General features: G+C 36.3%; 2 protein-coding genes, 2 long non-coding RNA genes and 1 pseudogene across 5 annotated transcripts; 3 read left to right on the top strand and 2 right to left on the bottom strand.

The window, feature by feature from the left end:
* Positions 1-19,054: 19,054 nt before the first annotated feature.
* On the bottom strand, positions 19,055-20,164 carry LOC146736154 (uncharacterized). Its single transcript, XR_014931006.1, has 2 exons — positions 19,700-20,164; positions 19,055-19,372 (listed from the first exon to the last, which is right to left on the bottom strand). It is a non-coding gene; the product is annotated as an uncharacterized LOC146736154 (long non-coding RNA).
* Positions 20,165-24,027: 3,863 nt separating this feature from the next.
* Positions 24,028-34,296, top strand: LOC102803889 (uncharacterized; annotated as a pseudogene). The gene is made up of 6 exons (XR_014930989.1): positions 24,028-26,227; positions 26,583-26,746; positions 26,953-27,474; positions 27,866-28,107; positions 28,374-28,548; positions 32,105-34,296. The product of XR_014930989.1 is annotated as an uncharacterized LOC102803889 (transcript).
* Positions 34,297-34,569: 273 nt separating this feature from the next.
* On the bottom strand, positions 34,570-36,712 carry LOC100369651 (uncharacterized). The gene is made up of 2 exons (XM_085505603.1): positions 36,249-36,712; positions 34,570-35,563 (listed from the first exon to the last, which is right to left on the bottom strand). Exons 1-2 carry the CDS (start codon positions 36,710-36,712, stop codon positions 34,570-34,572), a joined length of 1,458 nt encoding a protein of 485 aa, XP_085361729.1.
* Positions 36,713-41,602: 4,890 nt separating this feature from the next.
* On the top strand, positions 41,603-42,540 carry LOC146736153 (uncharacterized). Its single transcript, XR_014931008.1, has 2 exons — positions 41,603-41,771; positions 41,947-42,540. It is a non-coding gene; the product is annotated as an uncharacterized LOC146736153 (long non-coding RNA).
* A 1,417-nt stretch (positions 42,541-43,957) lies between these two features.
* On the top strand, positions 43,958-60,728 carry LOC102802071 (cell adhesion molecule 2-like). Its single transcript, XM_085505719.1, has 2 exons — positions 43,958-47,040; positions 56,648-60,728. The coding sequence occupies exon 2, from the start codon at positions 56,684-56,686 to the stop codon at positions 57,956-57,958; it is 1,275 nt and encodes a 424-aa protein (XP_085361845.1). The 5' UTR covers positions 43,958-47,040; positions 56,648-56,683; the 3' UTR covers positions 57,959-60,728.
* The last annotated feature ends 11,361 nt before the right edge of the window (positions 60,729-72,089 follow it).

Below are 72,089 nucleotides of genomic sequence, written 5' to 3'. Positions count from 1 at the left end.
TAAAGTTTTTATTGCTGATATTTATTACACATGAGTTGTACTATATACCATAAAAAAATCTAGACGCCTAGACCCTCAGAAAGTGGTCAAACAGCCACTTCCGGTTTTATTTCAATCCAATATGGCTGCCAAACTAATTGACCAATCGAAATTCTGAAAGCATGTTGCACCAGTTCACATTAGGGACTATAAGTATAGAGCATTTTCAGACTATTAAGTTCAGCAGTTTTCTCAAACGGCTTGACGAAAAAAGTTACGGAAGAAAGAAAGAAGAAAGAAATTAAAGCCGCAAGCGGCGTCACCGGGGCCCAAGCTGATAAGATTCTGTTTCATAATTAATGTGGTCACATGTTAGACAATCAGGTAGCTTGAATTATCAGTAACATGAGGTCAAAATGAAGTTGGTACCATGTATTTACCTGGTTTGGTTATCGAATTATGGTTTTCAGGATATATAATGAGCCATGTTCTTAATAATGAGATTACATAATCATATATAGCCATTTCTAATGTCAGTTACATCTTTCATTCAATGTCTTCATAATGACACTTGTTACATGTCCTGCTCTGCGACAGTGTTTTAGATATGACTGCTTTGCATATTAATGACTTCACATGACCATATTTGGTCATCTGTTATTTTAATCAAATCTCTTGTTCACTGTTGTCATAATAACACAGGATTCATCTTCCTAACTGCAACAGTGTTTAAGATATAATGGTTATGCATATTAATGAGTTCACATGACCATATATGGTCATCTGTTATTTTAATCAAATCTCTTGTTCACTGTTGTCATAATAACACAGGATTCATCTTCCTAACTGCGACAGTGTTTTAGATGTGACTGCTATGCATATTAATGAGTTCACATGACCATATATGGTTATCTGTTATTTTAATCAAATCTCTTGTTCACTGTTGTCATAATGACACAGGATTTATCTTCCTAACTGCGACAGTGTTTAAGATATAATGGTTATGCATATTAATGAGTTCACATGACCATATATGGTTATCTGTTATTTTAATCAAATCTCTTGTTCACTGTTGTCATAATGACACAGGATTCATCTTCCTAACTGCAACAGTGTTTGAGATATAACGATTACGCATATTAATGAGCTCACGTGACTATATATGGTCATCTGTTATTTTAATCAAATCTTTTGTTCAATGTTGTCATAATAACACAGGATTCCACTTCCTAACTGCAACAGTGTTTGAGATATGACAGTTATGCATATTAATGAGTTCACATGACCATATATGGTCATTTGTTATTTTAATCGAATCTCTTGTTCAAGGTTGTCATAATAACACAGGATTCATCATCCTAACTACAACAGTGCTTGAGTTATAACAGTTATGCATATTAATGAGGTTAGAAGCCCCCACCCCATGGGTGCCCAGCCACGTGACCTAACAGTGTGCTATTGGGGCAAAATGATGCATCTGATGACACAAATGCACATACAAAATTTGAAAGAAATCAGACTAATACAAAACATGTAGTTGCATAATTTCTATTTTCACAAAATCCAAGATGGCGGCCAAACCACGTGACTGATCAAAATAATATTATTTTTCTCGTATGCAGCTAAGGCCAGGCATGGTAAATATAAAAACATCTAGTAGATTGGTTGAATCGTCTCTGAGAAACAAATACCCAAACTTTTGGTCAATTTTGCTTAAAATCCAAAATGGCGGCCAAACCATGTGACTGATCTGAAATTTTTTTTAGCTTTCTGAAAGGGCTTGATACACAGATGCCATGAAGCAAAATTGAAAATATTCCCTCAAGTGTTGCCAGAGTAAAAAACTACTTCCTGTTTAGAAGAAATCCAAAATGGTGGCCAAACCACGTGACCAATCGTAAACATTTTTTCAAACATAAATGGGATTCATATATAGAAGCTAAATACTACATATGAGAGCATTCTGCTTGGTGGTTCTGAAGAAGAAGATTTTTAAGTGTTTTTTGCCGTTTTTAGGAAAAACAAAATGGCGGGAAAAGTCACATGACCGCTAAAGTTTTTATTGCTGATATCTATTACACATGAGTTGTGCTATATGCCATAAAAAAATCTAGACGCCTAGACCCTCAGAAAGTGGTCAAACAGCCACTTCCGGTTTTATTTCAATCCAATATGGCTGCCAAACTAATTGACCAATCGAAATTCTGAAAGCATGTTGCACCAGTTCACATTAGGGACTATCAGTATAGAGCATTATCAGACCATTCCGTTCAACGGTTTTCTCAAACGGCTTGACGAAAAAAGTTACGGAAGAAAGAAAGAAAGAAAGAAAGAAAGAAAGATTAAAGCCGCAAGCGGCGTCACCGGGGCCCAAGCTGATAAGATTCTGTTTCATAATTAATGAGGTCACATGTTAGACAATCAGGTAGCTCTTATTATCAGTAACATGAGGTCGAAATAAAGTTGGTACCATGTATTTACCTGGTTTGGTTATCGAAATATGGTTTACAGGATATATAATGAGCCATGTTCTTATGCACAATAATGAGATTACATAATCATATACAGCCATTTCTAATGTCAGTTACATCTTTCATTCAATGTCTTCATAATAACACTAGTTACATGTCCTGTTCTGTGACAGTGTTTTAGATATGACTGCTATGCATATTAATGAGTTCACATGACCATATATGGTCATCTGTTATTTTAATCAAATCTCTTGTTCACTGTTGTCATAATAACACAGGATTCATCTTCCTAACTGCAACAGTGTTTAGGATATAATGGTTATGCATATTAGTGAGTTCACATGACCATATATGGTCATCTGTTATTTTAATCAAATCTCTTGTTCACTGTTGTCATAATAACACAGGATTCATCTTCCTAAATGCAACAGTGTTTAGGATATAATGGTTATGCATTTTAATGAGTTCACATGACCATATATGGTCATCTGTTATTTTAATCAAATATCTTGTTCACTGTTGTCATAATAACACAGGATTCATCATCCTAACTACAACAGTGCTTAAGTTATAACAGTTATGCATATTAATGAGGTTAGAAGCCCCCACCCCTCAGGCGCCCAACGACAAAACCCAGCCACGTGCCATTCGGTTAAAAGAATGCATCTCAAGAGTAGAATGCACATATACAATTTTAGCCAAATCCGACCAATACAACACATGTAATTGCACAAGATTTGTTTCATAAAATCCAAGATGGCGGCCAAACCATGTGACTGATCAAAATAATATTATTTTTCTCATATGGAGCTAAGGCCAGGCATGGTAAATATAAAAACATCTATTAGATTGGTTGAATCACCTCTGAGAAACAAATGCCCAAACTTTTGGTCAATTTTGCTTAAAATCCAAGATGGCGGCCAAACCATGTGACTGATCTGAAATCTTTTTTAGGTTTCTGAAAGGGTTTGATATACAGATGCCATGAAGCAAAATTGAAAATAATCCCTCAAGTGTTGCCAGAGTAAAAAACTACTTCCTGTTTAGAAGAAATCCAAAATGGTGGCCAAACCACGTGACCAATCGTAATAATTTTTTCAAACGTAAATGAGATTCACATATAGAAGCTAAATACAACATATGAGAGAATTCTGCTAGGTGGTTCTGAAGAAGAAGATTTTCAAGTGTTTTTTGCCGTTTTTAGGAAAAACAAAATGGCGGGAAAAGTCACGTGACCGCTAAAGTTTTTATTGCTGATATCTATTACACATGAGTTGTACTATATACCATAAAAAAATCTAGATGCCTAGACCCTCAGAAAGTGGTCAAACAGCCACTTCCGGTTTTATTTCAATCCAATATGGCTGCCAAACTAATTGACCAATCGAAATTCTGAAAGCATGTTGCACCAGTTCACATTATGGACTATCAGTATGAAGCATTATCAGACCATTCCGTTCAGCGGTTTTCTCAAACGGCTTGACGAAAGAAGTTGTGGAAGAAAGAAGAAGAAAGAAGAAAAAACCGAACAATAAGAATAGGGGCCTCGCCCTTCGGGCTTGGGCCCCTAATTAAAGCCGCAAGCGGCGTCACCGGGGCCCAAGCTGACAAGATTCTGTTTCATAATTAATGTGGTCACATGTTAGACAATCAGGTAGCTTGAATTATCAGTAACATGAGGTCAAAATGACCTTGGTACCATGTATTTACCTGGTTTGGTTATCGAAATAGGGTTTTCAGGATATATAATGAGCCATGTTCTTATGCACAATAATGAGATTACATAATCATATATAGCCATTTCTAATGTCAGTTACATCTTTCATTCAATGTCTTCATAATGACACTAGTTACATGTCCTGCTCTGCGACAGTGTTTCAGATATGACTGCTATGCATATTAATGAGTTTACATGACCATATATGGTCATCTGTTATTTTAATCAAATCTCTTGTTCACTGTTGTCATAATAACACAGGATTCATCTTCCTAACTGCGACAGTGTTTAAGATATAATGGTTATGCATATTAATGAGTTCACATGACCATATATGGTTATCTGTTATTTTAATCAAATCTCTTGTTCAACGTTGTCATAATGACACAGGATTCATCTTCCTAACTGTAACAGTGTTTGAGATATAACGATTACGCATATTAATGAGCTCACATGACTATATATGGTCATCTGTTATTTTAATCAAATCTTTTTTTCAATGTTGTCATAATAACACAGGATTCCACTTCCTAACTGCAACAGTGTTTGAGATATGACAGTTATGCATATTAATGAGTTCACATGACCATATATGGTCATTTGTTATTTTAATCGAATCTCTTGTTAACGTTGTCATAATAACACAGGATTCATCATCCTAACTGCAAAAGTGTTTAAGAAATAATGGTTATGCATATTAATGAGTTCACATGACCATATATGGTCATCTGTTATTTTAATCAAATCTCTTGTTCAACGTTGTCATAATAACACAGGATTCATCACCCTAACTGCGACAGTGTTTGAGTTATAACAGTTATGCATATTAATGAGGTTAGAAGCCCCCACCCCATGGGTGCCCAGCCACGTGGTCTAGCAGTGTGCTATTGGGGCAAAATGATGCATCTGATGACACAAATGCACATACAAAATTTGAAAGAAATCAGACTAATACAAAACATGTAGTTGCATAATGTCTATTTTCACAAAATCCAAGATGGCGGCCAAACCATGTGACTGATCAAAATAATATTATTTTTCTCATATGGAGCTAAGGGCAGGCATGGTAAATATAAAAACATCTAGTAGATTGGTTGAATCGTCTCTGAATAACAAATACCCAAACTTTTTGTCAATTTTGCTTAAAATCCAAAATGGCGGCCAAACCATGTGACTGATCTGAATTTTTTTTTAGATTTCTGAAAGGGTTTGATACACTGATACCATGAAGCAAAATTGAAAATAATCCCTCAAGTGTTGCCAGAGTAAAAAACTACTTCCTGTTTAGAAGAAATCCAAAATGGTGGCCAAACCACGTGACCAATCGTAAAAAAATGTTCAAACATAAATGGGATTCATATATAGAAGCTAAATACTACATATGAGAGCATTCTACTTGGTGGTTCTGAAGAAGAAGATTTTTAAGTGTTTTTTGCCGTTTTTACGAAAAACAAAATGGCGGGAAAAGTCACATGACCGCTAAAGTTTTTATTGCTGATATTTATTACACATGAGTTGTACTATATACCATAAAAAAATCTAGACGCCTAGACCCTCAGAAAGTGGTCAAACAGCCACTTCCGATTTTATTTCAATCCAATATGGCTGCCAAACTAATTGACCAATCAAAATTCTGAAAGCATGTTGCACCAGTTCACATTAGGGACTATCAGTATAGAACATTATCAGACCATTCCGTTCAGCGGATTTCTCAAACGGCTTGACGAAAAAAGTTACGGAAGAAAGAAAGAAAGAAGAAAGAAGAAAAAACCGGACGATAAGAATAGGGGCCTCGCCCTTCAGGCTTGGGCCCCTAAAAAACCGGACAATAAGAATAGGGGCCTCGCCCTTCGGGCTTGGGCCCCTAAAAACCGGACAATAAGAATAGGGGCCTCGCCCTTCAGGCTTGGGCCCCTAAAAAACCGGACAATAAGAATAGGGGCCTCGCCCTTCGGGCTTGGGCCCCTAATTAAAGCCGCAAGCGGCGTCACCGGGGCCCAAGCTGATAAGATTCTGTTTCATGATTAATGAGGTCACATGTCAGACAATCAGCTGCAGGTAGATTGTATTATCAGTAACATGAGGTCGAAATGAAGTTGGTACCATGTATTTACCTCGTTTGGTTATTGAAATATGGTTTTCAGGATATATAATGAGCCATGTTCTTATGCACAATAATGAGATTACATAATCATATATAGCCATTTCTAATGTCAGTTACATCTTTCATTCAATGTCTTCATAGTGACACGAGTTACATGTCCTGCTCTGCAACTGTGTTTTAGATATGACTGCTTTGCATATTAATGAGTTCACATGACCATATATGGTCATCTGTTATTTTAATCAAATTTCTTGTTCACTGTTGTCATAATAACACAGGATTCATCTTCCTAACTGCAACAGTGTTTAAGATATAATGGTTATGCATATTAATGAGTTCACATGACCATATATGGTCATCTGTTATTTTAATCAAATCTCTTGTTCACTGTTGTCATAATAACACAGGATTCATCTTCCTAACTGCGACAGTGTTTTAGATATGACTGCTATGCATATTAATGAGTTCACATGACCATATATGGTTATCTGTTATTTTAATCAAATCTCTTGTTCACTGTTGTCATAATGACACAGGATTTATCTTCCTAACTGCGACAGTGTTTTAGATATAATGGTTATGCATATTAATGAGTTCACATGACCATATATGGTTATCTGTTATTTTAATCAAATCTCTTGTTCACTGTTGTCATAATGACACAGGATTCATCTTCCTAACTGCAACAGTGTTTGAGATATAACGATTACGCATATTAATGAGCTCACGTGACTATATATGGTCATCTGTTATTTTAATCAAATCTTTTGTTCAATGTTGTCATAATAACACAGGATTCCACTTCCTAACTGCAACAGTGTTTGAGATATGACAGTTATGCATATTAATGAGCTCACATGACCATATATGGTCATTTGTTATTTTAATCGAATCTCTTGTTCAAGGTTGTCATAATAACACAGGATTCATCATCCTAACTACAACAGTGCTTGAGTTATAACAGTTATGCATATTAATGAGGTTAGAAGCCCCCACCCCATGGGTGCCCAGCCACGAGGCCTAACAGTGTGCTATTGGGTCAAAATTATGCATCTGATGACACAAATGCACATACAAAATTTGAAAGAAATCAGACTAATACAAAACATGTAGTTGCATAATTTCTATTTTCACAAAATCCAAGATGGCGGCCAAACCACGTGACTGATCAAAGTAATATTATTTTTCTCGTATGCAGCTAAGGCCAGGCATGGTAAATATAGAAACGTCTAGTAGATTGGTTGAATCGTCTCTGAGAAACAAATACCCAAACTTTTGGTCAATTTTGCTTAAAATCCAAAATGGCGGCCAAACCATGTGACTGATCTGAAATTTTTTTTAGGTTTCTGAAAGGGCTTGATACACAGATGCCATGAAGCAAAATTGAAAATACTCCCTCAAGTGTTGCCAGAGTAAAAAACTACTTCCTGTTTAGAAGAAATCCAAAATGGTGGCCAAACCACGTGACCAATCGTAAACATTTTTTCAAACATAAATGGGATTCATATAAAGAAGCTAAATACTACATATGAGTGCATTCTGCTTGGTAGTTCTGAAGAAGAAGATTTTTAAGTGTTTTTTGCCGTTTTTAGGAAAAACAAAATGGCGGGAAAAGTCACATGACCGCTAAAGTTTTTATTGCTGATATTTATTACACATGAGTTGTACTATATACCATAAAAAAATCTAGACGCCTAGACCCTCAGAAAGTGGTCAAACAGCCACTTCCGGTTTTATTTCAATCCAATATGGCTGCCAAACTAATTGACCAATCGAAATTCTGAAAGCATGTTGCACCAGTTCACATTAGGGACTATAAGTATAGAGCATTTTCAGACTATTAAGTTCAGCAGTTTTCTCAAACGGCTTGACGAAAAAAGTTACGGAAGAAAGAAAGAAGAAAGAAAAAACCGGACAATAAGAATAGGGGCCTCGCCCTTCAGGCTTGGGCCCCTAAAAATCCGAACAATAAGAATAGGGGCCACGCCCTACAGGCTTGGGCCCCTAATTAAAGCCGCAAGCGGCATCACCGGGGCCCAAGCTGACAAGATTCTGTTTCATAATTAATGTGGTCACATGTTAGACAATCAGCTGCAGGTAGCTTGTATTATCAGTAACATGAGGTCGAAATGAACTTGGTACCATGTATTTACCTATTTTGGTTATCAAAATATGGTTTTCACGATATACAATGAGCCATGTTCTTATGCACAATAATGAGATTACATAATCATATATAGCCATTTCTAATGTCAGTTACATCTTTCATTCAATGTCTTCATAATGACACTAGTTACATGTCCTGCTCTGCGACAGTGTTTTAGATATGACTGCTTTGCATATTAATGAGTTCACATGACCATATATGGTCATCGGTTATTTTAATCAAATCTCTTGTTCACTGTTGTCATAATAACACAGAATTCATCTTCCTAACTGAAACAGTGTTTAAGATATAATGGTTATGCACATTAATGAGTTCACATGACCATATATGGTAATCTGTTATTTTAATGAAATCAATTGTTTAATGTTGTCATAATAACACAGGTTTCATCTTCCTAACTCCAACAGTGCTTGAGATATATCAGTTATGCATATTAATGAGGTTAGAAGCCCCCACCCCTCAGGCGCCCAGCGACAAAACCCAGCCACATGCCATTCGGTTAAAAGAATGCATCTCAAGAGTAGAATGCACATATACAATTTTAGCCAAATCCGACCAATACAACACATGTAATTGCACAAGATTTGTTTTCATAAAATCCAAGATGGCGGCCAAACCATGTGACTGATCAAAATAATATTATTTTTCTCATATGGAGCTAAGGCCAGGCATGGTAAATATAAAAACATCTATTAGATTGGTTGAATCACCTCTGAGAAACAAATGCCCAAACTTTTGGTCAATTTTGCTTAAAATCCAAGATGGCGGCCAAACCATGTGACTGATCTGAAATCTTTTTTAGGTTTCTGAAAGGGTTTGATATACAGATGCCATGAAGCAAAATTGAAAATAATCCCTCAAGTGTTGCCAGAGTAAAAAACTACTTCCTGTTTAGAAGAAATCCAAAATGGTGGCCAAACCACGTGACGAATCGTAATAATTTTTTCAAACGTAAATGGGATTCATATATAGAAGCTAAATACAACATATGAGAGCATTCTGCTAGGTGGTTCTGAAGAAGAAGATTTTCAAGTGTTTTTTGCCGTTTTTAGGAAAAACAAAATGGCGGGTAAAGTCACGTGACCGCTAAAGTTTTTATTGCTGATATCTATTACACATGAGTTGTACTATATACCATAAAAAAATCTAGACACCTAGACCCTCAGAAAGTGGTCAAACAGCCACTTCCGGTTTTATTTCAATCAAATATGGCTGCCAAACTAATTGACCAATCCAAATTCTGAAAGCATGTTGCACCAGTTCACATTAGGGACTATCAGTATAGAGCATTATCAGACCATTCCGTTCAGCGGTTTTCTCAAACGGCTTGACGAAAAAAGTTACGGCGGAAAGAAGAAAGAAAGAAATTAAAGCCGCAAGCGGCGTCACCGGGGCCCAAGCTGACAAGATTCTGTTTCATAATTAATGTGGTCACATGTTAGACAATCAGGTAGCTTGAATTATCAGTAACATGAGGTCAAAATGAAGTTGGTACCATGTATTTACCTGGTTTGGTTATCGAAATATGGTTTTCAGGATATATAATGAGCCATGTTCTTATGCACAATAATGAGATTACATAATCATATATAGCCATTTCTAATGTCAGTTACATCTTTCATTCAATGTCTTCATAATGACACTAGTTACATGTCCTGCTCTGCGACAGTGTTTTAGATATGACTGCTTTGCATATTGATGAGTTCACATGACCATATATGGTCATCTGTTATTTTAATCAAATCTCTTGTTCACTGTTGTCATAATAACACAGGATTCATCTTCCTAACTGCAACAGTGTTTAAGATATAATGGTTATGCATATTAATGAGTTCACATGACCATATATGGTCATCTGTTATTTTAATCAAATCTCTTGTTCACTGTTGTCATGATAACACAGGATTTATCTTCCTAACTGCAACAGTGTTTAAGATATAATGGTTATGCATATTAATGAATTCACATGACCATATATGGTCATCTGTTATTTTAATCAAATCTCTTGTTCACTGTTGTCATAATAACACAGGATTCATCTTCCTAACTGCAACAGTGTTTAAGATATAATGCTTATGCATATTAATGAGCTCACATGACCATATATGGTCATCTGTTATTTTAATCAAATCTCAGGTTCACTGTTGTCATGATAACACAGTAATCATTTTCCTAACTACAACAGTGTTTGAGATATAATGGTTATGCATATTAATGAGTTCACATGACCATATATGGTAATCTGTTATTTTAATCAAATCAATTGTTAAATGTTGTCATAATAACACAAGTTTCATCTTCCTAACTCCAACAGTGCTTGAGATATATCAGCTATGCATATTAATGAGGTTAGAAGCCCCCACCCCTTAGGCGCCTAGCGACAAAACCCAGCCATGTGCCATTCGGTTGAAAGAATGCATCTCAAGAGTAGAATGTACATGTACAATTTTAGCCAAATCGGACCAATACAACACATGTTGATGCACAAGATTTGTTTTCATAAAATCCAAGATGGCGGCCAAACCATGTGACTGATCAAAATAATATTATTTTTCTCATATGGAGCTAAAGCCAGGCATGATAAATATAAAAACATCTAGTAGATTGGTTGAATCACCTCTGAGAAACAAATGCCAAAACTTTTGGTCAATTTTGCTTAAAATCCAAGATGGCGGCCAAACCATGTGACTGATCCGAAATCTTTTTTATGTTTTTGAAAGAGTTTGATATACGGATGCCATGTAGCAAAATTGAAAATATACCCTCAAGTGTTGCCAGAGTAAAAAACTACTTCCTGTTTAGAAGAAATCCAAAATGGTGGCCAAACCACGTGACCAATCGTAAACATTTTTTCAAACATAAATGGGCTTCATATATAGAAGCTAAATACTACATATGAGAGCATTCTGCTTGGTGGTTCTGAAGAAGAAGATTTTTAAGTGTTTTTTGCCGTTTTTCGGAAAAACAAAATGGCGGGAAAAGTCACATGACCGCTAAAGGTTTTATTGCTGATATCTATTACACATGAGTTGTACTATATACCATAAAAAAATCTAGTCGCCTAGACCCTCAGAAAGTGGTCAAACAGCCACTTCCGGTTTTATTTCAATCCAATATGGCTGCCAAACTAATTGACCAATCGAAATTCTGAAAGCATGTTGCACCAGCTCACATTAGGGACTATCAGTATAGAGCATTATCAGATCATTCTGTTCATCGGTTTTCTCAAACGGCTTGACGAAAAAAGTTACGGAAGAAAGAAAGAAGAAAGAAAAAACCGGACAATAAGAATAGGGGCCACGCCCTACAGGCTTGGGCCCCTAAAAACCGGACAATAAGAATAGGGGCCTCGCCCTTCGGGCTTGGGCCCCTAAAAACCGAACAATAAGAATAGGGGCCACGCCCTACAGGCTTGGGCCCCTAATTAAAGCCGCAAGCGGCGTCACCGGGGCCCAAGCTGACAAAATTCTGTTTCATAATTAATGTGGTCACATGTTAGACAATCAGGTAACTTGAATTATCAGTAACATGAGGTCAAAATGAAGTTGGCACCATGTATTTACCTGGTTTGGTTATCGAAATATGGTTTTCAGGATATATAATGAGCCATGTTCTTATGCACAATAATGAGATTACATAATCATATATAGCCATTTCTAATGTCAGTTACATCTTTCATTCAATGTCTTCATAATGACACTAGTTACGTGTCCTGCTCTGCGACAGTGTTTCAGATATGACTGCTATGCATATTAATGAGTTTACATGACCGTATATGGTCATCTGTTATTTTAATCAAATCTCTTGTTCACTGTTGTCATAATAACACAGGATTCATCTTCCTAACTGCAACAGTGTTTAAGATATAATGATTATGCATATTAATGAGTTCACATGACCATATATGGTCATCTGTTATTTTAATCAAATCTCTTGTTCACTGTTGTCATAATAACACAGGATTCATCTTCCTAACTGCAACAGTGTTTAAGATATAATGGTTATGCATATTAATGAGTTCACATGACCATATATGGTCATCTGTTATTTTAATCAAATCTCTTGTTCAACGTTGTCATAATAACACAGGATTCATTACCCTAACTGCGACAGTGTTTGAGTTATAACAGTTATGCATATTAATGAGGTTAGAAGCCCCCACCCCATGGGTGTCCAGCCACGTGGCCTAGCAGTGTGCTATTGGGGCAAAATGATGCATCTGATGACACAAATGCACATACAAAATTTGAAAGAAATCAGACTAATACAAAACATGTAGTTGCATAATGTCTATTTTCACAAAATTCAAGATGGCGGCCAAACCATGTGACTGATCAAAATAATATTATTTTTCTCATATGGAGCTAAGGGCAGGCATGGTAAATATAAAAACATCTAGTAGATTGGTTGAATCGTCTCTGAGAAACAAATACCCAAACTTTTTGTCAATTTTGCTTAAAATCCAAAATGGCGGCCAAACCATGTGACTGATCTGAAATCTTTTTTAGATTTCTGAAAGGGTTAGATAGGGACATGCCATGACGCAATATTTGAGATTAACGCTCAAGTGTGGCATGAGTAAAAAACTACTTCCTGGTTAGATGAAATCCAAAATGGTGGCCAAACCACATGACCAATCGTAATACTTTTTTCAAACATAAATGGGCTTCATATATAGAAGCTAAATACAACATATGAGAGCATTCTGCTTGATGGTTCTGAAGAAGAAGATTTTTAAGTGTTTTTTGCCGTTTTTAGGAACAACAAAATGGCGGGAAAAGTCACATGACCGCTAAAGTTTTTATTGCTGATATCTATTACACATGAGTTGTACTATATACCATAAAAACATCTAGACGCCTAGACCCTCAGAAAGTGCTCAAACAGCCACTTCCGGTTTTATTTCAATCCAATATGGCTGCCAAACTAATTGACCAATCGAAATTCTGAAAGCATGTTGCACCAGTTTACATTAGGGACTATCAGTATAGAGCATTATCAGATCATTCTGTTCAGCGGTTTTCTCAAACGGCTTGACGAAAAAGTTACGGAAGAAAGAAAGAAAGAAGAAAAAACCGGACGATAATAATAGGGGCCTCGCCCTTCAGGCTTGGGCCCCTAAAAACCGAACAATAAGAATAGGGGCCACGCCCTACAGGCTTGGGCCCCTAATTAAAGCTGCAAGCAGCATCACAGGGGCCCAAGTATACATGCCATAAATAATGTCAAATGATACACATGATACACAATTAGTTTGAATGATTAGTACCATGAGGTCGAAATGCAGTTGGTTCCATATATTTATTTGAGATATAAAGGTTATTAATATATGGTCATCATCTGTTATTTTAATCAAATATCTTGTTCAACATAGTCATGATAACACAGGATTCATCTTCCTAACTGCAACAGTGTTTGAGATACAACGATTATGCATATTAATGAGCTCACATGACCATATATGGTCATCTGTTATTTTAATCAAATCTAAGGTTCACTGTTGTCATGATAACACAGGAATCATCTTCCTACCTGCAACAGTGCTTGAGATATAACAGTTATGCATATTAATGAGTTCACATGACCATATATGGTAATCTGTTATTTTAATGAAATTGCTTGTTCACTGTTGTCATGATAACACAGGAATCATCTTCCTAACTGCAACAGTGCTTGAGATATAGCAGCTATGCATATTAATGAGGTTAGAAGCCCCCACCCCATGGGCGTGTAGCCACATGACCTAGCCATATGCCATTCAGGGGAAAGAATGTATCTAAAGAGTAGAATACACATACAACATTTTATTCCAATCGGACTAATACAAAACATGTAGTTGCATAATTTCAATTTTCACAAAATGCAAGATGGCGGCCAAACCACGTGACTTATCGAAAATATATTATTTTTTTCATATGCAGTTGAGGCCAGGCATGGTAAATATAAAAACATCTAGTAGATTCGTTGAATCACCTCTGAGAAACAAATGCCCAAACTTTTGATCAATTTTGTTTAAAATCCAAGATGGCGGCGAAACCATGTGACTGATCTGAAATTTTTTTTAGGTTTCTGAAAGGGTTAGATAGGGACATGCCATGATGCAATATTTGAGATTAACGCTCAAGTGTGGCATGAGTAAAAAACTACTTCCTGTTGAGAACAAATCCAAAATGGCAGTCAAACCACGTGACCAATCATAATGAATTTCTCAAATCTAAATTTGCTCCATATGTAGAAGCTAAGTACTGAATATGAGAACATTTTACTTGGCAGTTCTGAAGAAGAAGATTTTAAAGTGTTTTTTGCCGTTTTTAGGAAAAACAAAATGGCGGGAAAAGTCACATGACCGCTAAAGTTTTTATTTCTGATATTTATTACACATGAGTTGTACTATATACCATAAAAAAATCTAGACGCCTAGACCCTCAGAAAGTTGTCAAACAACCACTTCCGGTTTTATTTCAATCCAATATGGTTGCCAAATTAATTGGCCAATCAAAATTCTGAAAGCATGTTGCACCAGTTCATATTAGAGACTATCAATATAGAGCAATTTCAGACTATTTGGTTCAGTGGTTTTCTCAAACGGCTTGACGAAAAAAGTTACGGAAGAAAGAAGAAAGAAGATGAAGAAAAAACCGAACAATAAGAATAGGGGCCACGCCCTACAGGCTTGGGCCCCTAAAAACCGGACAATAAGAATAGGGGCCACGCCTTACAGACTTGGGCCCCTAATTAAAGCCGCAAGCGGCGTCACCAGGGCCCAAGCTATCAGACGAATTATGTAATTAAAGTGGTCAATGAATTGCCATTAAAGTACTTTGAATGATTTGTACAATGAGGTTGACGTGCCGATGGTTCCTTCTTTTTACCAGGTTTGGTTATCGAGATATTGTTTTTAGAATATGCATGGAGCCATGTGCTTATGCATATAATAATTAGTTCACCTGACCATATATGTTCATCTGTTATTTTATTCAAATCTCTTGTTTAATGTCATCATAATTCAGCGAATTGCCATTAAAGTACTTTGAATGATTTGTACAATGAGATTGACATGCTGATGCTTCCTTCTATTTACCTGGTTCGGTTATTGAGATACGGTTTTTAGAATATACAAGGAGCCATGTGCTCATGCTCTTCATGAAAACAGATTATTTTTCTGCTCAGCAATCTAAAGAACTTCAGTCGAGACATGCAAATTTGCCATGGTCAGTCACATGATGTCTTAGTTGATGACATTGTATGTTTATATACTCATCATTGTCCTTGTGATTTGTCACTTGAGAACCAATGTCATCATATAGCTCATCCAGTTAAAACATGCCATAAAATTTGTTACGTCAAATGATATTACATTTGCAAAAACTAAATAAAATGACCTTGTAAGAAAGGATTTCTAGAAGCTATAAGCAAATGTAGCATTGATGACCAAAGTGATATTCAGGTTAACTCTACTGTAAATTGCTTAATTTTTGCTGCTAGAAATGTTCATGATTTGAAGACTTTACGGTGTTCGTTAAAGTTGCTGCTACTTTGTGTGGTTTGATTCCAGTTAAATTCTTTGCGATTTGTAATACTCCTATAAATTTAAATAAAATTGTCTCACCATAATATATGTAAATAATACTACAATTGCAACAACAAAAATGAGGAAAGTGTTTCGATCAGCTGTAAAATTGGATGACTGAAGGGAGATTCTTAATTTTAACTGCTAATTTTTGGTATTTTATGGCAGTTATAAAATTTACAAAATTTAGCGAAAGTTACTGTGTCATAGGACCCCAGAGAATTTGTTACTGCTACATAATTGTCACCTATGTGTGAAGTCTGGTATAACAGGACGATTATTCAAGTAAAAAATGAATACAAAACAAGATTTAATTTATGTCCATAGGGAACTGGTATTTATTGTAATGCTTCACAAGCAAAACAAATTCTTGTACAGAGTGAATAATGTATAATAACCATAACGACTTACTATATTTCATTGGTTCACACATCTGTCACAGTGCTAGAAATGTCTGACACTGTGACTTCAGTATCTGGAATTCAATTACTGAAATAAATTTTTGCTTGGAATTAATTTTCGCTGAAGCAACGATTCAGTAAAACTAAAATCTAGCAAATATAGCTTTTTACATGTACATTTTACATTCAACTCGTTAGAAGTCAGTGACAAAAAATACCATACAAAACACCTGAACAGTGAAAAATAATTCCAGCTAAAATAAATTATTTTACAGTAGTCATAGGATATTAATGTGAGCTGCTTAGTGATGTGCACATGTATGTACAGTACACTTTACTCGCCCAAGTACTCACTGTCAGAGGCATTACAGTAGTTGGCTTTTGTCGCACATATTTGTTGGCTATTCTCGCTGTTATTTCATATTTGTCAACAGGACCGCGAATCGACGTGTACAACTTCCGGGTTTGTTGGCATGATTAATTCAGAAGTAATGACAATGGATAGTCCGAGTACTGAAGCAATCATTTACTAGTATCTTACTGAATGATCAATGCAAGTCCGTTTTCATGAGTAAACGAGCACCGGTTTTCAGAGAACTAATCTTTCAGAAATTTTCACATTGTTCTGTCTTATCACCTCCATGGTCTTGTTCACTTCTCGGAGTGACTTCAATCAATGTTTCGCAACAAGTTACTAGTAATTAAAACTCGCATACAATAAGGATGTACTGTATTATCATTAATACATTTAAAAGACTAACACCAAACAATGATAAAAGAATACAAAATCTGGCAGATAAATGCAAAAAATCGCCAAAGACAAAAGGGACTATTTAGTTACCGATTGGCCTCGATTCCAAGACATTATTAGCGTGACTGGTCACTGAATAAGTATAAACTATTCTTGAATTCATTTTTAATTGGATCTAAGGTTTTAAAATTTCTAAGTAAAATACACGTAACAATTTTTGTAATAAAATAGAATTTACTGCATATTTTCGAAGTACAATGTCGAAAGCTGTGCATATCTGGGAACGAGGTTCGGTGAAAGGTCATAACCTGATTTCCTTGAAGGTGAGTACACTCATTTTAAATACCGCTGTGTTGAATTATGGATATCATGATCTTAATTCGCTATCTAAGTATTCTCACTGCTTATTGTCAATCCATATATATTCTAGAATACCGTGACTGTGATTTTTTAATAATTTGTACCTGTTGTTGTTGAATTTTGAATGAAAACAATTTAGCTTCAGGAGCATGGCGCGTTTTTCAAATGACGTCATGTTTGATCCGGACCTACATTCGGACTGGCGTAGAAGTGATAACAAAATAAAAGCGATTGATTTGTCGATATTAACTATATGGGCGCCGCCGTGAAACCAAATAAGAGACAAGTTGAGAAACTGGTTTTTGAGATTCCTATAAATCAGAAAGAAATACCATAATGTTTACAGTCAAACGATCCGGCTGGGTTCGTCTTTTTTGTGTGGAAAATTCCTTGCATATAAAAGGAACATTGGCATTGCAAAACTGTGATAAAAAGCAGATTGAAGATGAGGTACATTTCCTCATGCACTGCAGTCTTTACAATGAAAACAGAATTGAATTATTCAAGTACTGTAAGGTAATTATATATATAGTGATTTTTCACTTCTTAGCAGTAATAGCTAGTGTATTGTATTGTACCATTCAAGTTTATCGTGATCCTTTGTGTGTTTGTGATATTATTTAGCTTTATTTAGCATTTTGTGTAGTTGATTAACCCATGGAACTATAAACCCCAGGAAGAACAACGAAACTAAGAGGATTAAAAAAACCTTTGTCTTAGTTTATCTTACAGTGCTTTCGCTTTTGTTTCCACAACATTAGTCATACTCCATGTTAGTTGCCGCCGATACGCCCGTTTCAACCGCTTTGCTGGAAACGGAAAACTTGAAAAAAAAATTTCATATCTGCGCAGTAAAATATTTCGTTCACTACGCATGCGCAAACAAGTCGGTCTGCAGGGTGACCTTCAGTGTACCGGAAATCATGCAACGGGTCGGAGTTTTAGCGAGTTTTCATAATTTTTAATGTCGTTTTTAGATTACTTCTTGTTTTTTTCAACCCTCGAAAAAATAAGGTTGCGAAAGTTTGCGAAACATGGGGTTTGGTGAGCTGTTTGTTGTTGAGATATCCCGACTAATTCCGTGTTTCCCTTCGATCGCCAGAAGTGGCAATGTGTTTTTTTTTCCCCGTTGAATGTCGATCATTTATCAGTGTTTTTGTCTTGGTGCCATTGTTTTTTTATGCTATAACCGGAACAACTCGGTCACGTGATCTCCCGGAGTCGTCCGATTGACTCCGAAAATGACCGATAGTCGGAGATAAACGTTCATTTGCGTAAATCGGCTTATTTTTTAATGCGACAAAATAAACAGTAAAAATAAACATTCGACATCGCGGCAACTATCATAGTTCAAAGGAAACGAAGTGGTTGTTCTTCCTGGGGTTTATAGTTCCATGATTAACCTTTCTTAGTTTATTTTATTTTATCTTTCAGTGTTCTCCCCAGAAAAATGTATCAGAGTGGCGGCTAATTTGCATATAATTTACATATCATTAGCATTTGTCTGAAGATAAAGAAAACAATAATGACAGGCTTGCATGGATGAAAATGTGTCTTTATTTTTTAACAAATTTATGTAGAAGATTAAATGAATCTGCTGCTGTGTGATTTCTATGTAATGTTGATTCTTCGGACTTTCATGGAAGCCCAGTGATCTGCAGCTTTTGAGAACGCCGTGATTTTCTTTGCTTCCCACTTCTATTAAATGACATGGCCTTCTTGTGCATCTCCGAGTGTGCGTGTTTATCGATAGCATATTTCGTAATATTTATACATGGCATAGAATTCCATACCAAAGAACTATTTCTGGATGTTTTTAAGTTGAATTTTCCACATATGTGACACAGCATTCCTAAAAGATAAGAAATAGGAGCGAATCAATACTTGTATTTAAAAAATATCGTCACGATCAACACGTAAATAAACAAATTGCCGCCATTTTGAAAAGTCGCTAAACTTAAAAATTGCCACGATAAACTTTACCCAACTATTTCAAAACACAATACTAGTATTAGTTACTTTGATAAATCGTAGCCAACAATTTTTGAACTTCCAGAAAGAAGATCGTTTCCAAAAAAAATTTTCGACAATCGGCAAAAAATGAAGCCATACAAAAATTTACTAAACTAGGTCAAAACTCGCTTCCAAGTAAAACGCTACAAATAAATACTTTTTTTACCTTTGCCATCGGATGTTTCTCTCAGCCACGTATATTTTGTTGTCCATTGTGCATCAAATCTAGAGTTTATTTTTTTGCACTTTTCGTTGTAACATCATCTTGGACACGTTTAGTACCACTGCCGACAGGGGTACCGGTGACCGCGTTGCTGGTGGGTTTATCGCTCGCAACCAGGGGCCCAGCAGGGCGTTCTACACGGAACCACAACGTAATATTTCTGCTGTTTGACATCGTTGCTTCTTCCAGCCAAATATGCTACTGAGAAAATACTCGCTATTACCCCAATTAAATAGGGCGAAAGTGTTTATTGTCGAAGTACGAAGCTGTATTAGTCCATTGTCTTTGCGTAAGCACTGACATGTTTCCATTCACACCTGATTTGGCTCACAGTACCGGACGCTGATGACGCTGACTAACAGATTCGCACGTGTATTAACAAGCTAAAAGAAAGAGTAACAGGAAATGCCACAGAATAGCGGGCAATCTCTCAGAGTAGCGGCATAAATAATGGAGTAGCGGCCCCGCTACGCTAAAACGCTTTGGGGAGAACACTGTCTTTATTTTTAATTTTATACGACCATAGAACAACTCGCTGTATGTCGTTTTAGTGTTGAAAAATATTATTATTATTATTATTATTATGATATAAAAGCCTAATTACACGAAGAACAAATAAACAAATTTACTGGGGTATTTGAAACCAAAATTGTCCAAATCAGGAGCTAGTCAGCGATGGCCTTACAGTTAGATGACAATTTTGCATTTATTTTATTATCACTTGTATGCCAGCTGGCTGTGGAACTGAAAAAGTAAATTAAGTAGATGTATTTATCATTTTTGTGGCATTGAAATAATTTTTCAAATACTTTCGAACAGGAAATAAACCTAATATTGTAATATTTCAAAATCTTAATACAAATGTTTTTTTAGTAAAAAGAAAGTTTGTATGGCGTTTGCTATGGTCCATGACATGGACCACACTGTGTTGTACCAGACACTGAATTTTGATGTTAGAAATTACAATTTTTGAAGTTTATACCCCGTGTATGTCATACTTCCTGTGACAGTGTGTCAATTTTCTTTATACACAATGTACAAGATATTTGCTGCATTTTCTGTTTTCGAGCAATTGTTTCATTCACAGCATATGCAAAACAATTCTTTGTCTGTAATATGGCCTTAGATTTTATTTACGTCTTCTGAATTGAAGGAAATAGCAGTTTCAGCTTCGTAGTCAAACTTGTGTGTGTTATCTATCAACGCCATATTTGTTTATAAAATTTTGACTGAATTTGTAATGAAAATCACCAAGTGTTGCTGAAGGTGTCTGTGATATGCTATTGCATGGTAATCCTTACCACACTAACGGCCAACTGTTCCGTTCATTCGGCAAATAAACTCCATGAAGTATGTAGAAACAGTGGCGATTCTCCTGGTACCCTTGATCCAAGCCTTGCTTTGATTGTATTCTTTTTTACCTCCATGATAGGACGAAGTTCACTTATTTGTTGTTCACATTCAACGCATGCTAATTATTGCCTTTTGTGTGTGGGATTTTAATTTAACATTTTTTGTGTGCAATATTTGCTGTAATTTTTTCCTCCAAATTTGTTTCAATGCCAATTTCTAGCTCCGCTGTCGACTTTGTCGAGCGGAGCTTATCATATGAGTGATTGTCCGTCGTCGTCCGTGTCAATGTTTTACTTTTTCGACTTCTTCTTGAAAACTACTAGCCTGAATGTTTTGATACTTGGTGTGTATGTACGTTGGGCAGACCTCTCTCAGATTTGTTGATTTCATGATCATATCTTCAATTCTCTAATTTTGGTGAATATTTTTTTCATTTTTGGTAAAAAGTGATATTTTCAACTTCTTGTTAAAAACCACAAGTCCAATTGCTTTGATATTACATATATAGGTACTACATGTGGACTTCTCTCTGATTTGTTCATTTTGTAATGATATCTTTAATTCTCTAATTTTGGTGAATATTTTTTTCATTTTTGGTAAAAAGTGATATTTTCAACTTCTTGTTAAAAACCACAAGTCCAATTGCTTTGATATTACATATATAGGTACTACATGTGAACCACTCTCAAATTTGTTCATTTCATGATGATATCTTTAATTTTCTAATTTTGGTGAATATTTTTTTCATTTTTGGTAAAAAGTGATATTTTCAACTTCTTGTTAAAAACCACAAGTCCAATTGCTTTGATATTACATATATAGGTACTACATGTGAACCACTCTCAAATTTGTTCATTTCATGATGATATCTTTAATTTTCTAATTTTGGTGAATATTTTTTTCATTTTTGCTAAAAAGTGATATTTTCAACTTCTTGTTAAAAACTGCAAGTCCAATTGCTTCGATATCACATATATAGGTACTACATGTGGACTTATCTCAGATTTGTTCATTTTGTAATGATATCTTTAATTCTCTAATTTTGGTGAATATTTTTGTCATTTTTGGTAAAAAAGTGATATTTTCAACTTCTTGTTAAAAACCGCAAGTCCAATTGCTTTGATATTACATATAGAGGTACTACCTCTCTCAGATTTGTTCATTTTGCAATGATATCTTTAATTCTCTAATTTTGGTGAATATTTTTGTCATTTTTGGTAAAAAGTGATATTTTCAACTTCTTGTTAAAAACCGCAAGTCCATTTGCTTTGATATTACATATATAGGTACGGACTAATACAAAACATGTAGTTGCATAATTTCAATTTTCACAAAATCCAAGATGGCGGCCAAACCACGTGACTGATGAAAATAATATTTTTCTCGTATGCAGCTAAGGCCAGGCATGGTAAATATAAAAACATCTAGTAGATTGGTTGAATCGTCTCTGAGAAACAAATACCCAAACTTTTGGTCAATTTTACTTAAAATCCAAAATGGCGGCCAAACCATGTGACTGATCTGAAATTTTTTTTAGGTTTCTGAAAGGGCGTGACACACAGATGCCATGAAGCAAAATTGAAAATATTCCCTCAAGTGTTGCCAGAGTAAAAAACTACTTCCTGTTTAGAAGAAATCCAAAATGGTGGCCAAACCACGTGACCAATCGTAAACATTTTTTCAAACATAAATGGGATTCATATATAGAAGCTAAATACTACATATGAGAGCATTCTGCTTGGTGGTTCTGAAGAAGAAGATTTTTAAGTGTTTTATGCCGTTTTTAGGAAAAACAAAATGGCGGGAAAAGTCACATGACCGCTAAAGTTTTTATTTCTGATATTTATTACACATGAGTTGTACTATATACCATAAAAAAATCTAGACGCCTAGACCCTCAGAAAGTTGTCAAACAACCACTTCCGGTTTTATTTCAATCCAATATGGTTGCCAAATTAATTGGCCAATCAAAATTCTGAAAGCATGTTGCACCAGTTCACATTAGGGACTATCAGTATAGAGCATTATCAGACCATTCCGTTCAGCAGTTTTCCCAAACGGCTTGACGAAAAAAGTTACGGAAGAAAGAAAGAAAGAAGAAAAAACCGGACAATAAGAATAGGGGCCTCGCCCTTCAGGCTTGGGCCCCTAAAGAAGATTAAAGCCGCAAGCGGCGTCACCGGGGCCCAAACTGACAAGATTCTGTTTCATAAATAATGTGGTCATATGTTAGACAATCAGCTGAAGGTAGCTTGTATTATCAGTAACATGAGGTCGAAATGAAGTTGGTACCATGTATTTACTTGGTTTGGTTATCGAAATATGGTTTTCAGGATATATAATGAGCCATGTTCTTATGCACAATAATGAGATTACATAATCATATATAGCCATTTGTAATGTCAGTTACATCTTTCATTCAATGTCTTCATAATGACACTAGTTACATGTCCTGCTCTGCGACAGTGTTACAGATATGACTGCTATGCATATTAATGAGTTCACATGACCATATATGGTCATCTGTTATTTTAATCAAATCTCTTGTTCACTGTTGTCATAATAACACAGGAATCATCTTCCTAACTACAACAGTGTTTAAGATATAATGGTTATGCATATTAATGAGTTCACATGACCATATATGGTCATCTGTTATTTTAATCAAATCTCTTGTTCACTGTTGTCATAATAACACAGGATTCATCTTCCTAACTGCAACAGTGTTTAAGATATAATGGTTATGCATATTAATGAGTTTACATGACCATATATGGTCATCTGTTATTTCAATCAAATCTCTTATTCACTGTTGTCATAATAACACAGGATTCATCTTCCTAACTGCAACAGTGTTTAAGATATAATGGTTATGCATATTAATGAGTTCACATGACCATATATGGTCATTTGTTATTTTAATCGAATCTCTTGTTCAAGGTTGTCGTAATAACACAGGATTCATCATCCTAACTACAACAGTGCTTGAGTTATAACAGTTATGCATATTAATGAGGTTAGAAGCCCCCACCCCATGGGTGCCCAGCCATGTGGCCTAACAGTGTGCTATTGGGGCAAAATGATGCATCTGACGACACAAATGCACATACAAAATTTGAAAGAAATCAGACTAATACAAAACATGTAGTTGCATAATTTCTATTTTCACAAAATCCAAGATGACGGCCAAACCACGTGACTGATCAAAATAATATTATTTTTCTCGTATGCAGCTAAGGCCAGGCATGGTAAATATAAAAATATCTAGTAGATTGGTTGAATCGTCTCTGAGAAACAAATGCCCAAACTTTTGGTCAATTTTGCTTAAAATCCAAGATGGCGGCCAAACCATTAGCCTGACAAGTTGGCGTAGGTGGCGCCCTGGACTGCTGCGATCCCCACCAACGCCTGACAGAATAGTGTAGTTTTTGTCGGTAACTTCAAAATAGAAACTCCACACCCAGATCTAGATTCTGTTGCGTAGTTATGAATATTCAATGAAGTAGTCATGGTAACTCTGTCAGTCATAGATTACAACGTGCTAAATATAAACAAACGCCACTCAAGATTACGCACGATAAAGATAACAAGTCAACAAGCTTACGATGAATATTTACTTCAGTAGTGAATATTCTAGGAGGAAGACATGGAGTTCTCTACACCATTGTGCGAATTTTCCAACCAACAAATTACTCCTGTGAAGACGACTTTTGAATTAACTCTGGACCCTACATCGTGTGCAATTTGCGGTACCGATGTGTCAAGTCAACCAAAAAACCGAAGACCGATATTTTCCAGCAATTCTAGTTTGTCGTCCGACACGGTCTCTGTTTTGAATAGCATTTTTGCCGTTTCTTTGGAAAGAGAAAAGCACAGTGGAAGTTTGTGCAAGAAATGTTTCGACAACTTGCACAGTACAGTCAGACTACGAAATAAGGTGGAGAGTCTGGAGAATGACCTGAGATCACGTCGCGGAGCCCTTCCGTCCATGGTTATCCGGAAAAAAAGGCTCGTGAATCTGAGGTCACCGGTTAAACCACAGGCGAAGCGAACGAATTTCGGAAATTCTACAAGGCGGCACCTGTGTGACGTTTTCGACGACATACACGATGACAGTCGTGTTAAGGTAAATATTTTAGTTTTTACGTGAGCTGGAAGTTTAAATGCCAGCGTCTGGAGGAAATTCCAAGATGGCGGCGTGAGAAAATAAAAGTGATCGGTCGAATGTGTTTTTCGCTAAGTATGTTCTGCCATGTCATTTGGTTATTTCAAATTCTCATCGCTACTTAGAATTTAACAAATAAATTATTTTATTGTTTTTCACATTTTGAAAAAGAGAGAATTAATTGAGAGCTCCCGAATTGAACAATTTTAAATTGAAAGAATAATTATTGGCAGATTATATATAAACAAGTCACAACTAACAACTCACCATGTAAACACTGCTGTGATTTCATATATATGAAAATTCTTTATAATTTTCATGCTTTGTACAGCAATAACACAGTAAATTAAAATTGTTCTGCCACCATAAAATTAATATTTTTCGTTGTGTATTATTTTTTGAAACTTGGTAAAAATGATAACCAGATTCTTAAATTCTATTGAAACTGTATGAAGATATTAGAACAATGTTTTCTTTTATTTAATTCCCACTTGTGAATATATTAATGCCATCATTGTACTTATGAGAGAATGATATAATTCAGGTAAAAATGAATGATGATATGATTCATTTAGACTGTATCAGTTACTAGTATACTATTGGTTTAGCTACTGGAATATTTCTTTAACATTAATTTTTTTTTTGCATGCAGATTCTTATTAATGGTGCACTATTCACTGTTACATCTGACTTGGAAAGCATAATCATGTCACTGGTGCAGGAAAATTATGCTAAATTTACTGTTGCTGTTTTAAAAAATGAAAAAACTAGTTCTATGGTAAGCAGCAAAGTGATACAGAAGGCAGCCGACGAATGTCAGGGTTTGTGTGCAGTAAATAAATCTATTCTACAGAAAAATGGAACAACATCTTTAGAGTCATTCACATGGAGCAAAGTTATGGATGAATGGACTGAGATGGCACCAACATTTAAAGAATTTATTTTAAAATGTGGTAAGTATTTTGATTAAAATACTACCCACTGTTTCCAGAGGGCACTATACTCATCTTACCCTGTCAGGCTATATCATATGTGTATATTTTGTTGGTGTTGGTGATTGAGTGGTGCACTCGCCAGACTGCTAGCGCCACTCACACCAACTTGTTAGGCTAGTGTAGGGTGAGATTGTAAAAGTATTTCTGTGCAATGTTTTATGTAGAATGATCAAAACACACATGAATATTGTTTTTTACTAGTTTTTCTTTATTATGCGGATATTGGTGATGATGATTAGTATCATGGTTATTTTTTATAATAATTCATTATTGTTGCAAACCCATATACAACAAATATTTTGCAAATTTACAGGTGTATCTAAGAGGGCTGCATCAAATGACACAAAGAAGATAGCACAGAGAGAGTGTAAATTGGTCATGGCTGGATGTTTACTATTATTTGCAAGATCCAACAAAATGAGTGCTGCTCAGTATTTTAATAGTCTGATCATGGCTGGTGGGAACTGTGATGCTATGGTAAATGGAATTTTATTTTATTTTAAGAGTTTAATTTAATCAAACATTTATAGTGTAATATAAATATTGCATATTTTTTACCATTATTTTCCTAAATACAAATGAGCATTTGTTGTCTGTTGAACCAATGACAACAATGATTTGATGGATAGTTTTCGTCTGATGTATTTTTTCTTATTCATAATTATTTTTTTTATCTTTCAAAGGTGTACAGAAGACTAAATGCTATTGGTGTCTGTATGTCACATACATCTGTGATGAACAAGTTAGATAATTTTACAGCTATATGTGATAAACCTGTCAGAAGATGGAAATCTGATATAGAACAACAGTGTATTGGTGTTACTGCTACTGTACAAACAGAGAGCAGTATTAGTGCAGGCTATTCGGTCGTATTTGATAATCTTGACTTGAACAAGAAGGCCCGACATATGACTGGAGAACACAGAAATCAAGACTTTCACTTTGTCAACACTTACGCAGTTAAAGATCGTGTAAACTGTGAAAACCTGCCAGACGATGCTCCAATCTGTGACATCTTGAAATTGCCAAACACTGTATTTCTACCAACCGCAGCAGATCATAAAGCATTAAAATCTGACTTTGCAGAAATAATCATCAGAATTATTGTACAGGAGATGTCTTTTTTTACTAAACATTTCAGTAATACTATGGTACGTCATATACCGCACACATACTCGGAAGAGTCATCTGTAAAGTCTGAATTGGTAAGTTCATGAAACAAGTGATATTATATTGCTATACGTGGGAATACAACATGATGGTATATCCATTGTACGCATGTGTATTATATTCAAGAAATATTTTACTGATTTTACTGATTTGGTTTCTCTCAAACTGGCTCATTTTGTGTTAAACTCAATTGCCACTTTTATTAAAAACTGCCATTTTTTTCATACCTTCTGAAAACTATTTCAAATTTGTTATGAATTCAGATTTATTTGTATTGATTGTTAACAAGTTTTTAATTCATTTAAAGTTGTCATATTTTCTTTGCCAAACACCAGAACTATTTCATACATCTTGCTGATGGAAGTGATTTTTATGTCATTGAAATGTTTTTGTTTTTTTTCTTATTACTGGTAATTTTAATTCAAGATCCCTCTTGGAATACTTATAAAGAATGAGTGCAAAACAGATGAGTGTATAGACGTGCTCAAGTTTCTTCACCAGTATGTACCTGGTTCGAGTTATCAGAACCAAGATGTTCCTCCCCCCAACAATGACAGTCTGAGTGAAGATGAAAGAACTGATGTTACAGTCAGTGGAGACAGGGAGTCTGATGAATCTGTGAATGTTGATAGTCCACTCAGCATATCAGAGTACGCTGAAATCACAAAGTTAGTATTATATACATTTTAGTATTTATGGGTTATTTTTCAAAAATTTGATTTTGTGTAATGGATCATAGGATAGCCTGACAGGGTAGCAGCTTCTGTTGACTACTCATGCTACCCTGTCATGCTATTTGTGGAACTGTTTTTAATTTATTACAAAAGCATTTATATATCAAATACCAATGCCAAGTATCTTTGTCTTAGTATTACCGTAATGCCTGAAGTCATTCTTGTACTTTGCTGAACTCTGTTTCTTTTATAAATTTCAGTGAGAATTGTGAACATGGTCCACTTAAGAAGATTGTTTGTACTGGTGATCAGTTAAGCGTTGAGAGAGCAGTCAATGCATAAGAATGTGTCATGTTCCAGAGGACACCAAGTGATAGATTAGAGGGACTTGAGATGAAAATAGCAGACTGGCATGCCGATAAAATCTATTTAGAGGCAAGTTCAGTTGTGTCCAAAACATCCTTTTGGCACAAGCAAATATGTGTCTATATATATTTCACCATACCCATACTATTTATCTGCATTACACTGCTAATACCACTCTGCAAAAAAAAACTAAACACAGGTCATATAAAAAAGACAAAATATAAAAATTAATAAAACCTATTGGAAATTTATGCTATTGTTTCAATGTCGAATTTCACACAACTAATATAAATATAAACAAGATTCTGGTTATTCTGTTTTCAATAACTGATGTGTGCCTGTGATTTAATAACATTGTTATTAAAATCCACAATTGTCTTGCTAGTTTTTTTCCCAAAAATTCATCAAACGGTCAGTGCAGTCACATAAGTTTAACTGATGTGCATGATGGACACCAGAAACATGAATATTTTCTTCTTAGCTTAATTGCTGTTTTTTGACTCCCATGTGCGAAGCACAAAATGGGAGTCTTTGCAGTTAGTGTGTCTGTATGTGTCTGTGTGTGTATGTGTGTATGTGTGTGTGTGTGTGTGTGTGTGTGTGTGTCCGACTGTTCCACTGCTATCTCAAGAACCATACATCGGTTTTTGATGAAACTTGGTGCATAGATGCTCTGGGCCAATGCGCAGATTTGATTAGGTTTTGGTAAAAATCCATGCTCGTTAATTACCTAATTTGCATGATAATTAGCTAATTTTTAGCTGTTCTATGACTGTTCCACTGATATCTAAAGAACCACTCATTGGATTTTGATGAAACTTGGTACATAGATGCTCTGAACATATGCGCAGATTTGATTAATTTTTGGTAAAAATCCGTGCATATTAATTACCTAATTTGCATGATATTTAGCTATTTTTTAGTGGTTCCATGACTGTTCCACTGATATCTAAACAACCACTCATTGGATTTTGATGAAACTTGGTACATAGATGCTCTGAACTAATGCTAGGTTTTGATTAGTTTTTGGTAATAATCCGTGGATACTAATTACCTAATTTGCATAATGATTAGTCAATTTTCGGTTTTTCCACTGATATCTCAAGTACTAATCATCACATTTCAATGAAACTTGGTACATAGATGTCATATGACACTGCACAGACCTGATAGTTTTTATGGTAATATCATATTAATTACCTAATTTGCATAATTAATTAATTTTCAGCATTTGATATAAGTAGTTAGCATTACATTTCAATGAAACTTGGTAGTTACATACTCAAGGACTATGCAGAGATTGATTGTTTTCGATAAATATTTGTGCATATTAATCACCTAATTTGCATAATTAGTTAATTTTCAGCTTTTCCACGGGTATCTCAAGTACTAATCATCGCATTTCAATGAAACTTGGTACATAGATCCTTTAGGACTATGCAGAGACCTGATTAGTTTTAGGGTAAATAATTGTGCATATTAATTACCTAATTTGCATAATTAATTTTCAGCTTTTCTACTGATATCTAAAGTACTAATCATCACATTTCAATGAATCTAGAATTATGCAGACCCAATTAGTTTCCGGTAAATATTTGTGCATATTAATCACCTAATTTGCATAATTAACCAACTTTCACACTGATATCTCAGGTACTATACATCACATATCAATGAATGTACATGGATGCTGTAGGACAATAGACAGACCTGAATAATTGTGGATTAAAATCTGTACATATTAATTACCTAATTTGCATAATTAACCAATTTTAAGCTTTCACACTGATATCTAAAGTACCGTAAAAACTCCAAAATTTCGACCGGTTTTAAATAATTGGTGTTAGATATGTGACGTGTTTTTAGAGTCAAAATTAAGGTGCATTTTCGGACGGTCGAATTTTTCAGAATAGAAATCAGCAAATGAAAAAATGGGGATGATAGACAGTGTGCTTCATTAGTTTTTTAAAAATGCAATGTCCGTCAATTGACGTAAACTTCCTCATGTTTCACGGTAAAAGCAAAGGTCGTGGCCGAGTTGTAACTCAAAATCTAAACAAAGTCATCAATCAGTGAGTATTATGACAAGCAAAACAAAACATCAAGACGCGGAGAAGAGGTCAGCACAAAACTAATAGGTCAAAAGACAAAGCTGTCTCGCACTACCTAGAAAAACTTGCGAATGTTCGAAGTACAGGTACCCATTGGACGAAAGATGCATGGAAGTTTAGCAAACTATCTCCCCGACCCAGTGCAATGTATCCGGTTAGAATCAAAGCTCACGTGTCCCTTATTTGAGGGACCAAATTCTGCCGTAAATTTGCCCTTGGATTAAAAAATAAAATGGGATTTAAGAAAATAAAATGGGACTTTTAAGGTGTATTTTGGCGTCATTTTTCGGACATTTCAATCAATCCTGCCGGCTAAAATAGAGTCTAAGTTTTACCGTAGTCATTGACGTTTGTCTATTCAAGAGTACACGTGTATGATTTTTATCATGACTAGCGTGAGCGGGTAAGCTTCCTTTCGAGAATGAGCTGTTATCACTGTGAACAATGTTAAATTATTCTTCAGATGACCAGTTTATTTTTTAAAAACAACTAATTTTTTTATTTAAAAAAAATCATGCCGTTTTCGCATCAAAACCCAAGCCAAAACATCGTACTACAACACCAATCTCTTCCGCATTGCGTTCAATAACATTAACATATTTAAATAAGCTATGGTAATTTGAACACGTTGGCATCATCCAGCTTTTTGATTGGTTAATTAGCGATTTGACCTATTTGACCTAAGAGAACATGGCGGATATCCTACAGCATCAAACGTTTATACGAGACCGGAATCATTCGCTTACGATGAAACTAAGTTGACTTTTATTTGTATTTCATAACCATTCAACAAATTTATTTTGTGTACATTATTATAATCACTACTGAGTACAGTAATAATCAACAATTCAGAAACGCAGCATGCCGAGATTTTTGTGTTCGTTTTTATTTCAAACTTCGTTTATTTAGAATATATTTTCGTTACCAATAAAATAAAAATCTCTCAGTCAATAAGAAACCCGGATTCATGCCTTCGAGGAAGGTCCCGTTTGAACGCTCACATCGTTTTTTTTTTCGTTTGTGGGAAAACTAAAACTGGTCGCAATTTTCGAATAAGAATGAGTCGGCAATTTTTAGTGGAATCGAAAATTTGGAGGTAAATAAAACACCGAAACCCGGCAAATAAATAGGCGACCGAATTTTTAGAGGGGTCGAAATTTTGGAGTTTTCACGGTGCTAATTATTCCATTTCAATGAAACTTAGTATAAAGATGCTCTAGGACAATGTACAAACCTAATTAGTTTGGGGTAAAAATCTGTTCATATTAATTCCCTAATAAGCATAATAATTCATAATTTTTTGGTTCTAATCACATTTCAATTAAACTTGGAGACATAGATTTTCTGTTACATTGCGCAGACCTCATTAGTTTTACACTCAAATCTGGTCATATTAATTTTCTGATTTGCATAATTAGTTTTCAGCTAAGTAATTTCGAATTATATTTAATGTGTCTCCAATACTCTCAGCACATGGGAGTTCTTTCTAAGCTTTCTTTGATTTTCTATTGCAGACAATCTGGAATGAGTTTTATAGCACAAATTCTGAAAGAGATGCAGGGACGCTTTATCACTTACGAAATAAAATAGATAGGAGGAATGTTGTAAAGAATGCAAATGTTGATGTCAATGCCATCAGAGACTTTAATGACATTGTTTTTCATGGACATATAATTGTTGCAGCCATGAAGACTCTAAACATGAGTGAAAAAGACGAGCGCCCAAAATCATCACCAAGAGGAATAGAGGTATATTCGCATGAAGAAAAGCGATCCTACATGCTATCTGTTGCTAACAGTATCCTTGAGAAACTAACATTGTCAACATTCTATGCAGAAGAACTCTGCAATCAAGATACTGGTACACACATAGAAGGGTATGCATGTGGATATCCTGAATGTGATAAAGTTTATAAAAAGGATGGCAAAAGACTAGCTGATCATCGTGCTACATGCATATATAGACGATTGCAACAGCCACAACCAGCACCACAGCAACATCCTGATCTAACACCACACCAACTGCCTGGTCCAGTGCCACATACACTGCCTGCTCCTGGACCACAGATACTTTCTGGTCAAGCTGAACAGTCCACGCCCACAACACTACCTTTTGCAGCAGAACAGCCCCAACATGGACAACCAGTTAGAACTCTTCTTCAGTCAGGGACAACAATCAATGATTTGATCTTTGGACCTGAAGAGCTTGAACAACACACTTCTAGTATGTCTGTGATAAAGAAGGAAGACCACATTTTCAACTATCACAGTAGTTATTTGCGAATGGCATTGTTAGATGCAGCTTTGAAAGATGCCACAAGAGAAAATGATGGGGAAAGGAGACTACTGTATTGGAAGTTTCTCTTTCTGCACTATAAAGTGTATGGGCATACCAAATATGCTTTGGAAGCCTTCAGACTTCTCAGTCAGGTCAATGGTACCTTAACACCTAGGATGGCTGCTAAAGTGAAGTTCAATCGCACAGTTAATCTCCATGGTGGTATTGGTAGAAATATTGCTGATGACCTGGCAATTGAGTTTCTGAATAAAGATGCCAAGGAGCGACTTCATAGGCTTGGGCCAAATATGACTGAAAATGCAGTGAAGAGAATTGGTTCAACATTGAAAGTGGTGGCAGACATTGAAAAACAGTACGACAAATCAACTAGGATTTCTAATCCAGGTGGCAAACATGGTAGACCAAGTCATAATAGTGACCTAAAAATAATTATTAAGGAGTTATTGCATATGAAAGTTTTTCATTATGTGCCAGGCAGATACCACATGCACTTTCCTAACTTTCTGGCCAACAGAATATCTAGTGAATTAGATGCGGTCAGTGTCCGCAAGTGGCTAAAACACCAGAAAAAAGTATTTGCAGAAAAAAAAGATTTTCAGATGCTGCCTTGAAATGCTGAGCCGTCACTAAACTAGTTATCAACATGTTTGACTGTACAATAATTTTGCTCTCCATGTAATACTGTAAAATACTTTATTTTTACTGGAATTATTTTCCCTGAAAGCAATTACAGACTAGCCTATCAAGTACTACTAATCACTTCATTTATTTATTTTCATTGAAATAATGACCACAATGAATACATTAAATTTTGAGTGTTAATTTACTTTTCAATAAAGTGTATCTTTGATGTCTGTACGCTGAATTCGCAAAAACGACATGCTCACGAAAAAGACATGTTTAACAGTAATTTTCATTAAAAAAATGTATTTTTTTGTCCCAGAACATAATTTTTTTTTTATATATTAGTACATGTCATTAAGGGAAAATAGTCTTCAGTGGCAGCTGTGTACAGAAATGTCTGGCTGTACAAATCAAACAGCATTGTGGTTAACTTATTGTTCTGTGCGTTGTTTGTGAACTACTCAAGTGGTTCACAACTACACTAAGTGTGTGTGTGGTGGGGGGGGGGGGGTCAGGACATTTTTGTAAACTACTAATAAGGTGAAGTCATGAAACTGCTTAATCAATATGTAAATAACGTTATTTTTATTTATTTGACAGTTTTTATTTTGAAATACCCTATGACACATAATAATGGTTATTTAACACATGTACACTCAGCACTTCTATCTGTTGTAAAATATCAACAAACTTGTACATAATTTTATTAAATACAGAATGATGCTGTCAGATTCAATCTGGGAAATTACATTATTTCATTATTAAACTGGTGTAATATTAATAATTAGTGTGTTTGTCATCAATATTACATTAACTGATTATTGCAGGTAATAAAATTGCAGGTAGGGCAATATACTTGTGTTATATACATATATCATTAATGATATCTGATATTTTCTGAGCTTGCATAGAATCAAAAAAAGAAAATTCTGTCATCACATCATCAGCATTAAATAAAACTGATGCAGAGTTTGCTATCCGTTCAATCACAGCATTGCCAAGCCCAGTTACTAACTCCACATCTGTGAACAATTTGTAGGCATTGCCTTGCTCCTCGTCAATCTGAATGCTGTCTTCTAAACTGGTATTCAAACAATTTTACTTTCACTTGATCAGTTTGTTCTTGAGTTAACTCTCTAGATGGCATTAGATAATTTTCTTGCATTTCTGCAGAAATGTCATCATCGCTGTCATCAGATATGTTAAACACAGGAACAACCAGACAGTTCCCACACTGACATTTTGCTCTACAAATATCACAACACTGACATAAAGTGCCAGTAAACTGAGGCACATTTGTTGAGTCATCACAGTTGTCATGGCTACTGAAAATGTTCATGATGAACTGTCGTCTGCAGGTTTCTGTTTTGCAGTACTGGATCATTGACTGATCCGTGGCCTTCAGTGTTGTATTTCGCCCACTGTGATAAATGACTGAAAACGACTGTAATTTCCCATCTCTGCCTGCACGTCCACTTTCTTGGTAGAAACCCTCAAATGTACGAGGTGCACCCCAATGTACAACAGCACTGACATCTGGTATATCAACACCCATGCCAAATGCCACAGTGGCAATAACAACACGCAAACTACCTTTCAGGGAGAAATTTGTTAGAATGTGAGTTTTGTTATCATCATTTGTGACACGATGGAAAACTCCAATCATTCGGTTTTCATAAGACTGTTGCTGACTAGCATATGCCTTGGAACCCAGTTCTCTCATTAAATGCATGTATAGCGTAGTGCAAGATTTAATACTTCTACAATAAATTAGCACCTTTCTGCAATCCCTTCCTTTCTCTTGCAACTCCTCTACCAACCACCTCAGTGACTGCATAACATCATCAGACTGTATGGTACTGTAGAATATATTTGGTCTATTTGGTGTGGCTTCTATTATCTCCAGTGTTGGTGAAAGACCAAGACTATTAATAATGGCCTGTCTGCATCTGGATGTGGCTGTTGCCGTGAGTGCAGTCATTGGTACATATGGTGGCACCAAAGACCTCAGCTCCTTCAGGTTCATGAAATCTCTTCTAAAATCATTTCCCCTAAAACAAAAGTAAAAAAAAATTACTATACAGTCATACATCTTGTCACATTCTAGAAAATATTTGTGCATCATTACAAAAATAAACTTGCAGTTGAAATAATTTCCCCCCAATTTGAAACTTTTAAAACCAGTTTAAAGTGCAATAATGAGAAAGACAAACTGGAAAAGTGGTCAGTGATTTCTAGAGAAAATATTATGAAATATCATTGAATATAATTTAACACTGGCTAGACATAAAAATACCTGCCATAGTCAAATTAACACACAGTCTAGGTGCTTTATTTTCAAATGGCAGCACAACAATCCATTTTCAAAATAAATATAATGCAACAAAAATCGAGCTCCCGTGATATGAACGACACATATTCAAAATTATCTAATATTTTAATCAGCCACTGGCTTCATCTGAGACCCCCCCCCCCAGTCTACACAAACAGATCGTTCAGTCATAAACGAAAATGAGATGGCAAAAAATACTCGCGAAGTTGTCGATTGAAACAGAGAGCTATATTTTAAACAACCCAAATTCATCATACCGCACCGCACCCGTTTATAATTTTTAGATCGCACACTTGAACGGTTTCGTAAAGATTATTGTTTACATCGGCCGCCATCTTCCTTGAATGGACTGGCTAAATTTAGATACGCGTAATTAAAAATACTTTCATTGAAAAAAAACTTACCATAAATCGACACAGTGGGCTTCGTCAATAGCGATTCCTATAAGATTTCTTTGATAAACGTCACTAATCAACACTTTTCTCCACGACCGACTCAGAATCGCCTCCGGCGAAGCGAAAACAACCTGGCATTCACCGTCTCTTACTTGCCGGGCGACGTGGTGATCGTGCTGTGCCGATCCTATCAGAGCAGCAGAAATCCCGTACTTTAAACATCGCTTAACTTGGTCTACCATCAGAGATATTAAAGGGGAAATAACCAATATTATCGAGCCAGAACTTTCTGAACAAATGTCGAATGCTTTTGGCGCCAGCGAATAAATCAGTGATTTCCCAAAGCCAGTCGGTAGAATAATCAACGCATCTTCACCCCGATACAGTGACTCAATTCCGCGTTTCTGTTCAGACTTCAACTGGATGTTAAATTTGCTCTCAAGTTCAACAATAGCCTGTTTGATAGAGTTCATGATTACGACGAACAAAGTGAAGTGGCTGTTTGATTAAGTTGAACATTTAACTGGTACTTGTGTCCACGGCAATTTGACGCGTGCTGTCGGCAACCTCACACATACTTTTCAACGAGTTGGTAAACAATGGGCAGGAAGACGATCAGAAGTGATAAGTTGTTGTCTCAACAATCGCAACGCTTCGTGAATGGTTAAATTATGACGGATGTCAAAATCAATAGTTTCTGAAATCTGATTGGTGCCGACAAAAAGTTGTCGGAGATAAGAAAAAACTACACTATTCTGTCAGGCGTTGGTGGGGATCGCAGCAGTCCAGGGCGCCACCTACGCCAACTTGTCAGGCTACCAAACCATGTGACTGATCTGAAATTTTTTTTAGGTTTCTGAAAGGGTTACATAGGGACATGCCATGACGCAATATTTGAGATTAATGCTCAAGTGTGGCATGAGTAAAAAACTACTTCCTTTTGAGAACAAACCCAAAATGACGGCCAAACCACGTGACCAATCATAATGAATTTCTCAAATCTAAGTCTGCTCTATATGTAGAAGCTAAGTACTGAATATGAGAACATTTTACTTGGCAGTTCTGAAGAAGAAGATTTTAAAGTGTTTTTTACCGTTTTTAGGAAAAACAAAATGGCGGGAAAAGTCACATGACCGCTAAAGTTTTTATTGCTGATATTTATTACACATGAGTTGTACTATATACCATAAAAAAATCTAGACGCCTAGACCCTCAGAAAGTGGTCAAACAGCCACTTCCGGTTTTATTTCAATCCAATATGGCTGACAAACTAATTGGCCAATCAAAATTCTGAAAGCATGTTGCACCAGTTCATATTACAGACTATAAGTATAGAGCATTTTCAAACTATTTGGTTCAGCAGTTTTCTCAAACGGCTCGACGAAAAAAGTTACGGAAGAAAGAAGAAGAAGAAGTTTAAAGAAGAAAAAACCGAACAATAAGAATAGGGGCCACGCCCTACAGGCTTGGGCCCCTAATTAAAGCCGCAAGCGGCGTCACCGGGGCCCAAGCTGATAAGATTCTGTTACATAATTAATGAGGTCACATGTTAGACAATCAGGTAGCTTGAATTATCAGTAACATGAGGTCGAAATGAAGTTGGTACCATGTATTTACCTGGTTTGGTTATCGAAATATGGTTTTCAGGATATATAATGAGCCATGTTCTTATGCACAATGAGATTACATAATCATATATAGCCATTTCTAATGTCAGTTACATCTTTCATTCAATGTCTTCATAATGACACTAGTTACACGTCCTGCTCTGCGACAGTGTTTCAGATATGACTGCTATGCATATTAATGAGTTCACATGACCATGTATGGTCATCTGTTATATTAATCAAATCTCTTGTTCACTGTTGTCATAATAACACAGGATTCATCTTCCTAACTGCTACAGTGTATAAGATATAATGGTTGTGCATATTAATGAGTTCACATGACCATATATGGTTATCTGTTATTTTAATCAGATCTCTTGTTCACTTGTTGTCATAATGACACAGGATTCATCTTCCTAACTGCAACAGTGTTTGTGATATAACGGTTATGCATATTAATGAGCTCACATGACCATATATGGTCATCTGTTATTTTAATCAAATCTCTTGTTCACTTGTTGTCATAATGACACAGGATTCATCATCCTAACTACAACAGTGCTTGAGTTATAACAGTTATGCATATTAATGAGGTTAGAAGCCCCCACCCCATGGGTGCCCAGCCACGTGGCCTAGCAGTGTGCTATTGGGGAAAAATGATGCATCTGATGACACAAATGCACATACAAAATTTGAAAGAAATCAGACAAATACAAAACATGTAGTTGCATAATTTCTATTTTCACAAAATCCAAGATGGCGGCCAAACCACGTGACTGATCAAAATAATATTATTTTTCTCATATGGAGCTAAGGCCGGGCATGGTAAATATAAAAACATCTAGTAGATTGGTTGAATCATCTCTGAGAATCAAATGCCCAAACTTTTGGTCAATTTTGCCTAAAATCCAAAATGGCGGCCAAACCATGTGACTGATCTGAAATCTGTTTTAGGTTTCTGAAAGGGTTTGATATACAGATGCCATGAAGCAAAATTGAAAATAATCCCTCAAGTGTTGCTAGAGTAAAAAACTACTTCCTGTTTAGAAGAAATCCAAAATGGTGGCCAAACCACGTGACCAATCGTAATAATTTTTTTCAAACGTAAATGGGATTCATATATAGAAGCTAAATACTACATATGAGAGCATTCTGCTTGGTGGTTCTAAAGAAGAAGATTTTTAAGTGTTTTTTGCCGTTTTTAGGAAAAACAAAATGGCGGGAAAAGTCACATGACCGCTAAAGTTTTTATTGCTGATATCTATTACACATGAGTTGTACTATATACCATAAAAAAAATCTAGAGGCCTAGACCCTCAGAAAGTGGTCAAACAGCCACTTCCGGTTTTATTTCAATCCAATATGACTGCCAAACTAATTGACCAATCAAAATTCTGAAAGCATGTTGCACCAGTTCACATTAGGGACTATCAGTATAGAGCATTATCAGACCATTCCGTTCAACGGTTTTCTCAAACGGCTTGAAGAAAAAAGTTACGGAAGAAAGAAAGAAGAAATTAAAGCCGCAAGCGGCGTCACCGGGGCCCAAGCTGATAAGATTCTGTTTCATAATTAATGAGGTCACATGTTAGACAATCAGCTGCAGGTAGATTGTATTATCAGTAACATGAGGTCGAAATGAAGTTGGTACCATGTATTTACCTGGTTTGGTTATCAAAATATGGTTTTCAGGATATATAATGAGCCATGTTCTTATGCACAATAATGAGATTACATAATCATATATAGCCATTTCTAATGTCAGTTACATCTTTCATTCAATGTCTTCATAATGACACTACTTACATGTCCTGCTCTGCGATAGTGTTTCAGATATGACTGCTATGTATATTAATGAGTTCACATGACCATATATGGTCATCTGTTATTTTTAAACAAATCTCTTGTTCACTGTTGTCATAATAATACAGGATTCATCTTCCTAACTGCGACAGTGTTTTAGATATGACTGCTATGCATATTAATGAGTTCACATGACCATATATGGTTATCTGTTATTTTAATCAAATCTCTTGTTCACTGTTGTCATAATGACACAGGATTTATCTTCCTAACTGCGACTGTGTTTAAGATATAATGGTTATGCATATTAATGAGTTCACATGACCATATATGGCTATCTGTTATTTTAATCAGATCTCTTGTTCACTTGTTGTCATAATGACACAGGATTCATCTTCCTAACTGCAACAGTGTTTGAGATATAACGATTACGCATATTAATGAGCTCACATGACTATATATGGTCATCTGTTATTTTAATTAAATCTTTTGTTCAATGTTGTCATAATAACACAGGATTCCACTTCCAAACTGCAACAGTGTTTGAGATATGACAGTTATGCATATTAATGAGCTCACATGACCATATATGGTCATTTGTTATTTTAATCGAATCTCTTGTTCAACGTTGTCATAATAACACAGGATTCATCATCCTAACTACAACAGTGCTTGAGTTATAACAGTTATGCATATTAATAAGGTTAGAAGCCCCCACCCCATGGGTGCCCAGCCACGTGGCCTAACAGTGTGCTATTGGGGCAAAATGATCCATCTGATGACACAAATGCACATACAAAATTTGAAAGAAATCAGAATAATACAAAACATGTAGTTGCATAATTTCTATTTTCACAAAATCCAAGATGGCGGCCAAACCACGTGACTGATCAAAATAATATTATTTTTCTCGTATGCAGCTAAGGCCTGGCATGGTAAATATAAAAACATCTAGTAGATTGGTTGAATCGTCTCTGAGAAACAAATACCCAAACTTTTGGTCAATTTTGCTTAAAATCCAAAATGGCGGCCAAACCATGTGACTGATCTGAATTTTTTTTTAGGTTTCTGAAAGGGCTTGATACATAGATGCCATGAAGCAAAACTGAAAATATTCCCCTAAGTGTTGCCAGAGTAAAAAACTACTTCCTGTTTAGAAGAAATCCAAAATGGTGGCCAAACCACGTGACCAATCGTAAACATTTTTTCAAACATAAATGGTATTCATATATAGAAGCTAAATACTACATATGAGAGCATTCTGCTTGGTGGTTCTGAAGAAGAAGATTTTAAAGTGTTTTTTGCCGTTTTTAGGAAAAACAAAATGGCGGGAAAAGTCACATGACCGCTAAAGTTTTTATTGCTGATATTTATTACACATGAGTTGTACTATATACCATAAAAAAATCTAGTCGCCTAGACCCTCAGAAAGTGGTCAAACAGCCACTTCCGGTTTTATTTCAATCCAATATGGCTGCCAAACTAATTGGGCAATCAAAATTCTGAAAGCATGTTGCACTAGGTCACATTAGGGACTATAAGTATAGAGCTTTTTCAGACTATTCAGTTTAGCAGTTTTCTCAAACGGCTTGACGAAAGAAGTTGTGGAAGAAAGAAGAAGAAGAAGAAGAAGAAGATTTTTGATTTTTAACATGAACATTTATTAGTCGAAAGACGTCATTAATACATATCAATTATTTACACATATTATCGCATGTTCATGTTAAATCATTTTGTATTAAGGGTACAATTGAAAATATATTAAAATACATTTCACATTACAATGGTGTAAAAACTTGTTTCACAATGGGGAACATTAAGTATGAAGATTTTTTAAAAAAAGTACATTTATTAAAAGACACATTGTCGTTATACATAAATCAATAAAATACAGGTGAGCGTCACTTCTGAACTGACATTCAGATAAATTTATTTTAAAAATTGTGGGTATATTGTTAATGACTTACACTAAGTATGGCAACTGTTGAATTTCGAAAAATCATTATAATGTTTGTACTTATATGATACATCTAGCATAAATTAGCTGTTCACCATCATATCTAACAATGGCTTCATTGATGCACCACCTGTCTGTAAAACGTTCTGTATTTCCATTGCTCAGGTAGTAGTTGTATTCGCCGTCAATCCTTGAATGTAGTCTTGAGTTGAAAACCTTGACAACATCGAGCGGAGTTTCTTCATTTAAGGCGTTTCTTCGTGATAAGTGAATGGCCAGTTTTGCTGACGTCAGAATGTAGTTTACCAGTTGTTTTACATTTTTTTCCTTTTTTCCAAAGGATTTTATTGGTGTGCCTATTACAAACCACCAGTAGGGTAGAGTAAAGTTGTCTCCCACTAGCTTTTCACATATTAGCTTTACTACTTTGAACAGTGGTGCCAGGCGGGAACATTGTAAGAAGATATGGAGCAGGTCGTCTTTTTCTTGGCAGAAGGGGCAATCAGGACTAGAGCGGTATTTGCTCTTGTATAGAAAATTACCTGTTGCATAAGCGCCATGTAGGATTCGCCATTGGAGGTCGCCCTCTTGTTTTGAAATGGGAGCAAGATAACATGTGGTGAAGTCTGGATATATCTCAGCAGGAAGTGATAACAAGTCTCTCCATACTGTGTCCATACTGTCTGGTTGTTTTTCCTTCATTTGTGCATTTATTAGGAACTTGTAAATTGCACCTTTTTCGATTTTGTACAGTGGACATACTAATTTATTATTCAAGTTATTGCATGTTATTTCCAACAAGTAATTCGAGGGATTATTGTTATTATAATTTTTCGATGGGTTACCTGTAAGATGAGATTGTGTGGCTTCAATGAAAGATTTGGGAATAGAATTGAATAAAGTCTTTATTGTTTTGTCTAAAAGACGCATGGAATATACAGGAACACGTTGTTTTATTTCAGCTGAGTTTAACCATCGTTTTTTGCTTGGGTGCATTAGGTCTCCTATTGTACATATGCCGCCATCTACGAAGTGGTTAAAAACAAAGGGCTCTTGTCGTAGTGAGTGCAGTATTAAGTTATTGTTGAAGAGCGGCTCACTCAAAATTGATGAGGAATCTGGTCGATCTCTTCGAACAATTTTGAGTGATCTCCAACTGCTGAGTATCTCGTGGTAGAAGGTTTGATTACAATATATATCAGTTCTGAGAAGATCAATAATGAAGAGCTGTTTGACATATTTAAATTGATTTGCTTGTTGTAAAAAGTAGTCAGTGAATGAAAAACATGGGTGGTTTAGACCAGAGTATAGATACCGCTGTACATATTGCAGACGAAATGCTGTTACCCGACTAGAGATATGCACCAAGCTTTGCCCACCTTGTTTCAATGGCAGGTAAATAAGTGTAGCTGGTAACCAATGGCGACCTTGCCAAAGAAAATCAACGAATAGTTTTTCAATATCATTAATGAAAGTATGTGGCGGACAGAGGCAAACAAGTCGATGAAAGAGTTTTGTTGCAACTAGTTGATTAATGATAATAACCCTGCCTTGGTATGAGATTGCATGGGCGTAACGCTGCCACCATTCCAATTTTGAAGTAATCTTTTTAAGAGCTTCATCCCAGTTCTGTTGGTTATATTCAATTGTATTGCCAATGAATGTTCCAAGCATTTTAAGACCAACACTATTCCACTGAATGCCCATTGGCGAATCAATGCGATGCTTCCAAGATCCAACCCATAAACCTTTTGATTTTCCGTAGTTCACACGGGCATTACTTGCCTTCTCATAAATTTCAAGCATATGTGACAACTTTTGAAAGTCTCCATTTTCTGTGACAAATAGACTAACATCATCGGCATATGCTGTTATTTGACATTTCCGGTTGTTGGATTTTGGAATAGTTAATCCTTTAACTTCGCTTCTGGTGCGAATCTTATGCAATAGTGGTTCGATAGCGATAGTATACAGTTGACCAGAGAGGGCGCACCCTTGCCTTATACCGCGTTGAAAAGAAACGGGAGCAGTCAAAGTGTTATTTACACGTATTGAGCTTTCAGTGTCTGTGTATATGAGTTTTATGTATGATATTAAGTTCTCACCAAAGCCGAATGCAGAAAGGGTATTGAATAGGTATTGATGGTTGACCCTGTCAAAAGCTTTTTCTTGATCAAGAGCAACAATTCCTAACGGGACGTTTGCTTGATTACAGTATGTAACACAATCACGTAATAGATGAATATTGTCAAATATTTGTCTGTGTGGAATTGTATAGCTTTGATCAATGTGAATAATTTGTGATAGTACTAACTTGAGACGTGAGGATAGGGCTTTAGTGAGAATTTTGTAGTCGGCACAGAGGAGACTGACAGGTCTCCAGTTCTTTAGTAAGGTGTTATCTCCTTTTTTAGGAAGTAGGGTGATGACTGCTCTGCGACAAGATAGTGGCAGTGTGCCCTCGGTGATGGATGCAGAGAAAACCTCATGTAAGTCATGTCCGATTGATGGCCAAAACTTCTTGTAGAATTCGGCAGGTAATCCGTCGATGCCAGGAGTCCGGCCATTGGAGATTTTGTAGACAGATTCTGAAAGCTCATCATAAGACAGAGGACTATCACACAAAGAAGCTGAATCAGGATCGAGTTGTGGTAACTCCTGAAGAATTTCATTTTGGGCTTCGTTTGAGGTTGTGGAGGGTGAAAACAGGTCTGCGTAAAATTGTCTTGTTATACGGCATATTGTATTTGTGTCATCTGTAGGATTATTTTGATAGTCACGTAGCTGAGTTATTGATTTTCTTGAACCTTTATTTTTTTCTAGATCGAAAAAGAAGCTGCAGCTGCTATCAGATTCGTTCAGAAGACGATGACGGGAGCGAATTGACGCCCCACGTGCTTCTTTGTTTATTAGGTTTTTCAGGAGATCTTTCTTGCGGGAAAGTTCATTTTCATTACTTGGATTGGCGGAAGAGCCTCCTTCGAGACGTTTTATTTCTAGGAGAAGTGTTTCTTTTAAATTTTTATAATTGAATGATTTATTAGAACAATATTGTTTTGTTAACTCTTTTATTTTATGTTTACCAAGGTCCCACCACATTAGTATAGAGCGGTAGTTTGCTTTTTGTTTCTGCCAGATCTCCCAAAATTCATCAATGAGATCACAATATGTTTCATCTTCAGTGAGACTTGTATTGAAGCACCACAGTGGACTGCGGTTGTTGACAGATCGCTGTGAAATAGCAATGGTAACTAACCTGTGATCAGAGAAGTGGAAAGATGGATTGATTGACACACGAAAGACTTTGGACATGGCTGTTTTGTTGATGAAGATGGTGTCTATTCTAGAACGGCTGTTACCTCGCTCCCAGGTGAATTCCTGTCGGGTGCCATGGAAACGACGCCATGCATCAACTAATTTATAGCGGTCAAGTATTGTCTTTAGGAAGCGAGCAGATTGTGGGTGAGGTTCAGTTTCAGTGTTGCGATCAATTTGTGCATTTAAAGTACAATTAAAATCACCTGCAATAATAATTGGAATATCTTTATCTAGATCATTGATTGCTTTTTTAAGAGTTTGATAAAATGCCAGCCGTTCAGCGCCGTAAGTTGGTGCATAGATGTTCAGTATATTGTAAGACATGTCATTAATCGTGACGTGTAGGTGTAATAAGTGACCATCAATAATACTGCGTGCTGAATGCACGTCGACACGTTTATTAGGGTGGGTTAAAATTGCAGTACCTGCAGAAGTACTGGTACCATGAGAGAAATATATTGGCGCACGCCATACTACCTGCCATCTGGCTTCATCACCTGGAAGGGAGTGAGTCTCCTGCAAAAAGTAGAGGTCAGACTTGTGGTTTGCCTTTAGGAAGTTGAATAGATCATGACGTTTCAATGAATCTCGGCAGCCGTTCACATTCCATGTTGTTATTGATATGTGCGACATAACAGTAGCAAAGAAAAGTAAGTACAGATGATTCATTGTTGTGACATATCAAATACCATATACCATTTTAACTTACATCTTATAAGCAGCATATTATCGATATGAATAGGTGTAATCAGGTTATATATCTTGTGTCGAAAATTGTACAAAAACTTTAGGCAAGTACTTAGTTTATAGTTCACGACTGGGATTTTGCTGAGGATAGTGATAATGGTACTCAGCGTATCAAATGCAAGTGAGTATGCGCTCTCTTTTATACGTGCTTGACATTTGTTGAGATTTACATGCTGTAAAGTTAGCACTACTAAATTAGTAACTGAGACTGTGGTCGCCGTAGAAATGAGAGCTGAGCACAAGTCTTTTATGATATTAAAATATATACAAGTGTTGTACAGTGTATATGTGAAATTTATTATGATGTTAACAATGCGTTTCCACTTCGCAATAATAGATATACTTTGTACATTCATATCAATGTGAATAGTTACAGCAAGTCGCAGCAACATGGCAACGACGAGTGAACATGTACACAAAATAAGCGTGATATAAACAAGTATTAAAAAGGGTTTAGAGTCCACAATAAGTAGACTGGTTGCGAAAGCCAATATTGTCGTATTAACAATAGCTAAAAGCAGACTCTGTGGGAAATGCAAATGTAGTTTATTATGGAATACATGTACACAATTTATTTCAGTATGAGAGAAGAGTTTAAAGTCCACAATAAGTAGACTAATGGCGAAAATCAGTATTGTCATGTTGACAATTGAGCACAGACTCAGTGAGCGGTAAATAATTGTCTTATTGTCAAAAGTATGTATTTGGTTTATCTCAGTGTGAGCGGAGAGTTTAAAGTCCACGATAAGTAGACTAGTGACGAAAACCAGTGTTGTCACGGTAACAATAATTGAATACAGACTCAGTGAGCAATGAACATTTATTTTATTATTAAATGTATGTATTTGGATTATTTCAGTGTGAGCGGAGAGTTTAAAGTCCACAATAAGTAGACTAGTGATGAAAGCCAGTGTTGTCAGGGTAACAATAATTGAATACAGACTCAGTGAGCAATGAGTATTTATTTTGTTATCAAATGTATGTATTTGGATTATTTCAGTGTGAGCGGAGAGTTTAAAGTCCACAATAAGCAGACTAGTGGCGAAAGCCAGTGTTGTCACGGTAACATTAATTGAATACAGACTCAGTGAGCAATGAACATTTATTTTATTATCAAATGTATGTATTTGGATTATTTCAGTGTGAGCGGAGAGTTTAAAGTCCGCAATAAGCAGACTAGTGACGAAAGCCAGTGTTGTCACGGTAACAGTAGTTGAATACAGACTCAGTGAGCAATGAATATTTATTTTTCTATCAAATGTATGTATTTGGATTATTTCAGTGTGAGCGGAGAGTTTAAAGTCCACGATAAGTAGACTAGTGGTGGAAGCGGGCAATAACATGGTGACAAAAAGTGGATACAAAGCTGGTAAGACATGAAGATGTATTTTGTTGTCGGGTGCATTTATTACATTAATTCCAGTGTAAGCAGAGAGTTTTAAGTCCACAACAAGTAGACTAGTAACGAGAAACGGTATCACTATTATCTCAGTAACAACAATAAAGCACAACTCAAGTGATATATAAAAGAGTTTAAAATCCACAGGGCGCAGACTAGACACGAAACTCGGTATTCTTAGTGTGTCAACAATTGAACACATGCCCTTTGAAGTGCATAAAAACGACGATGAAGATAAATTGTTTACAGGTGTACCTGTACAGTTCATATTTAGCATAGAGACTTTAAAGTTCGTAGTACGTGAGCTAAAAATACGCAGACTGCTGTATTTTATACCAGAAGATAGTAGTGTCGGAACAATAGTTATATTGGAAGTCTGCGAAATATTAGGAAATATACTATTGTTGGTATGTATACAGCTCATTTGCATATCATCAAATGTTGTACAGTTCAATATGAGAAGACCTGATAAGGTCAGAGCAGTAACATAGGCGGGCGCCGCAATAGTGACGCCGAGTAGACATATTAGTAGAATATTAAAATACATACATGTACATATCAATGTCAGTTTATTCATTTCTCCAGGGATGCCATAAATGCAGCATGCCCCGGTGATAATAATTGCGTTTATATAAGTAGAGAAATTAATTGTGTTACACATCTTACTTGGAATGTAGTAAGTTTTGCGACTTTATGTGTTTTTGCAGTTTGATAAGCACTTTTTGAATGCGGGCTTTTTGTAGCGCACCTGGCATTCCAGAGTTACGTAGCTGTTTGAATGAATTGTACAATTTACGAGCATCAGGACAGAAATCTAGGCATCGATCTAATATTTTTTTCGATCCTTTTATATCGTCTAAGAGTTTCATTAGTTTATCGAGTTGTATTGTGTCGGTCGGCTGACTACTCGTAGCTCCAGCTTCAAAATATAAATCTGACGAGTCAGATATTGTAGAGATTATGTCGGATGTCTCGCTGTCGTCGTCTTCTTGTTCAGAACAACTCGTTTCCCCACTCATGCGCACCAGGTTAGCTTTTGTTAATGGTGCAATCGGGGGTTTAAATGAGTGAGAGGGGGTTGAAGGAGGGGTTCGTACCCTCTCTTCCTCCGATCTAAGATGTACATTTTTATCAAATGGGTCAATAAATCTGTCATGTAACTCTGTGTTGTCAGTCGTGTCTGTTGCGTTAATATCATCGTTATCGTTATTTGTCTGTGTTTCTATAACCATTTCCGTGTTTTCATTATTGTCATCAGTGTTGTCATGTTCAATTGATTGTCGATTTGTTTTCATGCGTTTACTAGTGTGGGATTTTTTTGGTGTATTTTTTGTTGTTACATAAGCTTGTCCGCTATTTTTTGTTGTAGCAGCTGTAACACTCGCAGCTATAATATTATCAATTATTTGGTCTACAATTGTATTGCCAATATTAGTATCATTTTCATTGTTGTGGTTTTCATTACTATTAGTTTCCATTGGAGTGTTATCTGTTGCGATTTTATTATTATCAGTGTTTGCACCAACACTTGTAACCTTTCCGGGTTCATTAACGGGACAATTTTTACGGATATGTCCCGTTCCCTTGCAGTTAAAGCAACGCATTTCGTCAGTGGAAATGTATACAGAGTACGGACGTCCCTCGAACATGACGTTCATTAAACCATTAATTCGTTCGTTTTTTAGTAAAACAAAGGCTTGTCTACGAAAACTCTTGACATGTTTTAAAGATTCGGATTTACATCCAAGCGCTATTGTTCGCATACTGCCAACCACTCGACCATAAACAGACAATTCTTTGATAAGCAACGAGTCAGGTATGAATGGTGGCACGTTAGACAGAACAACACGCGTTGCTGGTTTTACCAGCTGTTCAACAGAGATGAATTGGTCATCAATAACAAAGCCCATACTGATTGCGTAATCAACTAGGTCTGTGGATGACAAAAATATGACAACAGCATGGTTCATCCTGGAGGCAGCTATAATATTTTCATCGCCGACTAAGGCTCCCATTGCAGTAACGTACTGCTCAACAGTAAAGCTTACAAATGATGCACACCTCACTGCGTGCTTCCGAGTAAGGGAGACACCGGGTGGTCGATCAGTGGGGGCCGCCATCTTGGCTGAACCCCACCCAACCACAAACAAAAAACTAATCTAACAAAAATCACAGCAATCCGCTGGTAAAACAAAACAAATTACAAATAGAAATGATAAACAAAATACCACGAAAATAGTGGTGAAGAAATAAAACAAAGAAATCACTTCCCTGGCTTAGAATGAGTCAAAGTCCTGGAGCTCAGCAAAACACGTCCTCTCTCCATAGAAGAAAGAAGAAGAAGAAGAAGAAAGAAGAAGAAAAAACCGGACAATAAGAATAGGGGCCTCGCCCTTTGGGCTTGGGCCCCTAATTAAAGCCGCAAGCGGCGTCACCGGGGCCCAAGCTGACAAGATTCTGTTTCATAATTAATGTGGTCACATGTTAGACAATCAGGTAGCTTGAATTATCAGTAACATGAGGTCAAAATGAAGTTGGTACCATGTATTTACCTGGTTTGGTTATCGAAATATGGTTTTCAGGATATATAATGAATCATGTTCTTAATGAGATTACATAATCATATATAGCCATTTTTAATGTCAGTTACATCTTTCATTCAATGTCTTCATAATGACACTTGTTACATGTCCTGCTCTGCGACAGTGTTTTAGATATGACTGCTTTGCATATTAATGAGTTCACATGACCATATATGGTCATCTGTTATTTTTAATCAAATCTCTTGTTCACTGTTGTCATAATAACACAGGATTCATCTTCCTAACTGCAACAGTGTTTAAGATATAATGGTTATGCATATTAATGAGTTCACATGACCATATATGGTTATCTGTTATTTTAATCAAATCTCTTGTTCACTGTTGTCATAATAACACAGGATTCATCTTCCTAACTGCAACAGTGTTTAAGATATAATGGTTATGCATATTAATGAGTTCACATGACCATATATGGTCATCTGTTATTTTAATCAAATCTCTTGTTCACTGTTGTCATAATAACACAGGATTCATCTTCCTAACTGCGACAATGTTTTAGATATGACTGCTATGCATATTAATGAGTTCACATGACCATATATGGTTATCTGTTATTTTAATCAAATCTCTTGTTCACTGTTGTCATAATGACACAGGATTTATCTTCCTAACTGTGACAGTGTTTAAGATATAATGGTTATGCATATTAATGAGTTCACATGACCATATATGGTTATCTGTTATTTTAATCAAATCTCTTGTTCACTGTTGTCATAATAACACAGGATTCCACTTCCTAACTGCAACAGTGTTTGAGATATGACAGTTATGCATATTAATGAGCTCACATGACCATATATGGTCATTTGTTATTTTAATCGAATCTCTTGTTCAAGGTTGTCATAATAACACAGGATTCATCATCCTAACTACAACAGAGCTTGAGTTATAACAGTTATGCATATTAATGAGGTTAGAAGCCCACACCCCATGGGTGCCCAGCCACGTGGCCTAACAGTGTGCTATTGGGGCAAAATGATGCATCTGATGACACAAATGCACATACAAAATTTGAAAGAAATCAGACTAATACAAAACATGTAGTTGCATAATTTCTATTTTCACAAAATCCAAGATGGCGGCCAAACCACGTGACTGATCAAAATAATATTATTTTTCTTGTATGCAGTTAAGGCCAGGCATGGTAAATATAAAAACATCTAGTAGATTGGTTGAATCGTCTCTGAGAAACAAATACCCAAACTTTTGGTCAATTTTGCTTAAAATTCAAAATGGCGGCCAAACCATGTGACTGATCTGAATTTTTTTTTAGGTTTCTGAAAGGGCTTGATACACAGATGCCATGAAGCAAAATTGAAAATATTCCCTCAAGTGTTGCCAGAGTAAAAAACTACTTCCTGTTTAGAAGAAATCCAAAATGGTGGCCAAACCACGTGACCAATCGTAAACATTTTTTCAAACATAAATGGGATTCATATATAGAAGCTAAATACTACATATGAGAGCATTCTGCTTGGTGGTTCTGAAGAAGAAGATTTTCAAGTGTTTTTTGCCGTTTTTAGGAAAAACAAAATGGCGGGAAAAGTCACATGACCGCTAAAGTTTTTATTGCTGATATTTATTACACATGAGTTGTACTATATACCATAAAAAAATCTAGACGCCTAGACCCTCAGAAAGTGGTCAAACAGCCACTTCCGGTTTTATTTCAATCCAATATGGCTGCCAAACTAATTGTCCAATCGAAATTCTGAAAGCATGTTGCACTAGTTCACATTATGGACTATCAGTATAGAGCATTATCAGACCATTCTGTTCAGCGGTTTTCTCAAACGGCTTGACGAAAAAAGTTACGGAAGAAAGAAAGAAAGAAGAAAGAAGAAAAAACCGGACAATAAGAATAGGGGCCTCGCCCTTCAGGCTTGGGCCCCTAAAAACCGGACAATAAGAATAGGGGCCTCGCCCTTTGGGCTTGGGCCCCTAATTAAAGCTGCAAGCGGCGTCACCGGGGCCCAAGCTGACAAGATTCTGTTTCATAATTAATGTGGTCACATGTTAGACAATCAGGTAGCTTGAATTATCAGTAACATGAGGTCAAAATGAAGTTGGTACAATGTATTTACCTGGTTTGGTTATCGAAATGGGGTTTTCAGGATATATAATGAGCCATGTTCTTATGCACAATAATGAGATTACATAATCATATATAGCCATTTCTAATGTCAGTTACATCTTTCATTCAATGTCTTCATAATGACACTAGTTACATGTCCTGCTCTGCGACAGTGTTTTAGATATGACTGCTTTGCATATTAATGAGTTCACATGACCATATATGGTCATCTGTTATTTTAATCAAATCTCTTGTTCACTGTTGTCATAATAACACAGGATTCATCTTCCTAACTGCAATAGTGTTTAAGATATAATGGTTATGCATATTAATGAGTTCACATGACCATATATGGTCATCTGTTCTTTTAATCAAATCTGTTGTCATAATAACTCAGGATTCATCTTCCTAACTGGAACAGTGTTTAAGATATAATAGTTATGCATATTAATGAGTTCACATGACCATATATGGTCATCTGTTATTTTTAATCAAATCTCTTGTTTACTGTTGTCATGATAACACAGGATTCATCTTCCTAACTACAACAGTGCTTGAGATATATCAGTTATGCATATTAATGAGGTTAGAAGCCCCCACCCCCATGGGTGCTCAGCCACGTGGCCTAGCAGTGTGCTATTGGGGCAAAATGATGCATCTGATGACACAAATGCACATACAAAATTTGAAAGAGATCAGACTAATACAAAACATGCAGTTGCATAATTTCTATTTTGACAAAATCCAAGATGGCGGCCAAACCACGTGACTGATCAAAATAATATTATTTTTCTCATATGGAGCTAAGGCCAGGCATGGTAAATATAAAAACATTTAGTAGATTGGTTGAATCGTCTCTGAGAAACAAATACCCAAACTTTTGGTCAATTTTGCTTAAAATCCAAAATGGCGGCCAAACCATGTGACTGATCTGAAATTTTTTTTAGGTTTCTGAAAGGGCTTGATACACAGATGCCATGAAGCAAAATTTAAAATATTCCCTAAAGTGTTGCCAGAGTAAAAAACTCCTTCCTGTTTAGAAGAAATCCAAAATGGTGGCCAAACCACGTGACCAATCGTAAACATTTTTTCAAACATAAATGGGATTCATATATAGAAGCTAAATACTACATATGAGAGCATTCTGTATGGTGGTTCTGAAGAAGAAGATTTTTAAGTGTTTTTTGCCGTTTTTAGGAAAAACAAAATGGCGGGAAAAGTCACATGACCGCTAAACTTTTTATTGCTGATGTTTATTACACATGAGTTGTACTATATACCATAAAAAAATCTAGACGCCTAGACCCTCAGAAAGTGGTCAAACAGCCACTTCCGGTTTTATTTCAATCCAATATGGCTGCCAAACTAATTGATCAATCGAAATTCTGACAGCATGTTGCACCAGTTCACATTAGGGACTATCAGTATAGAGCATTATCAGACCATTCTGTTCAGCAGTTTTCTCAAACGGCTTGACGAAAAAAGTTACGGAAGAAAGAAAGAAGAAAGAAAAAACCGGACAATAAGAATAGGGGCCTCGCCCTTTGGGCTTGGGCCCCTAATTAAAGCTGCAAGCAGCGTCACAGGGGCCCAAGTATACATGCCATAAATAATGAGGTCAAATGATACACAATTAGTTTGAATGATTAGTACCATGAGGTCGAAATGCAGTTGGTTCCATATATTTATTTGAGATATAAAGGTTATTAATATATATATGGTCATCTGTTATTTTAATCAAATCTCTTGTTCAACGTTGTCATAATAACACAGGATTCATCATTCTAACTACAACAGTGCTTGAGTTATAACAGTTATGATTATTAATGAGGTTAGAAGCCCCCACCCCATGCAGTTGGTTCCATATATTTATTTGAGATATTAATGTTACGAATATTAATGAGTTCACATGACCATAAATGGTCATCTGTTATTTTAATCAAATCTCTTGTTCATTGTTGTCATAATAACACAGGATTCATCTTCCTAACTGCAAAAGTGTTCGAGATACAACGATTATGCATATTAATGAGCTCACATGACCATATATGGTCATCTGTTATTTTATTCAAATCTCTTGTTTAACATCATCATAATAACACAGGTTTCATCTTCCTACCTGCAACAGTGCTTGAGATATAACAGTTATGCATATTAATGAGTTCACATGACCATATATGGTCATATGTTATTTTAATCAAATCTCAGGTTCACTGTTGTCATGATAACACAGGAATCATCTTCCTACCTGCAACAGTGCTTGAGATATAACAGTTATGCATATTAATGAGTTCACATGACCATATATGGTTATCTGTTATTTTAATGAAATTGCTTGTTCACTGTTGTCATGATAACACAGGAATCATCTTCCTAACTGCAACAGTGCTTGAGATATAGCAGCTATGCATATTAATGAGGTTAGAAGCCCCCCACCCCATGGGCGCGTAGCCACATGACCTAGCCATGTGCCATTAAGGGGAAAGAATGTATCTAAAGAGTAGAATACACGTACAAAATTGTATTCCAATCGGACTAATACAAAACATGTAGTTGCATAATTTCAATTTTCACAAAATCCAAGATGGCGGCCAAATCACGTGACTTATCGAAAATATATTATTTTTTCCATATGGAGTTGAGGCCAGGCATGGTAAATATAAAAACATCTAGTAGATTCGTTGAATCACCTCTGAGAAACAAATGCCCAAACTTTTGGTCAATTTTCCTCAAAATCCAAGATGGCGGCCAAACCATGTGACTGATCTGAAATCTTTTATAGGTTTCTGAAAGAGATTGATATAGAGATGCCATGCAGCAATATTGAAAATAATCGCTCACGTGTGGCATGAGTGAAAAACTACTTCCTGTTGAGAACAAATCCAAAATGGCGGCCAAACCACGTGACCAATCATAATGAATTTCTCAAATCCAAATCTGCTCCATATGTAGAAGCTAAGTACTGAATATGAGAACATTTTACCTGGCGGTTCTGAAGAAGAAGATTTTAAAGTGTATTTTGCCGTTTTTAGGGAAAACAAAATGGCGGGAAAAGTCACGTGACCGCTAAAGTTTTTATTTCTGATATTTATTACACATGAGTTGTACTATATACCATAAAAAAATCTAGACGCCTAGACCCTCAGAAAGTGGTCAAACAGCCACTTCCGGTTTTATTTCAATCCAATATGGCTGCCAAACTAATTGGCCAATCAAAATTCTGAAAGCATGTTGCACCAGTTCATATTACAGACTATAAGTATAGAGCATTTTCAAACTATTTGGTTCAGCAGTTTTCTCAAACGGCTCGACGAAAAAAGTTACGGAAGAAAGAAGAAGAAGAAGAAGTTTAAAGAAGAAAAAACCGAACAATAAGAATAGGGGCCACGCCCTACAGGCTTGGGCCCCTAATAATCATGACATATATAATTTTGAGCAAACAAGTACTATACCCAACGAATATATAATTTTGGACATGAGCTTTCGTCACGAATTAATACTACATGCATTATAACGCGCTGAGCGCGATGTATCTTTATTATTTCCTCGTGGGTAATTAGTTTCGGCTAATGACCTTACCAATCATTCCGAAATAGTCATGAGAGTAAAACCACTAATAGTAAATCCCGTAACAGGACACTCTTATCACCACTGGTCGTGAATCCGGTCTGTATAGAATTACAAGACACACGAATCAAGAACGAGCCGCGAAAACCGGAACCCCGGCGGTTTTGTTATGTTTACAGTAAAGTTTCAGGATGTCCAATACCACGTGAGTGCCAATGATGGACGCTACTTTGTTGTGTCCCATAATAGACCCAGCTCGCTATACTAGTACATGTAGTTGAAGAAAGATAAAAATAGCGACGCAATGATGCATGCATAATTAGGTTTCACGAAGGATCTTCTTTTTGTCCAGGACTTACACTCAGCCCTCTCTCATACACAATGCACACAATGAATAAGCTACGGCGGTACTCTACATAAGACACTGTACAGTACATTTTATGGCCTCGCATTTTAGTTGACCAATGCAGCGATCCGTCACGATCGATATGGCAGCTTCCACGGGCCATGTTGTCTTCTTAGTGAGATAACATAAGCAGTGATATGGGTATCTGGAGTGCAAAGTCAAGTGCATATGTTAGATAAGCTCGCTTATATATCCGGAGCGTCGGTAACAAACGAGCCGCTATCATGTGAATGTTCGAATATACATGTGTGTTCGCAGCGGCTCTGTCAACCGATACATCGGCATGTACATATTGATATGTTGCTCAGTACAGGTACACACGATCGTAAAAAAACATCGACCGACACTCACTGCACCGCACACGTTAATTTATACAAGTGGCCCTGAAAAAAAAACTATGTCATTTGCCATAGTCGCAATATAGTCGTGATCTCCGACCTTTCAGACGTACGTGAGAATGGTTTTCGGTGTCCGTATCATAGATACGATAAACAAGCACACCACACAAACATTGCCGTTATGTAAGCGGAGCTGGGAGACTGTAATTACGCGTTATAGCAGGTAATGATATATCGGGTTACGTACATTCACTGTTTTACTGGGACCATACTATTATCTAGCGGTATTCGATTCACTGACGTACTTGAATGCTGCATTAGAATAACATTCCAGCGCGTTTAAATCACCCCAATCTCCGATTGTCGTGACACAAACCATGTTTTACATATGAATACGGTCCGTGTATGGGCCAACCCCTGAACAATAAATGAGAAATACGTATGCACACAAAAAAAAGTCTCACTGTCGCATTGGGTCTTGGGTTGGGCGTACTGGGGCCGACGTCACCGATCGCGCTCATCAAACTTGAAAGTGTAAATTATATTTCTATCCACGTTAACTAACCGTGATCTATCTGTCTGATTCCAGAGTGGAAAACTATGTATTGAGATTACCACTAACACTATGGCTGGTCAACAAATTAGATGGAAGCTGCTGTGTTCTCTAGCAGCGCTGATCTCAAGCGTGACAACGCAACCAAGTACACCGTCGTTCGTGGATCAGCCGATCAGCGAAACATTGGAAGAGGGTGACACCCTTATTTTGCGCTGTTCGTTTGGGGACTTCACCAGCGACTTTAACGCACAGTGGGTACGGGACGACGTTGTCTTCAGTAAAGATTTCGAGGTGTATAGAGAACAGAGGTTGGTTAATTTTTTTGGTGTAACCGAACCGTCGCGATACTCTGTCATTGGGAACGCTTCGTTGGGTGAGTTTTATTTACAAATCAGACACACGACAGTGAGCGATGCTGGGGAATACGCGTGTAGATTGTCTGACACGATTGGCCAGTTGTCGGACTCGGACACAGCCGTGATTCAAATAAACAGTTTACCTGAGACGTCCTACCCCAGGTGTTTTCCCACAGACCTGGACAGTTTTTATACTGAAGGTGAAACACTTCGTGTGGAGTGTGTGTATAGGGGTGCCACCGAGCCGCTGCCCAGTTTGACTTGGGTAAGGAGAAACCAACCGTTGAACGGCGAGCGATTATACGACTCTCTCTCAGATGTGGCTTACAACTGGACATTTGTCTCAGACGATCATGGGAGAAGCATTCTGTGTGTGTACAATTACGGAGAAGTTGAGACACAGAGGTGTGAAATAGGACCGGTCACCGTATATTATAAATCAACCATACAAATGGACCCCTTTATTTACGTCACGGTTGGTCAATCCGTTCAAATAACAGCAGAGGTGGACTCCTACCCGGCACCATACAGTTATATATGGGAAATCAATAATCTGAACGTTGAAAACGAGCAGCGAATTTTCGTCAACGGAAATATTCTAACTATATTAGACGCTTATGAAACCGATGGCAATGCTACTATCACATGTACAGCTCTCCACGTTGTGGGGAATGCTACAGCGTATACTCGGTTGCATGTAACAGCGCCCCCATCGACCGTAAAAACAGTTACTACTACTAGGACAACAACAACATCTATACACTCGACGCTAAACAATCAACAGTACGTAACATCGCCGACACCGGCCGTTATTGACGTACAAAGAAAGGCACATATATCCATGCTTGTTATAGGCGTAACCGCCGGAGGAGCTGCCATATTTTTCCTTGCTGTGGTTGTCGCAGTTTGTGTTTTCGTGTCATCCCAAAGTACTGTTTTCTGCGAGTTTTGGGCCTTTGTTTTCACCGCCGCGGTTGCCAGGCGGTGAACATGCCCGGATGTCCGCCCCCGAGGATATTGATGGCTCAAAGTATCAGCATATGTGAAAGTAAACTGTGTAATAGATGTCAGTGTACTGTGATCAGTTATGTAAATGAAGCATTATTATGCACGTAACCTGTTTTTTGTGTGTCAGGTGACAGTTCCGGACATTGAATGCCTCTGTTGTCTCTCCTGACTTTTCTTTTGTATGTGCAAATTGCTAGTGCTGACACATGGTACATTTTTGTATTCATATTTGGACTACATGACGGGGTTTTGCGAATATCTTCCTATCAAACGGCAATTTAATGCGCTATCCTGGCGTCAACCAGGCTCGGTCGAACACAAGCACCTGCAGACCTTAACCAAGGTTCGCCCAAAGTCGCATTCGTTAGTGGAATTGGCCTTCCCATTGAGTCTGTGGCACACTCACCTAGGGTATGGGTCAACCATTTTGATGTTCAGCCTGAGGTATGAGTTGAACTTGAGTCCACCGATCATGAGTCTGATGCGACAACCCCTATGCTACCAGTGACCGGTTCCAAAGTATGTCAAATTGTAGTTAGTGTGTTACTAAAGTGGGAATAGATGTGAATATCGTTTCTTTTTCTTTGATTTGTATTTTTTTTTATGAAAACATGTCCTGTGTCATTAGTGCCAATTTGTAGCGACCATCACCGAAATGTAGACACTGAAAGTATAGCATATACACTATATACCGAAGTTGTACATTGTATCATCTGAAAGTGAAAACAAATGGCCGCGGGATTGCATTCAGGACTCCAGAGGGCGCCATGTGCTGAAATTTACAGTTTTGTCGAGTGAACCTCAGGGTTTACGGCAAAGAATACTAGTAACAACTTACCGGAAACTAAAACGAGATGTCAAATTTAATTTTGTTGAAATAATAATAATTTTTCCGGGTAGTCTTGGGTTTGGTTATTACAAGGCATGAAATATTCAGAGGCGATAACTGATTTAGTCCCATCATGACCATTTCTGGCAACGGATCCTGTGGTATATTTCATCGCTTTAATGTTGTCACGAGTCGACCATGGATTTTTTCTTTTTTCATCAGCTTCTTTGTAATGCTAATGAATAGCGTAGCGACGAATCTTTCCAATTCACCGACGTTCTGCTTGATTCTGAAGCGAGCTACTTTCTATCAATATTTAAGTTTAACGCTGTAAATGCGGGTAACAATTCCATGTGTTTGTATACCAGTTTGTTGTGACCACAGATAGAAGTACGTGCATAACATTTATCATCGAACTCTTTATACGTTTTGTAAAACATGTGAAGAAAATTATGAAAATAATTCTGGACTCAATCTGCTTTGATCTCTGGCTCGGCTTGTGACGATATCATAATAGCGCATGCGTGCCGGTGTTCTTAACATCCATAAATATAAATCAACTTAAAGCCCGCCGAATTTCAACAACATTTGAAACACTTTATTATTATTGCTTGTTGTGTCTGGTTATGTGCGATTTCAGAAATGGGTATGAGCCCCCACCCCCCCAAAAAAATCACTAATTAGTTTTAGGTCAAAGTCATTGTATAATAACATTCTGTATAGTTTTTTACTCCCATACACACCAAATAAAAAAAATAATGATACTGCTTGAATCTTGAATCCAGATAAAATGTGCGATGTTAAGGGCGTTGAAGGAAATAACACGATTTCGGAATCACCGATCGCGAGTAAGTCCGCTGCCAGTGGACGGTGCTACTGCTGTAGTCATGTACACGGTAATGGTAACACATGACAATAATCACAATAAACAGTATCTGTTTCAATTTTCTATTCACATCTGTGGAACAATGTACACAGGGTGGCATATTTTAAACTTATTAGGGCAAATAATTGCGATATATTTAACCATTGAACATAACAATGGCTTAGCCGTCACTGTTTCAACCACATCATGAAAGGAACAACAATTTCACTACAATGTCTCCACCGTGTACACGATTTCTACAGAACAGGATTTAGAATCTGGAACTGAAATTGATTTACAATGATGAAATGTATACACTACTGGATGCAGGATAATGCCACCGTGACTGCATAGGGATATACCACTTCACGGCTCAAATGAATCACAGCAATGCCACTTCACTAATACCGAACATTTGATATCAATATAATATGTGAAACACAAAAATGTCAATCTGATTAAAATCCGATATAGCTATAGGCTCCGAGTCCATTTTTTTACTTTTATATATTTATTCTTTTATTGTTTTTATTATAAAATTACATATATATATATATATATAAGCCTATACCTCTATACAATCGGATTTCAATCAGACTGTGTCAGTGTATGCGAATAATGTATCACAGTTATGGACTTATCGAATAACGTTACCATGATCGTCGCTGTACGTCATTCCAGTAATAATCGGCCTTGTCCTTTCACTAAACAGTGGCGTCAGCTGTTCTATTCTATTAAAACAAACTGCGTAGTAATTTGTTGATATCAGCATCATTATTAAGGTAGCGATAGGGGAAAAAACTAAAACATTTTTCAAAAATTGTGGATTATGAAACATTATATTGTGTCCTTTATTTTTTATTACAGTGCACGATGCATCTGGTGCGTAATTTCCTCTCTCGCTACCTTAATAACCGATATATTTCCGATATTTCTATTACCGATTCTCGGTTGGTGGGAGAATTTCAAAAGACTGTATACACAATCGGCCTTTTTTATTGCGAGTAATATTTGTTTTCAGAGCATACTAATATTTAATAAAATACCATATATATACATTTGCGTCACGTGTTCTCCTTATCAACCAGTGGACAACAGTACTAATTTATGCATACTTGTCAGTAGCCGTACTGTAATCCGTGTCATTAACACACAATGAAAACGATAGAATCCCGTACACCAAAATGTGTCATCATGCATATTCAACGCGCTGGAGATCTCCCTTTGATAAAGGACCATGCTATTAATTCTGCATACCAATTATTTTGAAACAAGCTTACGAGCCAGCAGACGTCTGCATTATCCGTTGTTTCATCACACAGTAAAAAATATATGCATAATGTCTAGTCCAGCGTCGGCGTAAACTCGTTTCAATTTGGGATCTATACCATATGGACATTTTAATATACATGTGTATTGTGAACAGCCAAGCCGCTAGCATAAGTAAAATTTAATTAAACCAAAGTAATCTCCCCGCCAGACATTAAAAACCGCATCTATTAATTTTTCAAACCAGCTGTATAAATAGGGAGGAACTTGGTCAAACACGTGAAACGACGTTCATATTAGGCGTGGTGTCACTACAGACGGACAAGCTAACCACAGATACTGACTGACCACAACCAGCATGATATGACTCGTGGTGAATACGACCACAGTGGTTATAGCCAGCACCGCCGACAAATTCGTTTATGTTTGGAAGGTTGGATTATATTTAAAGTTTAAGTTGGCCAATTGAAATAGAGTTGACAATGCGCGCATTGTATGCAGACGCCTTAGCCTAGGCTAAAGCAAAAAAAAAAAACAGCAACCAAACGTTGTAAACGAACGTTGGTCGGCGTGCTGAATCGATATAGGGTTGCTTATAAACAATGATATTAGTATTTTCTCTCAAACTAATTTATTTTAATAATTCAGCTTTTTATTAAGACATCCTTCATGAAAATTGACTGTTCAGTAGAATATAGAATGACTATTCAATGTACTTACTTTGCGTTATTTGGGAAAGTTGTCTTGTATTGAACAGGTATTATAATATTTGACTTCAATGTGACAATAAAAAAAATGATTAATGAAATAGAGTTCCTAGTCATCATGTGCTAGTGATTTGGATTAGTCATAGTAAATTAGTCATACCCCTAACTAATGATATATTTTTTTATTATTTTTTTATATCGACTCAATACCAGTTATTGAGTTATTGATAATCCAATGAATTTACATGAGAATATACATCATAGGGATGTTAGTAGGAGTTAGCATTTCTGCATGCTTCCAGTCGCTCATCTATTTAAATATAGATGGGGGTTGTATGAATTTTTTCTCAAAAACTCCGAAAGTCTCACTTATCTCAGAGGTGGACGTGGACATCATTGGGGTAGCGGAAACAAAGGGAATACATGATGGGAGAATAATCGACGAAGAATATGTCTATATTCTAGTAATGAGCATAAGTATGGAGTTGGAATTATGCTGATGAAATGTGTTGCCGCGTCTATAATCGGGTTCTGGCCAGTAACAGATAGAATTATAATGATACATTTTTCAGGAAAACCATTTAATATTAACATCGTACAAGTATATGCACCAACCAAAGTTACAACAATGAAGTCCACGAGGATTTCTAGAAAACCTCAAAAAAGTGATGAGTTACATTACATCTGTGGGGATTACAATCATAATGATTTGAATGCAAAAGTAGGAGTCCAATATGAATACCCAGTAACAGGAAAATATGGATTGGGTGCAAAAAGGAATATGGTGAAAATTTACCTCAAACACACTTTACCACTAACATAATATATGAACAAATATCCCAGTGATCATGAATATAATGTGAAACTGAAACAGCTAATGAAAATACAATTTATTCCGATATGAACATGCAACAATTCAGACTAGAGGTTGACAAGGGGATAACAGATCTGAAAACAGGTCGAGCTCCCGGTAAACCCCAACTGATATAAGAAATGATAAAGTCATTAGATAAGGCTGGAATAGAGCTCGTTCATAATCTAGTAAAATAAATATAAAACCAGCTACATATGCTAGCATGAATAAATCAATATTTGTTAGATTGCCAAAGAAACCGAAGAGTACAGCACAGAATATAGGACCTTAAGTCAAATGAATCGCGTATTGAAAAATGATCCTAAGAATAATATTGTTCAGAATCAGACACAAATTTAAAAAAGGAAATTAACAACGTACAAAGTGGATTTAACCACATAAAAAGAAGGTGACCCGAGAGAGAATATAGAATAGAATGAGAACACTATTGCGAAATGAATCAGGATGTTTATATATGCTTCATAGATTATGAAAAAGCTTTTGATGGGGTCAATCACGAGAAATTAACAGAATGCTTGAAGGATATTGGAGTAGATGGAAAAGTTCTTACATTGATTGATAATATCCTAATCATCTGAGAATTCTGTGCTACATGATAAGTGTGTCAAGTCTAATTTATATATGTATTTAGTTAGCTTATAAGCACGCGGAACGGTTTATTTCCGTGATTGAATGGAGTCAATATATTATTATTTACACAGCGCAATATAAATACAGATGCTATATGCATGTGACCAAAATTAGAGTGAGGCTTATGATGGGCATGTAAGCGTGTCAAATATCCAGATGACACTGGTTAATTATTGGAGAACAAGTTAATCGAATCACTCATGCTCGTATCATCAAAGGTTTGTGATAGTTCTGTTTTTTTTTTTCAAAATTACTCATAACATGCGATATACAGTATAATATAGCATGTAATGTTAGTATGGCCACGTTGACGTAAAACTGAATTGGTTTGTCCTGTGTATATAATGTAACAGTATATGTGTATGTGTATGTACAGTAACCAAAGTATAAACATGAATGGACAGGTGAATTACTGTGTGCCATATGTGTTGATAGCATCGATCGCGGTCGGGTTTGCATGTTTTTCGTTAGTTTAACCTCAGTGTGTGCTGTAACTTAATATTTGTTGGCACATGTATTCATGAAAAAAAAATGTTTCATAAACATTTACCTATTGTGTAATATTGACACCAATTAAAACATAATTAAATTTGGTCAAACACGATATACACGTTTACGTCGATACGATGGAAACTGAACGGATAGTGTTGGTTTGTGTTTTAATGTGATCTCAACAAAAGAATAATGAAAGCATACAGCATGTCGATGTAGGACCATATTTGGAGGATATATATTGCAAAAAATAAAATAAAACGTTTTCCTTGCGGTGACGTCTAACACGGCAACCAAACAGATACACTAGAATAGTTAAGTTTTTGCCGGGACTGTTCGTACTTTGTATACAATGACTACACATAAATTGGCCCATCCTCCGTCAATCGGCAACTCCACATAGACCATATGATATATGGTAGATTGTGTATTTATATTCCAAATCATTTCGTATTATATATATGCACAACCAACATTGACGGAGGCGTTGGTGACGTCGATTTGTAATTTGTCTCACATTCGAAATGTTTTAAGAAATTCAACATGATGCAAAATCAATTGAATAATTATCATACTAAACACTATTTTTCTTACACTTTTTACAGTTTTACATCTCGGGGCGGATTGCTTGACATAAACCATTGTACGTATGATTTTTGGGAAGCCATGGCACAATATTTGTTCCTCAGTTGTAAAGTCTTCAGGAAGTGTATTATATTAGTTTCCGTTGTTTTTCTGCTAAAAGTGTACTTCTCGATTCACAAATATGGGTCACCATTTACACAGTCGACTAATTACCTTGAGGCGATCGACAATATCAATCCATGGGCTGAATATTCTGACAAATCAACGGACAATAATCATGTAGAACCATTGGGACTGCACAGTGAACACACAAATACCACGCAAACAGGGGAAATTAGCAGGAGATACTCAAGGACGCTCGAGAAAAAAACATCTGCAACCAACGAAACCGCTAACGCACCAACTGGTGTACATGCACGAAATCAAACAGTGGATGTCTCTACTCATCTGAAAAATGCTAACGTAAAAACTAACGTTCTGGCAGCTGACACGATGGTGACTAATGACATGGCTAATAACGATCAACGTATTCATGCTGTCGAAGAGTTGAATCGTGAGTGGAATTTGACGGGTGCGATTGATTTGGATTCTAAAGAGTGGTTTTCAGGAAATCTGAAGCCACATGATCATCCCGTTGTTCCTAATATCGCTCATTTCACTTGGGTAAATTGTCCACAATTCAAATTCTACCATTTGATTGGTTTAGTCGGTGTGTATAGAAGTATGAAACCAGACAGAATGTTATTTCACACTGACTGTGACCCGGAACCAACTGGCGAATTTTGGAGAGAAGCAAAGCTTATACCCGTTTTGGAGGTTCTGAATCATCCAACACCGAAAACTATATTTGGCAAAACAATTGTTAAACCGAGTCACAGTTCAGATGTGTTGCGTATACAAATGTTGTTAAAATATGGCGGACTTTATCTTGATTTGGACATATGGATGTTTAGATCTCCAGAGCGCATGCGCTACTACGATTATGTTACCAACCGAGCGGGAGAAGGTCGCCTGAGTGCAGGGGTTATATTTACCACATCAAATTCTACATTTCTGAAAATGTTTTATGAAACCTTCAAAGATTTCAAAGTGTTGTGCTATTCGTGCACTCCTATTTTAGAACACAATAATCTAGCATACGACCACAGGGATTTGTTACACGTCGAGTTCTTTACATTTAATAAAAAAATAAATGAACATCAGTTTTACATGGATTCAACCAAAACCCCGATGAACTGGGATATCCATCGCTATGCCATACACTTCAACCATGACCACATTGAACGTATGCGTGCCTATGAATTCATACCAACACGTGTTAATATCAAATCAGCGACATCTGTTGCTGGATCTGTTGCCCGATATATTTATTATGGGAGTAAAGCTGTGATCGCTTCCGACAAAGTGGCTATACCATGGTATAACCAAACACAGGACTATCTTGATATTACAATATAAGCACATAGGTGTGTGTCCACGACAACATTAGTAAATGAACATAAGCATGCACGTGACTCGATTTCGATCATTCATCCACCACTCGTTTATTCAATGCATTAAACTTTCGATATATCGATATATTTTTTCATACTGACATATTTACATCTGTTATAAGCAGAATTCTTTCAGCATATATGACCTTTGTCAATTAGGCCATTATAAGCTTATAACATTGATAATGCTCTTCAGGTCACATCCATGTGCTATTCATAAATATATCGGTAAAATGCATGCCAGCATTGTTTGTTTGTAATGTGCTATTGTGCATGCACATTTCTATCTGCGGGCTCAAATTATACATGTCACGCAAGCGGTTTTGCTTTTGGTAGTACGTCATGCTTTGAGATGTCTCTGGTTCCTGGCTTGGTCTAACTACCCCACTCTAGTTAGAATATTTGTCTAATTCCTCCTACCTATAACATTTGGACTGCTTATTCTGTCACTACTGTGAGTCCAGATATATTTAGAAATTGATGTTGAATTGAATTTTGGCAGTGCCGCATCAATCCAATTGATGCATGCCATACCCGCCTTTAATACTGTCAAAGTTATTGATATAATTATTTTTTATTTATATAATAATAATGTTGCCAGCGTATATAGCATGTCCCAACAGGAAAGACATACTAAATTCTCACTCCCAATAAGGCTCGGTTCATGGCTCTTATAAAAAATCTCTAAAAGATTATTCTAAAATGAGTTTGGGAAATTTCGATTAGCCATTAGCGCGTACCCGATGACACAAAGGTGCTTGCAAAATAGAATTCCCCAACGCTATAGGAGATACTCCCAGACCGTCATGATTAAGGTTAGGTTTACAATCTACAAACTAATTACTAGTTTCCTGACAGATGGATTCCATCTTATGTGTGTATACTTTGTTATCACATCGGTGACTATCGAGTTTGCAGTACTAATATCACGAGGACCAGCATATATGAATAACATCAAAACAACAAATAAGGTTTTCAATCAACTATTGCATCATCTCTTAAGACGAATCATGGGAACAAATTCTCAACAATCTATGTCATGCTCAATGCAGACCTCTTGGTACCACTCAATTCAATAAAATTCAATGTTTGCAACATTTTAATTTAGAATATATCCTCAAAAACCTTATTTTCCAAATTAATCATTAAACGTTCTAAATCTTATTAACCATAACAATATCCACTATTTGCACCATCCCCTAAGATTAATTACAAGCACAATCCACGTAGAAGTGTGTTTGAGGCTATGGTGGCGTATACTTGTTGTGAAAATAGCCAGACACCAACGCTTGAATATTATCCTACAACTTTTCGAGTCTGACACATGCGTGGTATAAATATCTTTTACCAAAATATTATACAACGGAATCGGCATCTGTAATTACAGTGAATGTTTTCGTAACTTTCACCCCTACTAATTGTGTTTTTATGTTAGTGCGGTGAAGGCTGCGTTTAGCACTGAATTGTAATTTGCAGGGCGGATGTTATCGCCAAAGACGAGTAACCAGTAATGCTGTACCAAATAAACTGTGGTTTAACGCGTTGTTCAAGTATGACGTGGTATATGTAAAATTTAACAGTATGCATTTTTAGTGTTTACCTATATATGCATATAATTGTATTGTACTATATTGGTGGCCTTCAGTCAAATTATCTCTGTGTTAAGCCACCCTGACACTTGCACGACTTTTGGCCACGATTTTGTCGTGGCAAGTCGTGCCATTTTGGGTCACGAACTGGGAGGCTCCCGCACTGTTCACAACTAGTTTACGACGAGTTCACGAATAGTTTACGAATGCGTGCCCATTATTGTCCACTTTGACACGAACTGGCACGACGAGTTTGCGCAATTCGAACGTGAGGTGTTCGTGAACATGAACATGAACGACGGGTTTCCGCACACTTCACGAAAGTTTACGACTAGTTTGCACACTGGATCGACTCGAGTCGTATCAATATGTAAGATGCATAGACAGTGGAGTTTATTTGGTCACAGATGATAATAACTGCAAAATAACGTTTCTTAAAGCGAATTATATATATATATACAGTTACGAAAGTATGAATAAACAGGTGAATTAGTTAGTGCCATATTGACATAGTTTATTGATAATATCGATGGTGATTCGGGTTTCAATGTTGCTCGACGTGCCAGATAAGTTTAACCTCCGTATGTGCATGCATACAGACACATAACCAAATACATTGCTGCATTTAAAAATAAGTGCTGTTACAGTAATTTAATACTTAATTTGTTAGCACATGTCTTTGTGGTGACAAACTGTTTCATGAAAATGCAGATATGATGACAGCAATAAAAACATCAATCATTTGGCCAAACCCGATATATATAGAGAAGATGGAACACTGGCCATGTGATTGACTCGTCTTTCGTTAAGCAAAGACCAATCTCTGTCAGACAGCAACTCCGCACCAGCCATTTGCGACTCTAGAATCCCAAGCGAGAGAGTTGTATTTCAGATTAACTTCTGTACACATGTCACTCAAAAATCATACGAATTCCTGGCATAATAATAATATTAAGACTTGTTTATGTTCTCGCGTCTGATCAGTTAATTTTACCTGCAGTAATTACTATTAGAACTGTCGAGGATTGTGTAGTTTTCAAGGAGTTAGTTATTTAAGCTACGTTTATTCAGTTTAGGAGCGTGGGGGCAGGTGCTCAATAAATTGTTAATAATCTGGTCCACTTGTTTGTGATGATCTTGATTTGGACGTATGGATGGTTAGATCTCCAGGGCACATGCACTGCAGTAGATACGATTATCTTACCAACTAAGCGGGAGAAGGTCGCCTGCGTGCAGGGGTTTTATTTACCACATCAGATTCTACATTTCTGTAGATGTTTTATGAAACCTTCAAGGATTTCAAAGTGTTGTGCTACACAATAATTTAGCATACGACCACAGGGACCACGTTCTTGCGAGTTCTTTACATACAATAAACAAAATTAATAATGAACATCAGTTTGACATGGATTCAATCAAAACCCCGGCCAGATTTCGATCATTCATCCACCACTTGTTTATTCAATGCATTACACTTTCGATATATCGATATATTTTTTCATACTGACATATTTACATCTGTTAAGCAGAATTCTTTCAGCATATATGACCTTTGTCAATTAGGCCATTATGAGCTTATAACATTGATAATCCTCTGCAGGTCACATCCATGTGCTATTCATAAATATATCGGTAAAATGCATGCCAGCATTGTTTGTTTGTAATGTTCTATTGTGCATGCACATTTCTATCTGCGGGCTCAAATTATACATGTCACGCAAGCGGTTTTGCTTTTGGTAGTACGTCATGCTTTGAGTTTGTTGTTATTACTTTATATGTTTGTTTTGCCATTCCAGTGCCATACATGTGATTATATATTCATAAACGGTATGCCATAGCATTGAGTAAGTTTTTATTACGACTGAACATTGATATTTAAGAGTAGTCTCGCCTCATTTAAAAAAATATAGTATGATCCGGTTTGTTCTAATTTGAACAACTTTATCCTGGCTTGTTGGGTGTATCCATGTCAACGAGTTACAGCCTGCAATAAGTAGTTTGTTCAGAAGAAATATCAAACTTCTGCTTATCCGAATTTGTAAGACATGCGCTGCAAGCACACTCTCGTGGTTTTGGAATCATGTTATTTCCAGTGCACCTAGATCGCAGTAGGACGCATCGCACAATTGAGTGAATCAAAACTAAGGTTTGGCGTTACGGATTACTATTAAGAACATATGGTGTCATAAGGGGATTACTAGTATACACAAATTATTATTGACGTTCCACTCATTCACCCACCCACCGGGCCACTCAGTTTTAATGTCGAGAAGAGTGATGTGAACAGAAAAAAACTGTATCGAATAGTTTAATTTAGGATTTTTTACATCGCATCTAATATGGAATGATATTTCCTGTCATGGCATATATGAAGGTCAAGAAATAAACGTTTACGATCTCATAGTAAAAAATAAATAACTGGACGTAGCAAGCCTACACAATGGAATCATCTTTTTTAATCAAGGCGAGTGCACCAATCTATTGAAAACACGTAGACACGTGACCCTTGTTTCAAGATATTAGTCAAAGATGCTGATGTCTTGGCGATTTACAATTTCCACCCCAGCAAGCTGTTTGTAATTGTTGATTCACTCAAGAGCATATGGTAATTTATACTAGCAGAGTAAGCATTATATTATTGTGAATATGAATAATTTAGAAAGTTATTATTATTATTACTATGGTAGATTTATCCATATGTTTATAAATCACTGCACTCGTCCACGTGATAACAAGTGTCACTTTTTCAAAATTGTGGGTTGTATATTTTTTCTTCAGATATCAAAAATAATCCAATTTATCATTTTACTTTTTAAATCTTATTAGCCGCAAATAATATTCAAAATGTTACAATTTGACTATGAGATTGTGTGTCAGATAAGTTACATGCGTGGTCCCTCTAGAACTGTGTTACAGTAGGCTATGCTAGATCTAATAATATTTGTCACTAAAATCCACCGCAAATGTCGGTAGAAATGCGCACCCCAAAATGCAGGAAACAGCGTTTCAGAGGGTCTAGTTTTCAAAATTTTCCCGGAGGGCATAACCCCCGGACCACCCAAGAACCCGTCGGTGCTCGATTTTTTGACATTCACATAAAATCGTCGCCCCTACAGTCAAAAAAAGCTGCCGCCGCCTCTGAAACCAATACACTAGGTGTTGATTTAATGCAATATTTCGATGATGAATTCCATATCGCTTAGGGAGTAAATACAATCTTTCAGAACCACTCTGGTTTGATTTATCAATTGTACGTATGACTAGAACATTTTGGAAAGTATGCATTTGGAAAAGAGTGTTTGTTATGTACGATTATATTAATGGGTCGGAATAGCCGCATAATGAGATGACCATTATTTCCTCAGAATTATGGGTTTGAAAAATAAAGCGATTGAAGATTGTAGAAAGTAACTGTATCCGAGTAGCCAGTACTAAAGAGTTGACCCACACTATTTTATTATCATATGTATGTAGTTATTTTTCACATATTTATTTTTTCTGTATTTTATAAGACCGTATTATATTTCGGAATGATTTAACAATTTTGAAACGCATGAAAGCGCCCATCTGATTGTTTTTCCAAAAGCTTAAGGTCGTTTCAGTCAACAGAAACATAATAATCGCCGTGAGTTGATAGTAAGTTATCAAACTGCCAAGTGCAAACTATGAAAGTGGATTGAGAAACTTCATTTAAAAAAGAGAAACGAACATGTTGTTGAATAATAACGCGGTGATATTTTAGAGGTCACAGCTTGTGACAAATCGAATTCCATCTAACCTGGGAAGGCAATGCTGCCCAGCGATGAATACAGTACATGGTAATATAATATTGAAAAAAACTGCCAAAGATAACAATTTGTAGAGTTGTCGGCGTTCTTTGATTCGGGACATTACCGTATCGTGCCATCACATAATGTGACACTTATTAAATAGAATCTGATACAGCCATAAGCAGTCACCCAGTTTCAAAACTGCTATATAATAAAGAGAATATCAGTAATTCATATATACGGTGTCTTGATAACATTTGACGAATTGATGGAATTGCACATATCGCTCATGCCTAAATATAAACACATCTACCCACTCCCCAATACTGTTACATACACACTCCTTTGCAAACTAGAACACACACACTTTGTAAACGATAAAACTCAGAATTGTCATAGGTTATTCCTTGGTGTTCAATACCATATCTTAATTAATTTTACAACTATCTTTCATATACTGTTTTAGTTACCATAGCAAACTATCGGTACCGTATCCTGTACATATCGACAACATACTTGATATTCGTACGTGTAATGAACGACATTTTGAAACGAGTAAGCTTACCAACATATTATGGTGAAGCCCATGTTGTTTTTTGTTCTTACATATTTACTATGTATGCAAACTATAATGCAGTCACTGAAACGTGTATGGGTTATGGGTATGGGCATAAAACCGAGTTTAGTTTATGCGATGGTGGCATGTTGTTAAAGAATTATATATAAAGTAATATCACGGTAGTTCTAGCTGTACCATATGTTCTATTTTAATATTATAATTACAATAATGAGATACTTGACAACTGACTTGTCTGACACAGAATGTCGCATTCAGTAAATGTATTTGTATAAATGTAGTTTGAAAATTTATTTTAAATTGTATATAATAACACTCAACATACGTGTATGTGTTCGCACGGTACATTTCAGCGGTTTTAACTGTAGTGGATTTAGCGTTTGTCTGCGATTAATTTTCTAGTTATTAAGCATACTTAATGAGTTGAATCT

This window comes from Saccoglossus kowalevskii, chromosome 11 (assembly GCF_978046115.1).
Source record: "Saccoglossus kowalevskii chromosome 11, keSacKowa6.1, whole genome shotgun sequence".
NCBI classification, from domain to species: Eukaryota; Metazoa; Hemichordata; class Enteropneusta; family Harrimaniidae; genus Saccoglossus; species Saccoglossus kowalevskii.
The sequence above is the reverse complement of the archived record's forward strand: the minus strand, read 5'-3'. Positions and strand labels throughout refer to the sequence as shown.

Bases quoted from the DNA above. Each gene is read 5' to 3' on its own strand.
- LOC100369651 (XM_085505603.1), bottom strand. From the start codon at position 36,712: ATGAACTCTATCAAACAGGCTATTGTTGAACTTGAGAGCAAATTTAAC. The intron at 35,564-36,248 runs GTAAGTTTTTTT...CTTTTGTTTTAG, and splicing joins GCCCACTGTGTCGATTTATG to GGGAAATGATTTTAGAAGAG.
- LOC102802071 (XM_085505719.1), top strand. From the start codon at position 56,684: ATGGCTGGTCAACAAATTAGATGGAAGCTGCTGTGTTCTCTAGCAGCG.